The following is a 72,089-nucleotide window of genomic DNA, read 5'->3' as shown; positions in this document are numbered from 1 at the left end:
GGTACGGTGAGGTCCGTTTCTGCTGAAGGTTCCACCGCTTGCATGTTTCTCCAAAAACAGCTGAAACAAACTGGGGACCTTGGTCCGAGAGGATGAAGGTCGGTACACCCCAGCGAGTCAGAATCTCCTTTGTTAATATCTGGGATACTGCCTCTGCTGTTGCTTTACGAAGTGGAAACATCTCAACCCATCTGGTGTAGTAGTCCACAAAGACAATGAGATAGAGGTTACCACTAGAGCTTCTTGGGAAGGGTCCCATGAGATCAACTCCTAACATCTCCCAAGGTCCATGTACCACAGTCTGCTGAAGTTTCCCTGGAGGTTTTCGGGTCTGAGGTTTGTAGAGCTGGCAAACCTGACAACAACGTACATACTCTCTCACATCAATGCTCATTTTAGGCCAATACACGAGGGCTTGTAGTCTTTTATACGTTTTATATCTTCCGAAATGGCCGGACACAGGATCATTATGATAATGGTGGAGTAGTTGTTGGCGTAGTGAAGATGGAATATACACCTGGTATAACGTTTTGTGAGGTAAGTGCACCACTCTGTATACCTTGTCCTCCAAAACAGTAAACTTGGTAGTTGCGTTTTCAACGACTTCTCCTTTTTCCATGATTGCATCGTACAGAGTCTGGATGACAGAATCCTCCTGCTGGGCTTTCCAGATGTCCTCATCAGTAATTTGGAGGTTTCTATAGGTGTCCCTCTTGGAGAGCAGCACAGCAGCACAGGTGGCAGGTTGTGTCTGGGCATCATCCACAGGAGCTCTTGACAGCGCATCTGGAACTGTGTTGTATTTTCCTTTACGGTACTCCACAGTGAAGGAAAATTCCTGGAGACGGAGAGCCCAACGAATAAGTCGAGTGCTAGTTTTTTGCGTTTTGAAAACCCAGACAAGTGAGGAATGATCGGTCACTACTGTAAAGTGTCTGCCTTCCAAGTAGTACCTCCACTTCTCTAGGGCCCATAGGACAGCGAGGCATTCTTGCTCTGTGGTCGAGTAGTTCCGCTCTGCCTGGTTTAAAGTTCGGCTGGCAAAAGCCAGGACCTGCTCTGTACCGAGACCAGTCTGTTGAGCCAAGACTGCCCCCAAACCGACATCACTGGCGTCAGTATAGACGATAAAGGGGAGTTTAAAGTCAGGATGACCCAGGATTGGCGGTGAAACCAGATGTTTTTTTAGAACCTCAAAAGCAGTCTGACATTGAGAAGTCCAGAGGAACTTGGCTCCTTTCCGTTTAAGGGCGTTGAGTGGTTCGGTTAACTGTGAGAATCCAGGCACAAAGCGATGATACCATCCAGCCATCCCAAGAACCCTTTGGAGTTCCTTGATGTTCTGGGGAACAGGGAAATGCTGTACTGCCTTTGTCTTTTCAGGGTCAACTTCAATACCAACGGAGGAAACAACATGGCCCAGAAACTTCAGAGAGGTTCGAAAAAACTGACTCTTTTTCATGTTGACTGTAAGATTAGCCTCACGTAGTTTGTCTAGCACCGCTTGTATATCAGATGTGTGTTTTTCGAAGGTGTCAGAATAGATGATGATGTCATCTAAATATACAAAGCATGTGTTTCCCTGTAGGTCTCGAAGTACTATCTCCATCAGCCGTTGGAAAGTAGCTGGGGCGTTCTTAAGTCCAAATGGCATTACTTTGAACTGATACAGGCCAAAAGGGCATATGAAGGCAGTTTTTTCTCGGCTATCCTTATCCATTTGAACTTGCCAGTAGCCACTGTTGAGGTCCAAGGAAGTGAATACTACAGATCCAGCCAATGACTCTAGTATTTCCTGGATGTTTGGTAAGGGATAGGCGTCAGTGTGGGTAGCTGTATTCATCTTTCTGTAGTCCACACAAAACCTTGGTTTGCTATCCTGTTTTTTAGGCACCAGGACAACGGGAGCAGCATATGGAGAGGAAGATGGCTCAATAATGTCTTTTTCTAACATTTCTTCCACATGGTCTTTTATGACCTGAAGTTTGGATGGGGACACACGATAGGCCTTCTGTTTGATGGGCATATTGTGGGTGAGGAACATTTTATGCGTCAGAATATTTGTGTTTCCAAGTTTTTCTGTACAAACATCAGAGTTTGCTTGTAGTCGACGTAACAGTTGTTTTTTTCCGAAATCGTCTAGGTGAGAAGTGAGGGTTGCAGCCTGTAGGAGGTCAGGGCATGGTTCCAAGCTTCCAGGAGGCACAGCAGAGAAGAAGGCGAGTTGTGGTGAAAAGCCTGTACTCTGACTTTCTTTTAAGAACTGATACTGGCGCTTCTTATTGCACTTAAACCAGTAACTGTTCTCTGATACATCAAACTGCAAGCCGGAAAAGAAAATGAAGTCAAGCCCGACCACTGCAGGGAAAGCAAGACTGGAAGCAGGCAGGACGACACAAGGTAATGTAACTGTTTGTGTCTTTAATGTGAGGTCCATATCGCTCCATCCTAAAGGCTGTCTCGCTTCGCCATCTGCCAAGTACAAGGGTCCCCTTGTCCAGGGTTTGAGCGCATCTTGCTGTCCTTTAATTCCTTTCCATATTTTTTCGTTTACCAGGGTGTAAGATGAACCGGTGTCAAGAATTGCAGTTCCCATCCATGGACCAATGTGCAATGGAACCATCAACTGACAGGGAAGAGTGCCCCCTGGTGGTATTGAAGAAGAGTTTGCAGGAGTAGTTGGTCCTAGGAACCCAAGTGTAGCACGGCCATCATGGGGAGTTTTTGGTTGTTGATATGGGGTTTTCTGAGAAGTAGCCCTGTTAGAGATCCAGTGCGGGCAGGAATCTGGGGCATGACTTCCCTTACAGCGCCAACAGAACACTTGTGGGGGTCGGTTGTGATTAGGTTGGCTTGGTCGGACAGGGTTTTCTCTGTTAGGAGGCATAGTAGCAGATTTAGAGGCAACATGCTGAGGTGTTTTACTTAGCAAATTCTTTCTTTGTTCATATTGCATCTGGTTCTCCCGGTCCTTCTCCAGTTGCTGACCAAGGCGGACAAGTCCATCGACAGAGGTGACTCTGCTACTTCTCAGCTGACTGGCCAGTTGGGGGTTGATGTTTTTCAAAATCAATTTTATGATCTCCTCTTCATCAATATTGGGTTTCCAGCGCTTGCATAATGACTGGTACATGTAGGCAAAGTCTCTGACGCTTTCACCCTCTCCCTGAACTCTATTGCGCACCTTCTCTGCCAGTTCATCCTCATAGTCCTCTGACAGGAAGGCAGCATGGAACTGGTCATGGAATTCTCTCCAAGTGTGAATTTTATGGCGGCCAACATCCCACCAATCTCTTGCAGTCCCGTGAAGCACATTACGCAGGGTGGCAATAAACTCCTCATCCGTGAGCGGATTTAGAGCCAGGAAATCATCACACCTTTCCAGATATTGGAGCAGGTCAGTATGATAGTGATTTAACCGCCAGCTAATGGATGCATCGAGCTGTGTTTGCAGATATTCAAACTGCTTATCCATATGTTTAACAACTTCTTGTTGTGTTTCATGAAATAGGCCTGTCAGGGCTTTGTTTACTTGTTCATTATGAGTTGTGATTTTGTTTGTCATTTGTTCCATGTTATCCTTTAGCTCCTGGCGATGGTGATGTTGGTCCTCAATCATTTTCTGAAGCTGCTGTTGAATCTTAGAGCCAGAATTATTGTCCTCTAAAGGCCCTGACACACCAAGCAGTCACCAGAGGACTAGCCGACGCTGAAGTCGGCTGTTGCCTGGCCGTGTTCTCCTGCGTTTTGGCCATGTGTCGCACGGGAACACACCGCACCGACTTCAGTGCATGAGTGGCAATAACTCTCCTTACCAGCAGACGGCGGTAGTGTGTATTCGTCATTCAAAAGAGGCAACAACCGGAAGACAGAGAAGAAGAAGAGTATCTTTTCTCCGTAATATCATACAGAGCTGGCCTCTCCTGGATCAAGGTGATGAGCAGGTCTTCGTTTGCATCATTCCAGATCGCCATGATGAGATGAAAATGAATAGCAGTCTGTGTGTGCCTTCTTAAATCGTTTGTTTACGTCCCTCACTTCCGCTTCGCTTCTCATGCACTGATTTGCTAGCTGAACAGCCAATCAGAGTGATTATTTGGTCCGACTGCCAGACCCGATGCATGGCCGATTCAACATGTTGAATCGGCCATGCATCGGGTCTGGCAGTCCAAATAAGGCGTGTCACGGTCGACGGTGCGGGACACACCAACCTGACTACGGCGCCGCGAATGCCCGACAGCCTCTGACGGCCTCTGACTCCCAAAATCGGGTTGGTGTGTCAGGGCCTTAAGGCAGAAGTTACAGGTTGAGGTCCTCCATTTCCATTGATGTTGTCTTTTACAGCAGTTTGAGGAGTTAAGGGATTAGCCAACTCTGAGAATCTAGTGAGGTCCATGTCCAACAGTGAATATGTTGTGGGAGGAGACTCGTGAGAAAGTACTATATTTGATGTAGGGGACACCACTAATTCTCCTTCCATTTCCCCCAACAAGGATTCTGAATAAGCAGCCATTTTGTTGTCCTTTGTTCTCTTTTTCCCAAAAAATAAGGTATAGGTCTACTAGTCACAGGGGTGGTTTTCTTTATTTCGTTTTTTTCTTTTATTTTTGTCATTCAACGATATTTCATCTTCGGTCCCATCTGGGGTGCCATTTTTTATGTGACAGTTTACTTATTTAGGTTATTTGGGGTGCCAGTCAAGTCTCTCTCCTGACGTTTCAGATTTGGCTAGTCAGTCAGTTTTTGTAAATCTGCACAAAGGTGTATACATCTCACTGTAAACACCCAACATTGAATGACATTAAAATATAAGAAAGGACACAACTCAAAATCATAATCACAAATAGTAAGTGTATTTTTGTATATCCCCCCCTCAAACAATTCGTTTCCCCACAGTTCAATATTAAATCCAAAACGTTCCACTCCGGGTGTCCTTCAAAATAAATAAAACAGTCAATTACCACAGGAGAATGTCAGTCGGTTTTAGCAATACAGTCCTGGTTTTTAAGGTTTTGTGAGATGAGCGGCTCCTTTCAGCTTTGTAGTACACAATAATCCAACAACGTGAAGCAAGGGTATGATGCCGGATGACGGTGGACGGTGGATCAGACAAACGGTACGGACTTTAAACGACCTAACTGCTGGTTGCTAACAGATGAGCGTGTTGCTCCGCCGATCGCTCTTGCTGCACACACCTGCTCCGCCGATCCCTCTTGCTGCACACACCCCTTTCCCTTCCGGCTCCGTCTAACTAAATAGGGGAAAAGGGAAATGGAGGTGCCAACCAACAGCGAATCACTGGCTGGGTGGGCGTTACTGTGAGTGACTACCGGTCACATAAACACCGGTTGTTACAGTGTGAAGAGGAAAAACTGATACTTTTCAGGCTCTAACTCCAAGCCGGCCCTGAAAACGCATTGGTGTGAAAGGGGCAACTGACATTTTAGTGTGTCAATACCTGAAAAGAAACCAGCAGAGGGCGCCAAACCTCTCTTCTTCCAGCAACATCAACCAGCTCTGACAGAGAGATTCAAGGCAATCCTTACTGCCTTACTAATGGTAGGCCTACTTGATTCAAAGTAGAATTTCTCAGATCCTGTACTTAAATAAAAGTAGAAGTACTCATATCTTGTACTTGAGTAAAAGTAGAAAACGATCTACTCTTTGTTTGTAGATATCTGCTAAAGCCTTCAAATAAAGAGTGTAATTATAATTGAGTGATATATATTATGCACTACTTTCTGCAGGGACCTCAGCAGCTGTTTTCACTGTAAACATCACCTCACGATTTAAGCAGTTAATCAAATTAAAATAGCAGTCTAATATCCAGGGGAGAGACACACTACAGTTAAGAAGTGTTGTTACTAAAGGCACTTGAAAGTGGGGTAAGTTTGAGAAACCGGCTCGAGATACACTGTTTGTTATATTCCATGGAATGCTCTTAACATCCTGATAGCAATTAATATCTTAAGTGCTTTGACAATAAATCCATAAAGCAATGTCATCTGTGGAAGCCGCAGTACTGTAAAAAGCACGACCAATCCTTTTAGACGGCCCGGCTAAAATAACTGGATGGCCTACCTGCCTGTCAGCCTTCCATCTGTGCACAAACTTATCTCGCGCCCTCATTTGTCATGTGTGCATTCGTGTGTGTTGGAGGAGGGGCTCTGTAAGGAAGTGGCAGATTTTTTCTGGCTGTGTATTTTCAATTATAGCGCACTCGAGCTGGTTTCTCCAAAATTACCTGCACCTTTAAGTAAACTTTACTGTCGCACTCAGTTTTTGTAAGTACATTTTGACCTATCATGCAAAATGCACTCTTGTACGTCTTTTATACATGAATATGTGTCCCCGGTGTGTCAGGGAACTCACCAAGTGTCAGAAAATACAACCCTCTCTCTTTTCCTCTATACCCAAATCTCTAAAAACGGGGCTGCAACGGATCTGATACAGACTGATCCAGATTTGAATTATTTTCTACGTCACAAAAGTGGTGCTCCACTTAATGAAAACATCTTTGCTTGCTTTAAAAGTAGCACAATTCATTATGTCAAACCTTGGAAAGTATCTAGATATCCCTGCCTTAATGCCAAAGAAACTGGCAACTGAATATGTGTCGCCGTTTGATGTCTATGTCTGGACCGCTGTGTAAAAAGGAGGGTTTCTGCCCCATTACTTCTCTTCTTACTTCTATAACAATAAAACACGGAGGACTGAGATCTCTTTTTCTCCCCCTCTTCTGACAGCCCAGCTGATCTCAAAGCACGCTCCCCTCTCCTGCAGGGGGGCGTGGTCAGTTGCAGCTCACATAATCAGCCCCCTGCAAAAACAGGGCTGGAAAGAGCAAATAGAGCGAAATGAGGCATGGCTAAAATGCAGGATCTGTTTGGTATTTTGAAAAAAACAACTATATTTATATAGGTATGGCCGTACAATATATTGTTCAAATATATAATGATATGTCCCCTTTACTATTGTATTGTAGATTTTACTTAATATTACATTTGCATCTTATTACAAATCTCCAGTAAAAAATATTTGGCTTTTCTTATCTTTCATTTAATAAATATGTATATAATATTTAAATATAATGATTAAGTATCATCAAATGCAATTCTTATTCGATAAAACAGTTTTACACTAAGGCTACTACAAAACATGAAACAGTAGACACTTTTAAAGGACACTATTCCGCCCCCGCTCCCGTGGCTGCACAGACAACAGGAAGAAAACTCTGCTTCAGAAGTTCCGTTTTAAAGTTTTACTCAGAAAGCACTGTAAAACTGGACTGGAAGAAAATGTGCATTCATTTCAAGCATAGCAATCATTTAACATATCATACATTTCCCGCGTGTGTTAACAACCATATAATAAACCATGCGTTAGCTTCATGCTAACCCCGATGGGAAATTACATTGAAAGGCTAGTGGTTAGCATACATCGTTGTAACTAGGAATTCACAGCAATATTTCCACCATTTAACAATGTATCCCTCACACATACTCTTCATTAACAATGTTGAAACAACAGAGCATAGAAACACTTACAGGCATATGTTTTCTCAGACAACAATGCAGAGTAAAAACGTGCGTCTGAATCTGAATAGAGAGGCGAAGTCCCTCCCTTTCCGTGGGACCTCCACGGGACCTTATTTTGGAAAAATTACGTATTGAAGTCAATGGGGAGAGAAAGATTATCTTTCGATCCCGTTTGAATTGTGCCACGAATTACACATAATAGATGTTTTTTGATTTAAAAGATAATTTTGCAACTCAGGCCTACCTGCCTGTCAGCCTTCCATCGGGGCACAAACTTATCTCGTGCCATCATTGGTCATGTGCGCTTTCGTGTGTGTTGGAGGAGGGGCTCTATAAGGAAGTGGCAGTTTTTCTCCGGTTGTGTATTTTCAAATTCTAGCGATCTCGAGCCGGTTTCTCAAACTTACCTACCCCACCTTTAATATATAAATATATATATAGCTGTGTAGCTGTACACTTTACGAATATAAATTACGAATATAATAGTTTTTTATGGACAACTTTACCATTCAGTCTCGTCCAACTGATCTTGCAGCTGTCACTCCTTGGCTCTTGGTAGTTCAGGCATTTATCAAACCTGGCAACTCCGGGCTTCATGGCAGCTGTCAATCAAAGTCTAGTGGCTCCGCCCAAAAGTGTCAGAAACTTTTCACGTGCGCGTAGACAGACTCCGCGAGCGAGTGAGGCTGATATGGAACGCCCTTTGCGCCACAATTCGCGGATTAACGGGGAGGTCCATTTTATAAACGGGGAGGTCCGTTTAAGTTCAAAGTCTCAGTAACCAATCAGTGAAGAGCAAAACCAGACCAAAGCAATCTGTAGTTGAAAAGTTACTGACATTGTGAGGCTGTAAATTGTACGTTATTCCAGATTCAGGGGACTATGTATTAATTTGGTTTTCAATATAATAAATATATCAATCAATATAACCTGCCTTCATTGTCTTTTAAAATAAAATCGCCTTACCTTATCTTACTGAAGTGAAGGGTATTTATGTCTCCTTAAATCACCTTTTAAATGTACTTCTTATAACATGGCATGGTGTAACATATCAAAATGTTCAGTCTCTGGTCTTGCTAGAAATGCAATGTCACTCACCTTAGAGCACTGTCTTATGAGATACTTAGCTTAGAAATCAGATTTTTGGAAAACTTAAAAACTTTTGTGAAAACACAGATGTACTCATGTCATCCATTTGTTTTGGTGTTTCAGATTGGGTTTACCAACGTTTTTGGTTCACACAAGTAGTGAAATATATCAATTACACTATAGGCCTATATACATGTGTTGTTCATGTCTAAAATGAAAATGTGTAAATTAGAATTTGGAGTAAAATAGTTCTATCACTCTACTTTCACCACAGAAAAGTTACATCAGGACTGATTCATGACTTCATATTCCATACTGAGGTTCATGTGATGTGTACAAATACAAATTGAGCATTACAACTTTTTTTTTCAACCAACTATTTATGTTAACATAAGAAACTGTAAAATCTCAATATTTACAATACAGGGTTCATACACTTTTTCACCAATGATTTTAAATGACTTTTCCATGACCAAAGAAATGACTCTTTGATGTGGATAGCATGCGCTGCCTCGCCCATATTCTAAATATTGAATATGTTACAACACAGTTTGCATTTAGCACGTCTTGGGTCAATGTATTTTGATAACCACAATTGGTACTTATTCTTTAGAAGCCATAGATTGTTGAAACTGCACTTCCCTGGCATCTTTATATCAAATAGTAGCTCATGTAGAGTAGAGGGCGTGATTATAAACATCTCTCACCAGCTAAATACTGCCACAGTTGCCATTTTACGTTTCATTATACGATACAGTATTTATTATCATTATAGTATTACTATTTCGGCGATTAGATAACATATAAATTATATTTGATGCAACTTTAGTTATATTTCCATGACTTTTCCAAAACTTTGGAAAAATATTGCATTCCATGACTTTTCCAGGTTTTTAATGACTGTACGAACCCTGACAATATCAGAACTTTCTCAACCAACTATTCATTATAAATGTAAAGCAGTGCCATGGTCTTTTTCTGTCTTCCAAGACAGTGGGTCTGGCTGCTGTGTAGGTGATGGTGATGGTGCATGGGCTGCTGGTGGCTGTGTCGGAGGGAGGGAGGTGTGCTAGGCGAGACTTCTTTGCTGGCTGGGTTGATCGTAATGGCTGTGGTGGAGGCCTTTGTACCGAGGTGTATCTTAATCTTGTGGCAGGCACAGATGGAGATGGAGGCTGCTGTAGTGATGCTGGTCCTCTGGTCCTTGGTGATGGCTCTGGTGAAGGCCCTTGAGCCACGGTAGATCTTGACCTGGGTGCTAAAATATTGACCCAAATCTGACTCCATATACATCTCCCGTCTCACACCATACACCAAGATGGCCGTCACGTTGGCACATTTCACTTCTTTCTTTCAGAATGAGACGAAAAGTATTAAAAGACGTGAAAATCATTACAAGTCTGGGCATGTTGAGAGCTACATACACAAAAGGGGAGTTAGTCGGTTCCGTAAGAGCCAGCATGCGGGACCGGGATTCTGGGATTTGTAGTCTTTCTAGTTGCGTATTTTTCCTAGTCTTATATTTCAACAGTTGTACGACAAACTGAGACTTTTTTGACTTGGAAATTATTTTTTAAGATTGACAAACATCATTTGTGTAATTCGTGGCACAATTCAAATGGGATTGAAAGATAATCTTTCTCTCCCCATTGACTTCAATACAACATTTTTCCGAAATAAGGTCCCATGGGTCGGAAGGAGATGGGCGGGACTTCACCTCTCTAAACATGTAAGAGACGAGTTCTGCATAACTACGGCAACACTGAAAGTACAATACATAACTCAAAGCACTGTAATTACCATTTTTACCCACTAGGTGTCCTTTTGACTTAAACAACACAAACACATTTATTTTTGGTCTGTTGTCTGATACAAGCCATGATTAATCTACAGTTTACAATGATTTTAACAAATACTGCACAAACATCCGTTAAATTAACATTAAACACATAAACACATTGATATACTGTCACTCAGAGGTCCAAGGAGTATCCGGCCCTTTTCTTAAGTAAAAATATTCATACCACACTGTAACAATACTCTATTAAAAGTGAAAGTCTGGTAATGAAAATGTTACTTAAGTAAAAGTATAATTAGCTAAATGCTGTTTCAGTATTACATGTAAAAAGTACCCTATAGTAATTGTAGTAACCCTTGAGAACGTATTACTTCAAGGATTTCTAACAATATTTAAAAAAAATTGTAAATTAAAAAACAGAACCTTATAGTTTATAAACTCTATATAAGATAATGAAGCACAAAGTACAATATTTCCCTTTGATTTGTAGTGGAGTATAAAGTGCAACGAAAAGAACATCAAGTACCTCAACATTACACCACTGCTTATGGAAAAATGTGGACTTTCAAGAGAAATCTTGAGGAAATTAAGTTTAAGAAAGATTTTTGCAAACGACAGAAGCATATTTCAACTTTGATGTGTTACTTAAGTTCATTGCATGGATGATGTCCGTGAGCAGAAGGCAGGCGTTCACCCTCATCAAGCACCGCCGATCCCTCGATGGAGATGGACACGTTGGGAGGTGTGGCGTCTTCTTTTGCTGAACTTCATGGGGGACATGGATGTTCACGACACTCAACATAGTCCTTTTTCGACGATATCTTTGCCTCCATTCTGTCAAAACATGTAAATCAGTGTTAACATACTGTTAGAGCCATTTTCTGTGTTGACAATGAGTGTATTATTTTCTTATTAATTTAGATCTTAATATATTCTTTCCATTTATGTATTAGTACCGAATTAAATATTCGGAGAAAAACCTTGATCAACTGCGAGCCACACCTGTGATATAAGGAAGGGGTGGGACTGAGCGTGAGGAGGAAATTGTCTCCAGCAATGAACGGGGTATCGGAACAGTCTTTGACCTCACGTTACACTGATCATTTTGTTTATTTTGTTTGTTTAAATATATGGAAGTAAATACATCGGCCAAGGAAGGCAAAGAAATCAGCGCCTACAGAGCTTTATTTTGATGGTGTTTAACGTGTGAGTCAAGAAGCGGATCCCTGTTGACGTGGCACAGTTTTTAGATATCCCACAAGAATGGGCCACGACTTAGTCAAAGACTCCGGACCGCTGGAATAACTGATGTTAAAGACGCATTGCTGACTGGAATCCCGGTTTTGAGATTTGTGAATGGAAGAAGGATACTCCGTGGACAGAGCCTAAGGATTGCGCAACGATCAGCTGTTGAGCCATGCGGAGGGCCGCGAGTAAACAAAGGACGGATCAAGAACAGTGAGTAAAGGTACTAATATTAGGAATGAGATGAACTCTTAAGCCAGAAGAAAGACATTAAAGATGATCGGGATGTGGATATATGCTGGATGCCTGCCAAGATAAAAGGAAACGGAATGGAGCAGAGAGAAATGTTTGTGACGACGTAATGTTTGGATTAAAGTGCGGATTGAACGATCACAAATAATTGATATTGTTATTCTAAGGATAAGGAAATTATGTCATGATGGCTGAAGAACCTGATAAAATAGAGAATGAGTTAAAAACTCTCAGTGCGAAGCGCAGAGGGAAACTGGGCGCGTGCATGCGCAAACTGAATGAAACTGGTATGTTCCCAAAATGGAAACATTTGAGAATTTCCTAAAGGAAGTGGATTCATGGAACACTTTTCCACCAGACCCTCAGATGCTTATTAATCCTCATTATAGAATCTCCAATGTATCCGATGAGTCTAGGACAGGGGCGTCGCCTGGACCTGGAAACATTCGGGGCTTAGCCCACAGTGGCAGCGCTACAGTCAAATGTTCTACTGCAAGACTCCCCACACGCACATACACAATTGCGCCATCTGGTGTCACAAACGTGTGCCTGCATTAGCTTTGTTACGGCAATGGATTGTGGGAGATTCTCAAAGCACGTGAGGATCTCTTGAGGGTAAGGTGCCTGTATTATCTCGGTGGACAAAATGTATGTTTTTATTTTATAAGGACAATAATGTACAGTTGTGTTTGTTTAGTTTAATGGTAATTGTTTAATGCTCACAGTCACAGCAACATGTTTTTTGTGTGATTGGCTATTTGTTTTATATGATTTATCAACGTGATCATCAATAGCTAATCTGAGCACCAGAACCCAGCTCACGTGTCCTTTTATGCTGTCCATTGAAATGCAGGTATGTGAGTTTTGTACACCAGTTTATTTATGTTTAATGTTTCACATTGCTCCACATGATGCCTCGACTACAAAGTCTTCCATGTTTCTATGCTTCTTCCTCTGTGTCACAGTTTCGGGAATATCAAGATCATTGCACAGGGCCTTGGTCTTGTCATAGACCTCATGTGCTTTCTCGTTACTTCGGTAACTTTTCAGTGTGTTCTCAACTGCTGTTTTGTAATCTACTGCCTGCACCAAGTCAATTGTTTCTTTCTGCAGGTATTTGTGCAGGCCCTGAGTGGTTGAGAGCAGTGTCTGGAAGCCCTGAGTGGTTGAGAGCAGTGTATGGAACATGACAGCATGTAGATGGTACTGCATGTTCAAAGCTTGCTTTCCAGTCCCTTTGCTAGAGGGGCTGAAAGGCTTCCTAAAGTCTTGATCAAAGCAGGTTGTTGACATGCCCAGCGAACAAGTTGTTTGTCCCCTACCTCTAGCTGTTTCTGAAATGTTTGTAATCTCTGATGGTGGACAAGAGATGTGGAGAAGAAAGAGTAGAGACACTCCAGGAGATCAACGCAGGTATGCGAGTTTTGTACACCAGTTTGTATAAGTTTAATGTTTCACATTGCTTGTGAAAAATATACTACCACTATACGATCACTGATGTTTTGTTGTTGACTGGACACTTATTTTGTAAAAGAGATAGCATGAAAGATCAAATGCAAAGCTTCCAAATATGCTACATTTTTATAGAAATGTTGTTTTTAAGACTGCCTATATTTTTTATTTGATTTAAATCGAGATAATACACCCGAAAAAAAGCTTTTTATTGATACAAAACTCGACCCAAAGCCGCCTGAATTTCTGACATGACATTCCCAGCAGCCTCCGCGCGCGTGACGTCACTGTTGCCGAACAGTCTCTGGACCAAATATGACTCGGCAGTCTCGGTCACATGTTTTTCGAAAAGAAAACGGAATTAACATGGGTTATTGTTGTGCTTTTTGTTGTACGAACGGTGCGGGATCTGGGAGAGTTTTCCATGCATTTCCAAAAGACCAAATCATCCGCCAAAAATGGATTATTTTAGTGAATCGTGTTGGCTGGCAACCGACAAAATGGAGCAAGTTGTGTTCTGACCACTTCGCGTGTGATGCATACGACGTTGATCCTGCTATCATCAAGTCTGTTGGTGCAGAAGCATTAATAGTACATCGGAGGCTGAAACCCAGAGCCGTCCCCTCCATATTTCAGCACAAGAAACCACTGAAAGAACGAAAGAGCCGGGCGATGGAGAAACGCCAAAGAATTGAGGTAAACAACTTTTGATTAGATTTCAAAGCGCACGGAGCACAGCAGATAACGCAGATAACGGAATTGCAGTTTTATTAAGTTGTATTGCTTATAGAGGTGGGCACTGTTAGATTCTGTGTCTTTACGATCATAAACAATGTGTTTGATGTGGAGCTAGGATAAGTAATAAGGGAACTAGGAGTGATTTCGGTGCAGTAACAGGTTAGCATTTTTCGCTCGGGGCTAATTCACTGTTAGCATTGAAGTTTATCTGCAGCTCATTCATCGCTCCTCCACTCATAACGGAAAAGTGTGAACAATATGCATTATGATAGGGATTAAATCCACTATTATTCCTCCTGGCCCAATTCAAAATGCTCCCCCGCTGGTGGTAGCACATCGTACGTTGTGACTGCTGCTACAACAGAACTGAGAGAGGAGGGAGCTAAGGTCAGTGCTAGTGCTAACTTGACAGCTAACGTTAACTTGGGGGCTGAAGAGCTATGTGCATTGTTGTGTGTGTGTGTGTGTGTGTGTGGCGTCGCGTCTCTCCAGGCAGTGAGAGGGTTGTGTTGTGCTATAGCTGTATTATTAATATTGTTCATGGTTGGTGCCGCTGGCTGCTCTTATCGCGTGTGTTCGGCTCTATGTAGGCTACAGCCATAATAGGCTATAGCCTATGTGAAACAATGTAGCCTGTTTTTGAGTCATTTTAAGTTGATTTCATTAAACAGTCAAATGTTACATTGGTGGTCCGTGGATTATTTATAATCAAGTTGATCGAAGTTTGCGTAGCCCATACATGCTCGGGAAATCTGTTGACATGGACATGAACATGATCCATCGGGACGTTTCATGTAAATGTAGACCTGTGGCACCACCCCGTGTGCAACAGATTTTCTCTTTATAATAGGCCTATGTCTGTGCTGTTGCTATTAATGCACGGATCAACATTTACCCCCCCCCCCCCCCACACAAAAAAATCCCGGCTCCCCCGGAGACCGTGGTATAGTTTGCACACTGCTCCAGATATTGGGTGGCCTCCGACTCAGAATCAGACATGATAGACGAAACTAAGTTGTACTATCGGCGGGAGCTGCTGTGAGCGATAAGCCAGGGTGTGTTTGTTTGGCAACTCTGACGTCACACGACGCCATCTTGCGGAGGAGCGGCAGAGAAAATAAATCGTCGGACTTGGTGTTCGGGGTTGAACAAAATAAATATTGCGCATTGCCAGACGCATATTATCTCCGATTTTAATACTGCAATATCTTAGATAGTGTTGTAGCTATATGATTTCGATTTGACTGGCAATTATAAAAAAACCTTTGCATTTGATCTTTAAGCAATGCAGCTCACGTGTCCTTTGTCTAAGCTGTCCATTGAAATGCAGGAAAGTAATCGCCATCTGTTGCCGAGGGGACACTACACCGGAGTTACATAAGAAGGGATAAAGTGCTATTTTGGGGGGAACTCACCTCCTCTGGGGTCCCCCAGGAAGATTTTTTTTAAATACTGAAGTTAAAAGCATCAATCTTGTGCACTTTGAGAGCAACATCAAGAGATATGGATACATCTCTCAACACCCATATGTCAAAAAGAAATCAAAGAATCAGAATCAGAAACGGGTTTATTATTTAAAAACACTTCATTTTCCAATTAAATCATAAACGATGTCAAATTAGTAGAAGTTGTTAGTAATCAGATTAAACAGAAAAAAAGGATGGAAGGAGGAAATGATAATCCCTCATCTCTTGCTGTTTGCGGTTGAAATGATCTCTTTTCCTGGCCAAACATGCTGGATGGAAAGCAGTGGTGTCTCACTTGCCTTGGCCCTGTATCTGCAGTCCCTAAATCAGTCATGTTACCCATTGACTCTTGTCTGTTCTGGTGTTCCTGTTCATTGTTGTCTCCATTGTCGTTCTTGTCTGTTGTATCTCCTTCTTGTGTGTCCCTTTCTCCTGTTCTCCATCCTCTACTCCGTTTGGCTCAACTGTGATGACTGTGTAGGTAAACACAAACAAGTATGTAAGTCAATCAGTTTCCAGCTCTGTCAAATAAATGAATTTCAAGATACACACATGTGTCTTCATTCAAATGAGTTTCACCACACTGTCACAAAATGTAATACTAACCAATTGAAAATAGTTACATGTACATTGGAAACCTCTTGTAGATATATCACTGTTAAGAGTAGTTATCTGCCAATAGGACAGAATCATTCCTATACAAATGCAGTTTGAGTAATTCACTTAATATATTCACTTAAAACTTTAATATAGTCATTTTCACTTAATACTCTAATATAGTCATCTTTCTGCGTTCAACACTAAGGAAAGCTGTACAATTTGACATGATGAGGAAAAAAGGCCTCCGACAATGCAGATCATTTTTTGATCATATCAATTTTAAGATGGGGGTCAAGGCTTAATATTTGGGAGCATAGTGTCCCTTGCCCCTTTCAGGAGCCCCACTGGATTAGCTTTGATCTGAAATATGTGTATAACAAGCTTGTTAGCTGGCTGTCCATCTCATAATGTTCACATAGAAACTAGCTGTCAATAGGAAATATCAATCAGAAGAATTATATTTTCATGCAAAATCTGTCACAAAAAGAGGTTGCACATTTAAATGCAGGTGTTGTTATGGCAACGTCAGTGGCCAGACAGCCACATTTACTGCTGCAAATACGTTCAAACATGCTGTCGACACGTAAAGCAGTGGCAACTATGCCACCATTTCAGCTGACTTTTTCTCAGAAATACCATCACATAACATCCATATATATTTCAGTGCTAGGTTGATGCTTAGCTAAGCTAACTATGAAACACTTTAACTGGCAGGACTCAGGATCAACTACTACTGTAAGGTAGCTTCTAGCTTCATGTCGAACACAGACAGTAAGTCAACATTTCCCAGAGAGCTTTCTTTGAAATCACCAAGTAACGCTAAAAAACACAACATTTAGATTGTATGACAAAGTGTTTATTTAATATATCTGGCTAGCTACTTGCTAACGGTTTAGCTTACCCCCGTGATTCAAAGTAACGTCAACGTAGCTATAATGTATGCTTTGCTTACATGTTGACATAACTTGTAAGTTTACTGACAGGTACATACCTTGTTCACCTGGCTCAGGTGGTGGCTCTGGGGTTGTTGTGTGAGCCACCACTTGAGAATTGCCGTCTTTTTTATTAAAGAAATGTCTAATGTCCATCTTCAGAATCTCTGCGTCCGGGGACAGTTTAAAGTTTAAACATTGTCACAGAGGAGAGGTACGTACCTGTCAGCCAATAAAACACGTTTATTTCCATGCAACTCTCTGATTGGTCTGGTGGCGTCGTCTTGCCTCTGTGTTGCATTCACTGAACATGGGAATTTACATTTCTGCCGTCCGTCCTATAGGTAAAGTAGGTTAATGTATTATATTAGTGAGGGAGAATTTGTCCGGGGCTAAAGAAAAAACATCCGGGGCTAAAGCCCCGGATGCCTACCCCAGGCGACGCCCCTGGTCTAGGATATCAAAATGTTCAAAACAAACAAGACAATCTGCAACTTCAATAGCCTCAGCTCATCTTAAAGGGATAGTGGAAATCCGCGAATTTTGGGTTTAACTTATGTATTTTTATTAAAAATAAGCATAATAAACCATTTTTTTTTATTTCATGCGCCTAGTTTCATTTTATTTTCAATTTTACTGCTCCCGACCACGCCCTCTCAATGAAACGAAATACTTCGGGAATCTTCGGGTGATGACGAAAACAAAGGAAGACGGGCACAAACATTGGACGAGGCACGAGTATTTTATTATGTTTTCTGGCTGATTTAATGCATCGTTAGCCTGTACCATTGTGTACAACGCCATTTATTGCCTGTCGATTAGGCGACCGGAGGCCTCGTCATCCGATAATCCGGTACACAGTGTCGAATGTGTACACTACAGTCATCATATAGACATGATAGACTAACAGTACTGTGAGTACAGCCTACACTTGACAGGCAGCCTGGCTAGCCTAGGATTAGGACCATACTACGTCAAAAGACCGATTGGCTCTAGCTGTATATCATGCTAGTATACAATTCATTTAAATGTATTCATGTAATTAATGCCCATAAGGCTGTTACATATACAATAATAAATGTGACAAGATAATTTACGTGAACCTGACCCTGGTATGTTATGAAATGTACCCTACATGCAGTCATCCTCGGGCATAGCCATAGGCCTACAGTGCATGCATGCCAACTTTTGCAATATATAATATAGCGCCTAGCGTGAGCTATGCTTAGGGACCTACCAGTCAAGATTATTTGTGCGTAGGGGTGCATCATCTGGCGCCTGGTCCTCGTCATCCTCGCCATTGCCCATGCCGTGAACTAACTCCATCACCTCGGGCTCGAACAAATAAGGACGTAATGGTCCATCGTCTGGCTCAATATTCTCACCATCGTCGCTTACTGAACCGGATTCAGATTCAGTTCCTAAAACTACATTTTCGTAGGAAAGCCGAGAGGATGTTTCTGACTCGCTATCATCACTGCCTCGTACAATCCTTCTTCTTTGTCTGGTATATTTGCCCTTCCACGTTCATTCTGCATAGACGCCATGGTTTGTTATCGTTTCGTCTTCCTGAGTTTTCCTCACTTCCGGTTTGGCTGAATCGATCATTTCGTTTCTAAAAAAGTTCGGGGAAGCTGCAATAAAGTGCTTCTAACATGCGTAAGGCAATTATTATATTTTTTTAATCAGGTGTGATTGTTTTGGTACGTAATTATGCTTGTATATAAGTTAAAACAAAACTATTTGGGGTTCAATTTCCACTATCCCTTTAAAGTAGCCACGGAGAAAGCTGCATTGCAAGCACAGATGTCCACATTAAAACAGAAACAGGCATTGGAAATGAAGAAAAACAGATTAAAAGCTGAATTGGAGAGAATGGAACTGGAGGAGCATATAGCCGAATCTGAAGCCAAATTAAAGGTGTTTGACAGTTTTTATGTGGGCCCTGAAAGACATTCTACAGTACAGGAAATGGATGGAATGAATGAATATTTGACAAGCCACATTGCTAAAACATCACTTCACAGCCAACCCAGAGCTCAAATACCTGCACTTGCATTAGACCCCTCTGAACCAGCTCCATTGTTGGGCCCAAGAACATCAGAGCCACCAAGGAGTGAAAGTTCTGAGGAATCAGATTTTAGTAGTCATAGTAGAGATTTGGTAACTGTGATCCAGAGGCAAAATGATATTGCAGATTTGCTAATGTTACATCAGAAACAATCCTCACTTCCCTCCAGACAAATACCTGTATTTGATGGTGACCCTTTAAGTTTCCAAACATTCATGCGAGCATTTAAACATGGCATTGAGAATAAAACTAGTTGTGATGATGATAGACTTTATTACCTTGAACAATACACTAGTGGCCAACCTAGGGAACTGGTGAGGAGCTGCTTTCACATGGAACCAGAGAGAGGTTATGCTGAGGCACGAAGACTTCTGAAAGTTCACTTTGGAGATGGATTGAAAATTGCAAATGCCTACATGGAGAAAGCTCTCAACTGGAGCATGATTAAGCCTGATGATGGAAAAGCATTACATGCCCTTTACCTGAGAGGATGCTGCAATGCTATGAAGGAACTAAAAAGCATGGAAGAACTGGATCTTGTATCTACTTTAAAGCTCATTGTGTCAAAACTGCCATACAAGCTGAAGGAAAAGTGGAGAAATACAGCATTCGAGCTTCTGGAACGAAACCAAAGAAGGGCCACATTCTCTGATCTTGTTGTGTTTTATAGAAAAGCAAGCCAGCATTCTGCAAGATCCCCTCTTTGGTGATATTCATGATGTTATGCCATCCCAGAGAGCCATCCCAAAAGCTACTACATCCTACTCCAAACAGCAAATCAACCAACGAGTTAAAAGTAGTAGCTTTGCCATGGCAATAGAAATGAGGAACTGCAACACTGCAAGTCCAAAAAGCTATCAACGACCCGAAAGCCTGGTTACAAATAGGTGGGATGGTAATTGTTGCATATGCAAGAAAGGCAAGCACTCGCTGAATGAATGTGAAATGTTAAAGCTGCAACCACGTGATGTAAAGGTGCAACTATTGAAGGAAAAAGGCATATGCTTTGGATGTCTAACCAGGGGACACATGAGCAAAGCTTGTATGAAAAGGAGTACATGCCTACACTGCCAAGGAAGGCACCCTAGCATTCTACACATCGATAAACCAGCAGAGAATGAAAACGACCACATGACTATTGGACTAAACAATCAGTCAGTGGAACTCCTGTCGTTCTGGATAAAGAAGAGGACATCGGGGCTGGAAAAGATTGCAAACTATCAATAGTACCAGTACAAATAAAAGTTTCCAAAGGCAGCAAAACTATACAAACATATGCCTTTCTTGATCCTGGCAGCACATCAACCTTTTGCACAAAAAATCTGATGTGACGGCTGAATACAACAGGACGGAAGACTACAGTTCTCCTGCAAATGATGGGTCAAAAGAAACCAGTGGATAGTTATGAAATAACTGGACTACAAGTGGGTGATTTAGATGGGAATAACTTTATTGATCTGCAGAAGACATACACACAAACAAAGATACCAGTGAAAAAGAGGAACCTTTTCTCTCAAAAGGATCTCAACAGGTGGCATTACTTGAAGGAAATACAAATACAAGAAATTGATGCAGACGTGGAACTCTTAATCGAAGTCAGTGGCGAGCCGTGACTTTTATACCTAGGCCCTCTGACCCCCCCCCCCCCCCCCCCCCCCTTCCCTCGAAAAAAAAGAAGAGATATTACGTCACACCGTATGCTTCAGCGGAATATCAAAACCACGGCCCGGGGTGCAAAACGCATCAATGACAGCGACCCTCTACCACACAAAACAACACCATTTATATAAACACCTATCACGACAGGGCACCCACAGCCAAGTAACAATTACAAATGAATTAAGTCGGCACGGCGGCCCGCATTGAAAATGACTTAGGCCTACCTTTGATGATCAAATCTCTTAAACACAAAGTCCATCCTCCTGTCCTTTTGGATGAAGCACTTGATGGCGGGCCATGCAGCTGATCCTTTGCCACTCCAGTTTATCATTGTAACTCAATCTTGAAAATGACTCGGTTAATAATTTCGCAACGATGACATGTGCCAGCCATCATGAACGAACTTATGCTAATTATAGATCTATCGATCATAAATCTATCGATTAGATTTATGATTCGAAAATAATATAAGTAGGGTAGACATGTGGATATTATCCGGCTGAACACAACGTGCATTTATCTAACAGGTTCGTTTCCCACAGACCTTATTTCGAGCTATTTTCCAAAATCCTATGGAGAAATCCCACTGCTTTCTGTCGAGGGAATCCGAGCGAAGCTTACTTCCGGGTTTTAGGACGCGTCACTGCACCACTTGCATAGACCTCACAGCGGGCGGAACTTGTCATAAAGTCCGCGAAAATAAAGCCCGCCCATTTAGAGGGAAGATATGATTGGTCAATTGTACTGTCATTTGACATTACTCTCTCGTTGAGTTACTATAGCTGGCCCTCTGTGAATGTAGAGAGGGACCAATAAGCTCTCCCGTCTTCACATAACTCGCAGAGACGGCATTTAACCCTTCACATTCCAACAGAAACTGAACAGGCAGATTCGAGGGATTTATTTCTTTGGAAATATTATTTTAAATACAATTAAATGAAGTTATTTTGGTAAAACTAATGAAAAATGTAACAACAAAAAAATATAAAACATAATATTTAAAAAAAAAAATGTTTTTTTTTTTTAATGTTTTCAAATATTATTTTTTAGAATATCTTAGGCCCTCACAGAGGGCCTAGAGGGCCCTGACGGCTCGCCACTGATCGGAGTAGATGTCCCAAAGGCAATGGAGCCCTGGCAAATCATAAATAGCCAAGGTAATGGTCCTTATGCTGTAAGAACTCTCTTAGGATGGGTCGTCAATGGACCGCTTAGTTCAACTCCAGCTGTGGACACATTTGGAAGACCAGTGGCATCAGTAAACCGCATCTCAATTGAACAACTGGAAAAGCTTCTTGTAAATCAGTATCATCATGATTTCCCAGAGAGAGAATATGAGGGAAAACTTCAAATGTCAGCTGAAGAAAGTAAATTCATGCAGCTGGTATCAAGTGCAGCTACACTGAAGGATAATCACTATTATCTACCTTTGCCACTTCGTAATAGTGATGTCATCATGCCCAATAATCACCATATAGCTGAGCAAAGAGCACATTACCTTGCTAGGAAATTCAAGAAGGATACTGCTTATGCTGAAGAGTACAAGGTTTTCATGGAAGATGTAATCACAAAAGGCTATGCGGAGAAGGTGCCATCAAAGTACCTTCATCCAAATGAATGCAAGGTGTGGTACATACCCCACCATGGGAAAAAAGACACTAAGAGTATTTGATCGTACATCTTCATACAAAGGAACATCACTCAACAATGAACTCTTACAAGGACCTGACTTAACCAACTCACTTCTTGGCGTTCTGCTGAGGTTTCGCCAGGAACAGTTTGCCATCATGGCATCGTGTTCATTTGTTTGGTGCCATCTCCTCACCAAGCTGTGCCAATGTTGCCCTGCAAAAGACAGCAGAAGATAATAAGAGCCAGGGTCAGAGGAATGGGCCACGACAGCTACCATCCCACCAACTGAATACCCTGATAAATAAAACAAAGACGTTTATAAAAAAATTAAAAAAGTTGGAACAATTAAAACATTTGCAGGTTAGCAGATGCTTCAAACCTGAGGATTTTGGCCAAGTGGAAACCATGCAGTTGCATCACTTTAGTGATGCCAGTGAGCAAGGATACGGCACTGCAAGTTATCTCAGATGTATCAACAGTTTGGGGGAAGTTCATGTTGCTTTAGTGATGGGGAAGGCTAGAGTAGGAGAGCAAAAGATGGCAGATCTTCCTCAGGACCACGTGATGCCACTTATTTACTGACACGAGGCAGATTTTGGCTTTTTCTCTTTTCTCGTGTTACTAAGACACTTTTAGACACACTTTGATGTATGCAACACTTAACAACTGGTAGAATATGAAGTAATTTGTAAGGAATTTGGTTTCTCTTAATGGCCTAGGCAGATTTTGGCTTATTTTCTCTCTGCTACCAAGATACCTTTTAGATACAGTTTGTTGTCTGAAAACTTTACAACTGGTAGAATGTCAGTCACTGGCTAACACTTTTTTATTTTCTTAAACACTGTGACTCTAAAAGGCAAGTTTGTGATTTTAACACTTATTTACTGACACTAGGCAGATTTAGGCTTTTTCTCTTTTCTTGTGTTACTAAGATACTTTTAGATACACTTTGATGTATGCAACACTTAACAACTGGTAGAATCTGAAGTACTTTGTAAGGAATTCGGTTTATTGTAATGGCCTAGGCAGATTTAGGCTTTTTTCTCTTGCCAAGATACTTTTAGACACACTTTGAGGTATGCAACACATTAAAACTAGAAAATGAAGTACATCGTCTGATTAGATTTTTTCTTAAAGACTGTTTCTCTAAAAGGCAAGTTTGGGATTTTAACACTTTTTACTGACACTCGGTAGATTTGTGTTTAATTCTCTCACAAAGGAACTGTAAGATACACTTTTTATGTATGCAAAACCTTAAACATTTCTGAAAATAAAATACTTTATCTGAATAAATTTTCTTTAAAGGCACTTTTTCAGTGGAACAATTCTGTTTTTGTTAACATCAATGCTTTTTTTCTCTTTTCTTGTGTTACTAAGATACTTTTAGACACACTTTGGTGTATGCAACACTTAACGACTGGTAGAATATGAAGTACTTTGTAAGGCATTCGGTTTATTTTAATGGCCGGGGTTTTTTTTAAACACTTGTTCAGTTAAACAATGTTTTGTTTTTTTCCTGATAACTTTACATATAAGATACACTTTGATGTACGCAACACTTAACAAAGGGTATAATATGAAGTACCAGGAATGGGGTTTTCTTTAATGGGTGCAAAACTTTAGAACTGGGTAAAATATTCATTAATTTGTAATGAATTGAGTTTCTTTCTTTTGATTTTCAACATACTATTTTACACAAAGACTTTTCCATATTTCTGACAAACTATACTTTTGACTTTTTCCATAAAATCTTGACAAACTATTACTTATTCTTAAATGTGACCTATTGCTGCTTGGTTGGAAATGATAGATGAAAAAGCTTAAAGAACTTTAAAAAAAACCTCTCAATTCTACAGATGACTCAATGCAATAAGTCCCACCCTCCACTCAGCAAATCATCTAAAACGAAGGACCCCACTAAGACGACCGTTGAAAACTAGCCATGGATCTGAGAAAAACCAAGTCTCCCCCCTCGAGTTGCAGCCAGGAACAAACTCCTGGACTACCATCATCACCACCATTTTGGACACCCGAATCTTGCAGTACTACTGCTGCTTATTTTGCTCCTTGGGCCAAGACGTCTCTGTTTATGGACACAGTGAAATCAGTGTTGGTTGATATTGTGGAGAAGGTGATACATCGGTACAGAGAAGAAATCTGCAACGGGTGCCGAGTCAGTCACCCCGGCCAGAGGCAACACGATTGTCTGAATGACATGCCTGATTTTTTATTCAGAAACAATTACAACGCGTTAATGAAAAGACTCTGGCTCACCGACTTCATTACTGAGATCGACCAGACTCTTATTGATAAAGACATTTTCACGGATGATTGGAGAAAGATCCATGCTATGCCGAGTTGGATGGAGAAGAAGAAGACTAATAACCAGCGGCTGATTGAAGCCAGGGATTTTTTCGATACATTGACTTTTTCTTTAAAATAAAAATGGGGAACTACTATGCAAAACGCTCTGTATATATTGATCAGAATGTAGTCAATACCCTTTTAATAAGTGTGATGATGAGGACGATTGAAAACAGAATGAGTAGTGACCCCCGTGTAAACAGAATGGCTGAAGTTTGTAAACTGGAAGACATTTTGGATATCGTTCGTTCTGGCAGTACTATTCCGGGTCATTGGGAAACGATTGTAAACGAAACATTTAAAGTTGTCCTGGAATCTTCATTTTCCGAAACATTCTGTAACATTACCGAATAAATGAAACAATCATCAAAGGTGTATCATGTGCTCTCATTGTATGCTCTGTTTGTAGATGTATTGCATCTTTGTGTCAAAAACAGCATACACATGAATATTTTGACTGAAGTGAAAAAACTCCATGATATTTCCCGTAATCAGGGGAATTCCAAGCTGGAGACGGTCCTAGGGATGTTACAATCAGTATAACTATTGATTTTGGGTGTGAAAAAAAATGTAAATAGGAAATAAAAAAAGAAGTGTTTTTTACATTTAAAAACTGTTGTCTTCATTATAGCAAGGGGAGCGTGTCTGATATATGTGTATTATAGTCCTTCACATGCACTGTTGTCTTCCTTATAACAGAGGTGTATAATGAAGATGCTAAACAAATTACTGTGTCTGCAGTTAAAGATTTAAGACATAGTAATTTATACACAGTAATTTATCCTATGCATTTTTACAGTTGAACTCCTACCCCCCTTATAAACCAAAATAACAATAGCCCTTAAAGAACTTTTTGAAAAGAGTCAAACAGTGAGGGACATTATACTGGTGAAATGTTTTAAAAAGAGTCACACAGCGAGGGACATTATACTGATGAAAGAAACTCTCAATTCTACAGATGACTCCCCCCACTCAACGCAATAAGTCCCACCCCACTCAGCAAATCATCCAAGACTAAGGACCCCACTAACATGACCATTGAAAACTAGCCATGGATCTGAGAAAAACCAAGTCTGATGTAGCCTACCCTTATTATCACCAGGATAACGGATATGGGCTTAATGACTGGATGTTACAAAGTAGGGGAGAGGATATTCCCGAAGAAGAGCTCTCCTCTATATCATATCCATGTAAGGTCTTTAGGACAAAAGAGGACTATGATAAAATGACATATGAAGAATATTTTTCTTTAAAAGATGGTATTATAGATAACCTTTATAGAAATAATATATCTCATACCACTCGCCAAGATCGCAAACGGCAATTAGCAGAAAAGTAAAGAAAAACGAAGAAAAAGAAAAATGAAAAGGAGAAGAAAAATGAAAAGCAAACGCAGAATGCGAATGAAAAGAAAAGGGGCAAAAGGACGGAAAACGAAAAAGACAAAAAGAAGGAAGTTGAAAAGAAAAAGGAACAAAGTGAAGAAATGTAAACTAGAGGATGCTGATGGTGTTGTAGAGCCATTACCGGATCATAATAATCTTATAGATCATCTACCGTTCCCTCTTTGCTAGGGGTAAGAAAGGGAAATGACACGACCAGTTTGTAATTGGTATTGGTTACCGGTGGTTTTATTTGTAACGGCAAATTGAGCAAAACGTTGCACACAAACAGCTTGGCCCAACAACGGTTCAAGCTGTCACTAGTTCACAAAAAGGGTCTCCAAAAGAGAGTAGCCCAGTACTATACAAAGGAAAGAAAATACCTCACTTCTAAAGTGGAAACAAACAATAACAAAACGGCAAACACAGCTGGTGCGGGTCTGCAGGTGCTAATCACCTGGATCTACGCAATATACACACACAAACCCTACACTAAACACAGAATACCACGACACACTGCTAACCAATGTGCTCGCACAGAACCCTACATAATACACTGCTAGGCAGTCTACAGAAGCACAGAATACACACTGCTAGTCAGTCTACAAAATCACAGGAGGAAGGCTTTGTCACAATGAGAGGGTTGAGGCGTCTGTCACACAATACAGAGCCTCCAGACCGATGTTCCTGCCCAGCCTTTATCCTCCTCCCCCGGATAATGGGTTCCATTTATAAAGCACTTCATATTTGAATTCAAATCCCGAAGTGCTACAAGTAGTGAGCATGAACAGTATAAATAAACATTACACAACACGGTAGAATTAATAAAAAAAAAGCAATACAAAAATAAAAATAAATAAAAGGGTGATAAAAAGGTCTAGGCAAAGGGTCTTTTGAAGAGATAGGTTTTGAGGCCTTTTTTAAAAGCCTCCATGGTCTGTGGTGCTCTCATTTGGTCGGGGAGAGTATTCCACAGGCTGGGAGCAGCCGAGCAGAAGGCCTGGTCTCCCATAGTATGGAGCTTAGTCCTGGGGGGTTTGAGGAAACCCCCCCCAGGATCACGTGGCAGAAGCGGGCAGGGCTTGAGTGACGTCTGTCCAATCCCCGCGGATGTTGCGAGGTCGAGACAGCCACTGACAGCATAGGAACTGCACAGCTCATTTGCATACACCCACACACAAACAGAGTTAAGGGCACAAGGTAGCAGCAGCTGTAACAGGTCTCTTGGAAGTAAACACATTTTTGAGGAAGTACTGCAGATCCTCACATATACACCTGAACATCAGCAGGAGAGGACTCTTTAAAGTAGAGACACTACATACTGATATACACCTGAACATCAGCAGGAGAGGACTCTTTAAAGTAGAGACACTACATACTGAAATACACCTGAACATCAGCAGGAGAGGACTCTTTAAAGTAGAGACACTACATACTGATATACACCTGAACATCAGCAGGAGAGGACTCTTTAAAGTAGAGACACTACATACTGATATACACCTGAACATCAACAGGAGAGGACTCTTTAAAGTAGAGACACTACATACTGATATACACCTGAACATCAGCAGGAGAGGACTCTTTAAAGTAGAGACACTACATACTGATATACACCTGAACATCAGCAGGAGAGGACTCTTTAAAGTAGAGACACTACATACTGATATACACCTGAACATCAGCAGGAGAGGACTCTTTAAAGTAGAAACCCTACATACTGATATACACCTGAACATCAGCAGGAGAGGACTCTTTAAAGTAGAGACACTACATACTGATATACACCTGAACATCAGCAGGAGAGGACTCTTTAAAGTAGAAACACTACATACTGATATACACCTGAACATCAGCAGGAGAGGACTCTTTAAAGTAGAGACACTACATACTGATATACACCTGAACATCAGCAGGAGAGGACTCTTTAAAGTAGAGACACTACATACTGATATACACCTGAACATCAGCAGGAGAGGACTCTTTAAAGTAGAAACACTACATACTGATATACACCTGAACATCAGCAGGAGAGGACTCTTTAAAGTAGAGACACTACATACTGATATACAGCTGAACATCAGCAGGAGAGGACTCTTTAAAGTAGAGACACTACATACTGATATACAGCTGAACATCAGCAGGAGAGGACTCTTTAAAGTAGAGACACTACTTGTAAGGGAAACTTCTGCAGCAATGGAGAGTCAGGACTCAGAGAGACACGAGGAGAGTTGGAGCTTTGATGTCAAACACTGAATGTTTATTTACAAGTATCGCCCGGAGAAATTCACATCACAAGTTACACAGCCAGAGATTCTGACTGCCCTGGTGGGTTGCCATATCAATTCTGCCGAGCCTCTCTCTCGATAGACCTTTTAACTAGTTCAGAGAGAATAAACAACATATTTGGGGAGATAGACTAAACAGCTGGGCACCCGGAATCACTTGCGTCTGACCCTTAATGGCCTCGAAGCCAGCATTCCCACAGCCGTACACCATTTTGTGACCGAGAGTTGAACTGGTTTATCAAGATAGCTAGAGCCTCCCATTCCTTAAGAGAGATAACAGAGCCAGGGTTGGTCGTAAACGTCAACACACAGAAAAGGTTAAATATCTAGGAGTAAAGACAGAAATATTCCCTCACACTACTTACTGATATACACCTGAACATCAGCGGGAGAGGACTCTTTAAAGTAGAGACACATACATAACATAAACACATATTTCTCGATCATGATACCACATGATGTTGAGGTGGGGTTTCCTGCAGAATTTAAGCTAACGAGTCCTGCAGCCGCTGCCTTTGATCTCGACTCAAGTACAAGATCTGATTACTTCTACTTTTACTGAAGCACAATATCTGAGTACTTCTATGTTTACTGAAGTACAAGATCTGAGTACTTCTACTTTTACTCAAGTACAAGACCTGAATACTTGTACTTTTACCAAAGTACAAGATCTGAGTACTTTTACTTTTACGAAGGGACAATATCTGAGTACTTCTACTTTTACTCAAGTACAAGATCTGAGTAATTCTACGTTTACTGAAGTAAAATATCTGAGTACTTCTACTTTTATAAACATAATCAACACTTAAATCAGACTTTAGTTCCACCTGGAGTAAATTCACAAGCTACTCTGTTGAAGTATACAAAGTCATTAAAACTATCAGCACTTTTACCAGCTGTGAATAATGAAAAAACAAACAAATGTATGATCACAAACAAAAACATTTCCCCCAACGTTTAAAATCATCCATACCAGTCCCATATTTATATATATATATTATTGTTATAATTCATATTTATTTTAATACAGTTTTTCACCACAGGGAGGCAGTGAGTTTATGTGTAAAAGAACAACTAAAATCCCATGATGCATTGCGGTGTCCGTTTCTCGCTTCCGGTCCTCAGAAGCTAGAAGTTGCTAACAGACGTTGATGCAGATTTATTTATTATACCTAATGTAATGTGTTTAAGAGACTTTTAAAACACATACAACGAGGTAGTTTAACCTTGAAGGGTGATTTATCCGTTAAACCGTGTTTTTGTTGCCTCCCGTTCTTTGTTCGTAGCTTTTTATACCACGTTGCTGATCGGTAAACATAAGTAAAGGCATTCAAGGGAGATTAGTGTGTTTAACGGCAGTGTTTTATCAAGGAGAAGAAATACTGAAGAACCAGGACGAAGAGGAGAGAGAGAGAGGTAACATCCTCCAGTGTCTGTGTGTGTCTAGTTTTAATGACTTTGTATACTGCAGGTTAGCTTGTGAATTTACTCCAGGTGTAACTAATGTCTGATTTAAGAGTTGATTATATTTCCCATCATTGATCCAAATCTGTAAAGCACCTGAAGGTATTCAATACATGTAGTGGAGTAAAAGTACAAAGTAGCATTATATGGAAATAGTGTTGACAGACCTGCTGTTCAAGTGGCCGTGACAGACCTCACTTTTACCTCACCTACCTCTATTAAGCTTACCATTGATAACAAATGCTAAATTGGCTATCATTTGGTTTGATGGAAAGGATGTATGTCTCAATAAAGTCTTACCAGACATGTGAAACTAGACAGAACATCCTGAACTCTTGACCTATCCACATTATGCATTTTAGAAGGTGCAAGCAAAGCATAAAAGTTCCAACCACAATTAAGGCGTTGTGGTTTTTGACAACGGTTACAACGATTGAGGACAACAATGCACACAGGATGAGAGCGAACTGTGTACAGACTTGATGATGTTAGGTCCAACATCCAGGAGCAACACATCTTAGAGACAATAGAGACAGTTTTGTTAAGTTTGTTTCTGTTAATAAATTAAATGTGCTGCATATTTTAAATTGAAGTTAAAATAAATCTCAATTCTAAACATGACATTGAGGGCTCTTGGGGGATCACTTGGGAACCTATTGCTTTTGTACTTTGTCCTTGTAAAACTTTTGTTGTTTTTTGGAACTTGTAAATCCTCTATATTTGTTTAAAACCTAATAAAACAGGTTTGTACTTTGTACATTTCGACCCAATTCCTGGTCTCTGAAGGTATCTGCTTGGTCTTAGAGTAAGGTAAGAACACCCTTCCTTGGAAAAGGCTGACAGGAGTTGATAATTTGGACTTGACATTGTTTAAGGGAAATAGAAACGCTACTAAGGTTAAACTGTAGTTTCATATTGGTTACTGTGGTTGATGCTGAAATATGACATGTGCTCTGCTGATGTGGTAATATCACTGCTGTGATATCAGTGTTTGACTCTGGCTATGTTTGATATTACATGTGCATTGTTTTAATTGGCACAGCCGGTTAAAAGAGGGGGTTAGGGATTGTGGGTCCTGAAGCTGCCCTAATTACCAGAGAGTCTCCCAATGACATGGGGTTTCTCCTCCAGGGGCAGTTTAGATACTGCTCTGGGTTCTACCAGCCCACCAACACCTACTGCACTACACACTCTGTTTTGCTATCCTGGCGGTTGCACATCTGATGCTTCAGTGCATGAAATAAGTGATACGACGGGCAGCTGCTGTTAGAGGCCACTCTGTTAGCTGCGCCCCTAAACAGATTACGATAATCTTGCGTTTAGATTCTTTAGTCCTAAAGATAGGACGGCCGTTTCCCGGAGCCTTATCAGCATCGGAGCTCGGAATCGGAGACGACCTAGATATCAACGTTGGTTGTATCGAAGTTAGATTCCTTTTCAATAGTAAAGTACAACACAAGTACCTCTAAATAGTACTTAGGTACAGTACTTGAGTAAATGTACTTAGTTACTTCTCGCCTCTGCTATTAACCTAAGTCGTAGCTGTAGATTTGTTTTGTTGTGTCTGTCGGTTGTATTGACTCATCTGGTTTTGTGATTATTTCAGAGACCCAGTCGGAGAAGGAGCACTGAGAGCAGCATGGAGGAGAACAAAAAGACCCCTGGAGCTCAGGTCAGTGTGCACTTCATCACAATATATTCCTAACACTGTTATCCCCAAATGAAAGATCACAACCTGTTTAGAAAATACAATATTAATGCACAATATGGTTAGATATAGGTTAGAACGTTGCTTTATTTCTTATTTTTTTAAAACATTTATTTATATATTTTTTTTACATTTAACACATTACACAAACACAACCGAACATTCCCCAACATTAGACATATGGCAGATTAAAAAATAATGCAAAACATAAAAGTGTGCATATACCAGAACAGGGGTTGCAACCCTTGGCACGTGTGCCACCATTAGCACGTGGTACCGTAACCAGTGGCACACTAGGAATAAGTGTGCAAAATATTTACATTTTATTTTCGGATCCTGAACGAGACCGCCGGCAGAGCGCATCTCCCCCTGCAGAAGGAAGACATGCACGCAACGCAGCGCAGAAGGATAACTTCTAGGCCCCGCTCTCTTTAACTCCAGTCGACTTTCTGCTGCTTTCCTCCATGGTGAAACGATCAGGGGTGTAGCGCACTTCACACATTGAAGTAGCCATAAGGAGCTGTACATGCCACAGTTTTTGCGTGGCTGTGTCTTTAGTTGAAAGCCCACTGTTATTCATTTAAATGTGTTTAAACTAGGGCTGTCAAGTTAATAACGCGTTAACGCAAAAAATAATTAACGCCACTAATTATTTTAACGCGATTAACGCATGTGTATTTTTTTTAATATTCATGAGGATATTTGTCATTGTTCAAATGATAATAAACATTAGCATAAAGCATATTTGTCCACTCATATGTTGATAACAGTATTAAAAACATAAAAAATATTCCTCTAAGGTACATTTAGAACAGATAAAAAATGTGCGATTAACTATGGACAATAATGCGATTAATCGCGATTAAATATTTTAATCGACTGACAGCCCTAGTTTCAACGGCAACATGTAAGTTGCGCTGACAGGCGACAGAGTTCCACAGCTTCCCCGCAGCGATGCTCCCCCCACCCTCCAGGTGACAGTTCACGAGCCATATTCAATATTTCCTCAGTAGAAGTAGTAGTTTAGCCTTTTCACTTTAACCTTCTATAGCTTCTGCAATGTCCCCACTTTTTATAAATTCCAAAAACAATTCCCAAATGGTGTAACATTCAGAAGCTTTCTTCCTTAGTATATATGTGAGTTTCTCAAGAGCTAGACTCAAAGTTAAATTGTTTAACCTGTGGCCCAGGGAGGGGCAACCAACATTTTTCCAACACAAACTAATTGAGCGCCTGGCTTGTAGAAGGCATATTAACCATTTTTCTTTCCCTAACCGATAGTGAACAGTCTTCTGGATAAATGCTTAAAATACAAAGTTTAGGGCTTAAAGGTGTTGGCGAAGAGGTTATTTGGGAAATTAATCTTGTCACCAAAGTCCAAAAATATTTTAACCTCTACTAGGGATGGGTATCGAGAACCGGTACTAAGTAAATACCGGTACCTGATTGGACGGTATCGGTTATAACCGTTAAGCCGCTGGACAAACGGTGCCGTGTGTAAATGTGACCTGAGCAAAGGCTCGCAGGCATGTTAGCTGCTGCGCACAGGTAATATGTTTTGTTTACCTGAGTGGAGTCTTGCAGGCACATCGCCTTGTCCTTTTTTAGTTTATTAACACTGACAGTGTATTAATGTGAGCCCCTACACCAGGGGTGGGGAACCTTTTTCCTCTAAAGGGCCATTTCAATTTTTACAACATCCTTCGAGGGCCGTACAACAGTGGCGAGCCGTGACTTTTATACCTAGGCCCTCTGACCCTGAAGAGTTATTACGTCTCAGCGTATACTTCAGCGGAATATCAAAACAGCGGCCCGGGGTGCAAAATGCATGCGTGTGTGTGTGTGTGTGTGTGTGTGTGTGTGTGAGTGAGAGAGAGAGAGAGAGAGAGAGAAAGAAGAAAACAAGGGGGGGAGATACAGTACATTGCACCATGTAGAGAAAACTGATCATGATATTTTTAAACCTAAACAAGTAGATTTGCTCCCTCAACCTAATCAAATGGGACCGTGGAGATTTCAATATGAGGACGTGTTGATGTCCTGCCACAGATTGGATACTTATTTTGAAAATCCTCCTATGGGTTGTTTTCTACTCACACACTTAGCTCCCGTATGAATTCCACAAACAAGTTACCCTTAATCTTGTCACATATCATTGGCATCATACCAGACCAACAGCCCACAGTGAATGTGGGGTAAAGAGTAGTGGCCTACACGGAGAGGACTTTCCTCTCGTGAGTGTGTGTGACTGAGTAAAATGTGTAGCAGCATGCAAGCTCAGAAAAACAACCGGGAACATAAAAGTTTAACAAAGCAAGCGCTTACATTTAGGGCAGGGGTGGGGAACCTTTTTCCTCTCAAGGGCCATTTAAATTTTTTCAACATCCTCCGAGGGCCGTACAAATTATTGACCTCTGCTTAAAAAAACTAAAATCACAGCCCATTTATTTCTTCTTTCTTTCATGATGTGCAAAGAAAAAGCAACCTCTTAATCCAGATATTTTACCATGACTCACGTATGCATGCACGTGCACGGTTGTGGCATGACCACCAAAACAGAAAGATGTGCAAATGTATTTAGTTTCCTATCCATGTGGACATGATTTAAGTGGGGGGGGGGTACCTAACCTCCTCCCGGGAAGATTTTTTTTTAAATGTTGAAGTTAAAAGCATCAATCTGATGCACTTTGAGAGCAACATTAAGAGATCTATGGATAATCTCTCAACACCCATATGAAACAGAACTGTAAGCATATTTACTTTTTCTTTATGGATATTTTACAAATCACTCTCCTTTCAAACTGTATTCTTCTTTATTAATAACTGTCATATAGTATTTTATACCTGTTTACTTTATTCTCTTATTTTTTTATAACTATAACGATCATATAAAGATGTGCCTTTACCTCACTGGTTGTAGAAAAAGCTTCTTATATTCGTTAGCATAGCTAGCTAACCAGATGCTAATAACAACAAAGTTATTGACATTATGATCAGTGTGACAGATGAGCAGATCACCACTGGGCTTTCAACTAAAGACACAGCCACGCAAAAACTGCGGCATGTGTACGGCTCCTTATCTGAAGTGCCGAGCCACGTTCTGGTGCTCTCCGTCAGAACTACACTCCTGTCAGACGAGACATATACCACGTGATGACACGTTAGGCTCGTGTTGTGTTCACGGACCCTGACCGTGGCCAGGAAAAACAGGCACTCGCTTGTTTAATTTTTTTGCGGTCTAGATTTCTAGATTTTTTTTCTTTTTTGCTTGTGTTTATAAATTACCTCGAGGGCCGTACCAAATTGTCTCGCGGGCCGTATACGGCCCGGGGGCCGGAGGTTCCCCACCCCTCCCCTACACCTATAATAATTTGGCCTTTCATTGAATGCTTTATAAACCAGTTAAACTTACAGATGTCATTAGGCGCATTCACACTGCGGTGCTTTTCCCACAAAGGTTCATGCGAACTTAGTTCATGCAAACTCTTTAGTTCGCATGAACTAAGTACAGATCGCGTTCACACCGGGAAAAAGTCCCTGGGGGTGGATTAGGCAAATGAAGCCGCTGACGTCACTTCTTCTTCTGCTTTGGGTTTACTGGCAGGCCGCAAACCACTTCACGGCGTATACTGCCGCCCAAAGTGGCCGGAAGTTCCCGGAGTTGAGGACTGGGTAGAAGCTGCTGGGAGTCCCAGCAGCTTCTACTGAAGCCTTCCGAGTAAATCGCCAGAACGCCGACACCTCCTCATCTCCACTGCTCCCATGTTTTATTTTGTGTTGCCATAAGTTAGTCTCTCTGCGTTTCTGCGCTGGGCTAATGCTAATAATGCTAATGCGAGGATAATAAAATGGCGGCTTCACAAAACTTTTTGGGAGTGTTACGGGGCGTGGTTTGCAATCCGCCCAGCCAATCAGAAATATAGCTCTTTTCTCACAAGAGAGCCGCTCGAAAGTCCCTGCTCTCTAGCAGGGCGCCACATGGGCGCCACATTCGAAATGGCTGAGGTGAAGCACTCTAGTGGAGAATACAGCATTTTCAATAACACTTCCTCAAGAGCGAAATCCAACGTCTGGGAGGCTTTTGGTTCCGAGATGGAGAAAATAACCAACATCCCACGCTTTTTGAGACAAATATGCAACTGCATGTGTTAATAATTGCACATTTTCACTACTCATATATAGGCTATGCGGGTTCGGGTCGGGTTGCGGATCTTGTGCCGTCGGGTCGGGTTGCGGAACTAATTGGCAATATGTGCGGGTAGCGGGGCGGGTTCGGTATTGCACGTTGCGGGTGCGGGGCGGGAGCGGGTCTTGAAAATCAGACCCGTGCAGGACTCTGTGTTAAAGGTCAACGTTTCAATGTATGGTTCAGCAATTGTTGGTCGTTTTACTAGGAATTGACATATTTTAAGCTGAAATACTTTGTTCTATGTTCAAATCTTCAGACACATTTTGACGTGTTTCAGTTCAGCACATCATTTATTTTTGAATGATTTAAAAGTACAATCCAGAATACTAAAAGTACTCGCCTTTATCTTTTTGCCATCTTAGCCTTTTTACCAATTTCTTCATATCACAGTTTTGCATGATGTCACTGTCGGACAATGTTTTAAGGATCTCTTGTCGAGCTAGGTTGTGTTATGGAAATCTAGGACCCAACACAGCTGGAGAGTACAAGTCAAAGTGATCAAAACAAATAAATGGTGAATCGAGCAGAGCTGTCTTTTTGGTTATTTATTTGAAGCTTCAAATACATGATACAATAATAAAATAGACACAGGTCGAACAGAGTATAGGATAGTCTGCTAGAGTGTGCGCAGTACAATGTGATAGCAGAGGTTATATAGAAAAAGAGTGGGAATGTTATAAATCTTGTGTTCACACGGTCACATTGTTATTAGACACCTTCTGTCCTTGAGCTGTAGATAGCATAACGGTTCTCAGAGTAGGGAAGTTCTTGTGTGACTGTGTAGCCAGTAGCTACAGTAGCCTCCCAGTAGCCAAAGCAGCTCTGTGGCCTTGAAGCGCCTGGGAATAAACCCAAAGGAGAGTAGAATAGAAGAAGAAAGCACATCTCAGGAAATAAGAAGCATTTGGTTTAAGCATATAAGGATATAATAAAAATGTCCACTACATTCTCCCCTTTTGATCATACTTGATCAATAAAAAAAAACAAATGACAGGATAGACTGATATAACACATCAATGAATACACTCCATCGCTGGTTTAAGTAAACACATCACAAATATATCATAGAAAACTGGCTGTTTTTGTGGAGGACAGACTCCAATATAATGTAAGCATAAGAGAGGAGATACACACATGATTATATTGTAGTGTCGGAATCAGACTCTTCTGATTATAGCTGGTCTATCTCACTGTGGCGCAAAGGATTGTCGTGTAATGGAATAGCAGTATACTGAACGAAAGCTGAGGATACCATGCTGGAAACGCACTTCTTCAGTATTGGGATAATCAAACAGGTACAACTGATTAATAGGCCAAAAATGATCGCCAGGGGTGTAACTATACTAGCCAGCCATGCTTCCCACCCGCCTGATGTAAGCCAGGACCACCAGTCCCAGCCACCTGCGTTGGATATGTCATCCGCTTTCATGTCGGCTAACAGGTTGTTGAGATGCAGAACGGTGTCAGTGATGTTCTTGGTGGCGTCGGGAATGTAAGTGCAACAGGAGTCACCGATCACATGACACAGGCCACCCTTTGAGGCGAACAAAAGGTCAAGAGCAAATTGGTGCTGCATGAGCATGTTCCTAGAGGCTATTATAAATGGGGGCAATGCCTGGAAGCCTTGCGTCGTCTCGTAAGTGAGATTCTCTAGCCGGACGTGTAAGGTATCTATTTTATGGGCATTGTTTACTGTACCCCACCATGGGAACAGGCCACCCATGAATTTAGCTCCAGCGGACGTCAGATCTCTTTTTACCTTGTGGTGGTCGGGGTGTTGAAACTCTGGGTAATGATGTGTCGTGTACATTAAGGACGTGAGTACAGTGACTGCTGGATTCAAATCCACTAGAGTGCATGTACCTATCCAGAGGGGAGCCAGAACTTGATAGAGCTTGTCGCCGCACAACCAAACGTAATCTTGTGGCGCACTAAACCCAGCATCACTGGGCCAGGCCAGTTGGAGGGAAATATGTTTAACATCAGGGAATGCTACGTTAGAAAGGATTCTTTCAGGGGCACCGGATATGTGACAATACGAGATTTTGTAAGCACCGTAACTGCATGTGTTCAGTAGGATACGAGTACAACCAGTAGTAGTGCCTAGGAAAAAATAAGGTGGTGTAAGAGACGTTTTGTGGTACACTCTCTGGATGCAGAGGTTGTGTTTCATCCCTCTCAAATGACTAGGGTGCACATGGCTGACGGGTTGGTACTTTGCGTATGTGGTGTCAAGCGTGGATGCACGCAAAGAGGAGTTAGACCGATTACTGCATGGTGGGGGAAGCTGCCTAGCATAACGCCACTCGGTTACGCTGTCTTCACCCTTGATGGGCCTTGTCAGAGCCATAAACGCACAGAGGTGTTCAACCTGGGTCAGAGAGCGTGGACGAACTGGCACGGACATTGATGAGTCCTGGGGGAAAAGAGTGCATGCATAACATGACCCATTTTGTCCTGCGGCCTGCAAGAATGATCTCAGAGTGTGCCACCAGACGTTACCGGTGATCCCATTACTGGTCAGACCCACATCAATGTTGCTATGGTCGTTATCGCCTATGTATAGATTAAATGTAGATGTACCTATGGATGTCAACAGTGGCGTCAAAGGTTGCTTACGCTTTTCCGGGGTCTGAGTTTTGGGCGCGATGTCTATGTAAAATGTGCCACACGGGTCTGCGCCGGATACATACATACAGACAGACATACAGACAACAAAATAACCCTTGTCTGATATCTGGGCAGCCTGTAGTTGCAACAGGATAACGGGGCTCGATGAATTGACCTTGGAGATAGACAATCTCCCTTTGATGTTTGTTTTGTCGTCCCATAAGGTATAACCCCAATCGGTGTGCGCGGTGGTCCATAAAACAAAAGTCCAGCCCCCCGAGCAGTGAGTGGCGGTGTGACTGTCACTCTCGACATAGCAAATGTAGGCGTCTGCCCCCCCCAGTTTCTTAGGGTCGGGGCAATGCATGTAGTCGCACGGGTCTAACTGCACTGTGCTATCTTCCCCATCCCTTAGAGTAATGTTACCAATCCCTGTCTTGACCAGCCCCTCGACCCATGTGGTTCGCCCTGCTTTCCCATGTACCTCTTAGATACCTCGATTTTGGCTGACATGCTGTATGCTGACGATGGAACACAACTATCATGGCAAGTATGCAGAGGAACCATTCTATGATTGTCCAGGCTCTCCAGTAGTATTCACATTGCTCACGGTTGCGTTGTCGTCTCTCCAGGCGAGCCCTCATCACGAGGGGGAAATGTTCCATGGTGGGTGTGAGTGTATTCTCTCGGTCTATTTCGTGACACGGACAGTCAGACTCCGCACACCGATAACACAAACGAGGAACCAGAGAGCATATGAAACCGCTCAGTTGGCACTCGCTCGTGACACCTTGTGTGTAGTGTGTTTTGGTGTATGTAGTGCAAGTGTGGTGCTGGTGGTGACTAGGACACGTCACTTGTTGTCGTCTCCTTCTACCGTTTCTCCTTTCCTGTGACTACGACCTTGCAGTGGCTGGCGTGGACCCACGTAGCTCTCTCGGACCCACGTAGCTCTCTCGGCGACCTTGACCGCTGTCTGGGTGACGAGAAGCACCTGGTAGGGACCTTGCCAACGATTGGATTTCCAGCTCCTTCTTGCCGGGTTGGCGGTGAAGCGGACCAGTGGCAGGGGTAGGCAAGGCTGCGGCTACCTGATGTCGGATGTCTGCTAAAGTGGATGATAGGTTAACACAATATGACAACATAGCATCCTCACAAAAAGTTGTGGAGGGAAGAGGACATCCTGGAGCCTTGAGTCCAATCTGTGGAGGAGCCCCAAAAAGGATCTCAAATGGGCTGAGTTGACTCCATGTTCGTTTCCGCATCTGCATGGACATCAGCACAATGGGCAGAGCTTGTGTCCATGACAGACCTGTGTCTGCACAGCATTTTGCTAGTTTGTTTTTTTATTGTGCCGTTCTCTCTTTCCACCCCACCCCCACTCTGTGGATGATAAGCACAATGCTTTCTGATGTCCATGCCCATGTATTCTCCTATCTGCGTAATGGCCTCATTAGCTAAATGTGAACCGTTGTCGCTAGAAATGTTGTCTGGTAGTCCCCATCTAGGAATGATTTCCCTCAGTAGTGCCTTTGCCACAGCATTTGCTGTCTGTGCTTTTACTGGGAAAGCTTCAACCCATTTGGACCACATGTCAACCACCACCAGACAGTGCTTCTTACCCTCTGATGGGCTAAGCTCAATGAAATCCAGCATTAGGTGCTCAAATGGCCTGGTGGGAGGTGGATGTGCTCCGGGTCCTGTAACCTTTACTGGTCTACCAGCATTTTGCATAATGCAGATTAGGCATGCTTCACAGTGCTTTTGAGCTGTTACTGTGAACCCCCTTGTGAACCACTCCTGATTAATAGACTCTAACATCCCTCCTTTTGACACATGATCCCACCCATGTGTCAACTTAGCGAAATGAGGGAAAAAATGTCTGGGAAGACATGGATTGGAATTTGGGCCAACCCAGGTGCTGGATTTTGGGTCAAAAACAGCCCCAGCAGCCTTCCATTGAGCCTTCTCAACTGGCGTAGCTAGCTGCTGCATGGAAGTCAGTGATGACATTTTGTCAGTGAAGGAGGAGACAGGGATTTTAACAAATGAGTGTGCGTGAGGTGCGAGAGGTATCAGGGCAGCTGCCTTTGCGGCTGAGTCAGCAGACGCATTTCCTAGGGAAACTGGGTCTGTACTGCTTGCGTGTGCGGCACATTTACAGACTGCAACCTCAGATGGGAGCAGAATGGCGTTTAGTAAGCCTGCAACCAGTACATGGTTAAGTACTGGTTTGCCATCAGATTTCAGAAATTGTCTACACTTCCAAATAGCCCCAAAATCGTGTACTACCCCGAAAGCATAGCGTGAGTCATTGTAAATAGTCACGGTTTTGCCTTCTGCAAACGTGCAGGCTTCAGTTAGTGCGATGAGCTCTGCTGCCTGTGCTGAGAGGTGACATGGAAGCGGTCCAGAACGGAGTACAGCAGAATCTGAAACAACAGAAAAACCCACCCGATTAGTGCCCCCTTGGTCGCGAGAGGCAGACCCATCAACATACAAAATGAGGTCAGCGTTGGTCAGAGGAACGTCTTTTAAGTCCGGTCTAGGTGTGCACACAATGGAAAGTACGTCAACCGTCTTCAGGCAATGTTCTAACTAAATGAAGTCTCTCCTTTTGAAACATCATGTGTTGAAATAAACACCTGCAGTTCAAAAATAAAAAGTGAATTGCCTAATATTTTAGTTGTGGAATCAATTAATTTCTTTCTTTAAAGGCAAAAACATGAAAAAGCTAAGAGAAAAACCCTATGGAATACAATATTATTTGGAGCAACTTAATTTATAAATGGTTGTCAACTTAAAAACATGTGTTCATGTTCATCATGTGGTAATTAAGTACATACAATTTAAGATTACACTTAAATAATACGGTAAAACAAGTGGAGTAATCAACTTGTTTATGTTATGCTACCAATTATTAAGTAAGTGGTAATTGAAAACACCTCTGATTGTAGAGGGAAAAGCCTTCTCCCCTTTCTCAAATAACTTTGTTGCTTTAACAACATTTCAATAGAAGGAGGTTTCTCCCTGAAGTCTCTGCAGCTCTCTGGACACCACGCTGTCTCAATCCGTCCACACTGAATATGAGAGGGGAAACATTAAAATAATAAATGCTTTTTAGACAATAATAAATATAAAGTTGACTGAGTTTTTTAGATTGTCAATACTATTACTGTATAACTAATATCCCAGGTTAAGAGGCACATTCAAATAAAGATTGGTCTTTAAATACATTTTCTCTTTTGAATTGTTTGTCTAAAGTCAAGGATCTAGAACTGGTACTTGTAGTTTTATTGGTACAGTCTGGTTATTATGCTGTTTAGAGGAGGCATCACAGGTAAGAGCACTAACTAGCTACCATCACATGTACCTTAGCTTGACTGAAATGTATTAAACGTATAATTAAGTGATGGCAAAATATAAATAACTAATGTCATGCAAACATATTAATATTTGCTTGATTCCAGTGTTGAATTTAGCACAATTGCATACACACGTCAAGGGATTTTAAGATTCTGAAGTATTATGCTAAAAACTCAATAACTTAGATTATTATTTATAGTTTTGCTGAATAGTTTCATGTTCACTTACCTAAGAAACGTAAAGCATGTTAGCTTAGCTTGGTAGCTTCAGCTAGCTCTGGAACTTCCAGCTCGGTGGTACGAGGTCCCGCCTCTTTGCCCTTATTTGGAGTAGGTGGGAGTTGGACTCCGATGTCACTGTCGAGCCGTTACTGGCCGACTCCGCCTACTAAGGGCTTCTCGGAAACTCTGCAGAATCCTATGGGTGACGTCACGGACCCTACGTCCATTTATATATACAGTCTGGTCAATATCTGAAAATAAACCAGCAGAGGATGCCAAACCTCTCTTTTTCCAGCAACATCAGCCAATTCTTACTGAGAGATTCAAGACAATCCTTACAGCCTCACTAATTGTACTTTAGAAAAGTAGAAGTATACATATCTTGTACTTGAGTAAAAGTAGAAAACGATCTACTCTTTGTTTGTAGATATCTACTAAAGCAGGGGTATTCAACTAAAATTCAACGCGGTCCAGTTAGAGAAAATGTCCCCATGCAAAGGTCCGGAACATCAAAATGTCTAAGTTGCCTTATGAATTAGTGTGATATATATTGAAGTAGCTGTAGCTTTATCAACGTCTGCATGTAATCAACAACTGACTGCCAATCAAATAAAGAAAGTACAATTCATAAACAACAATATTTATCGTCAATTAACATTGAACTATATATACAGTAAATACTGTGGATATGTGGAATGTTCCTCTTGGGCTGCATTTAAAAAATAAAATAGGAGAAAATAAATAAAATGGCTTTTGAAAATGTGTCCATCTTAAAAGTGCTTAATTTTAGATAAATAAAATAAAGTGTAGCAGCAGCTTGAGTTTCCCTTTTTCTTTGTTAACCATTTCACATCATGACTTAACAGTTTCAGACGATTATAGAACAATATCAGTCTTTACACATCATAACAATTGAACAGTTTAAAAGTTTCTCTTTCTTTCCCTCTTATATTGCAGTCCCTCACTCACTTTGTTCTGTTCAGTGCGAGAATTGAGCTGGAGCTTGTCCTGCCAGGAGTTTGTAAATCTGGGCTGAAATGGTGTCGGGGCCATTCTCACACACATGCAGCTGCTCATTGGTTACAGTGATGCAAACACAGGTATGGTGAAAAAAGAGAGAACTATTCGAAGCAGAAAAAAAACAGCGTAATATATCATCTGACAAAGGCCTGTGCTATAATGCTTCAATTAACTGGCTATTCTTTATACTCAGATCAATAGGAGACAGAGATGTTAAGTTATAAATCAAGGGTTTTTATTATTATTTACAGCAGGGGTGGGAACCTTTTTCCTTTCAATTTTTACAACATCCTCCGAGGGCCGTACAAATGATTGAACTCAACCTCTGCTTAAAAAAACTAAAATCACAGCCCATTCATTTGGCCTTTCTTTCATGCTGTGCAAAGAAAAAGCAACCTCTTAAATATTGAAGTTAAAAGCATCAATCTGGTGCACTTTGAGAGCAACATGAAGAGATCTATGGATACATCTCTCAACACCCATATGAAACAGAACTGTAAGCCGATTCATCTCTATTGTTGACTCATCTATTGTTATTTTTAACAACTTTTTTGTGACTGTCATATAGTATTTATACCTGTTTTTCATTTAGTCTCTAATGTCTCATTAATAACTATAATGATCATATCAAGATGTGCCTTAACCTCCTCACTGAGCTGAGGTTATGTGAGCCTCTCAGGAGAGAGCTCTCTTCCACCTGGTTGTAGAAAAGCTCTTTAAATTCGTTAGCATAGCTAGCTAACCAGATGCTAATAACAACAGATCGACACTGTGCTTAAAACTAAAGACACAGCCACGCAAACACTGTGGCATGTGTACGGCTCCTTATGGGTACTGCAATATTTGAAGAGCTGGAGCGGCGTTCCGGTGCTCTGTCAGCACTTTCAGACGAGACCATAGACTGGACGAGACATATACCACGTGAAGACACGGTATGCTCCTATTGTGTTCATGGAACCTGTCCTTGGCCAGGACAAACAGGTACTCGCTTGTTTAATTATTTTTGCGGTCTTCTTCTTTTTTGAAGTGAGAAGTTGTCCGTCCACGAATTACACAAGTCACCCAAATCAGCGTTAAAAAAGCGGGAGGCGCCGAAAAATCCCCTATTAATGTATTGATTATAGCGCCGGGTCCGTATAGGTCGGCACCTGGGTCCGGATCCGGACCGCGGTCCGCCTGTTGCCGACTCCTGTACTAAAGCCTGCAGATAAAGAATGTAATTCAGGCCTGTTATATATATTATTGAATGATACATTATACACACTGTTCTGCAGCTGTTCTCACTGTAAACATTGCGTTATGATTAAAGCAGCCGTACAGCTGTGAAGAGTGTGGGACAACTTTCATGACATCAAGTGCCCTCCAAACAAATCACCCTTTTCACACAGAAGAAAAACCATAGTGGTGTTAAGAGGGAGGGACATTTTTTTTCTCAAAGTATCAGTCTTAAAGTCTATGAGCGAATCCACGCTGCATAGTTTTGAACAACTATGAGAGCCAAGCTAGCTATTTCCTCCTCCTGAGGCCTGTACTACAAAGCAGGATTTTCGCTTCGTTAAGTTGCAGGCTAAGAGATCAACTCAGTGAAAGCACTGCCTGCTGACCAATCAGAGCTCAGTGTGCGGAGTTTAAAGCGATCAAGTCATATTACAGGATAGAGGACATACAGAAAGACTGCCGTTGCAGGAAAGACGGCCGGCAAAAATCACCGACTGTGAACATTAATAGAATATCACCTCCCATCTTCAGAGCAATCTGGCTATTATAACATTAGCGTTAAGAAAGCTTAATTAAATATCTGTCACAACATAAGTAACCGGATCAAAGTAACAGTACAGTCCGCGGCATATCACATCATAATGTATCATATATTTCCTTATCTAAGTCAGCTTCTTGAGCCGTATCTGGCCGTGCAACACTCACAGTGTCACATACTGTATGCAGAAGTATTATTTTAAGCAACTCATTAAGTTGACGAAACACTCGAGACAAATGTAATTAAAGTCGGATCGTGTTTTAGACGGGGCAGTGATATCATAAAACCTGTTAATGTACGCATTCAAACACTTGTTCTGTTCCCAGCTGTATTCACCTTGCCGGTGCAGCTCTGAGGCTTTTATCCTGGATAAAGTGTTTAAGTCATGGATGTTTAACTTCTTCATATGTCTAATATTAAAGTTCACTTTTCATTCAGGAAGTACGACGCGCTGCGCTGTCAGTACGCTTCTCCATGTTTGTGATTGGTCGAATGCTCCAAATACAACCCCTTTCATGTGAACGAGCACCTAACTAGATAGGACACGGCTGGCTTGAGCGATCCACTTGATAACCCGCGTCGTAGTACAGTTTAGCGAGAGCCCGTATGTTTTGGATTAGGCCAACTGGCTAAAACAAACATATTCAGGTTAGGTTGAACCAGCTTCGTAGTACAGGCCTCTGATATCCTGAGAGCTGTATTGTTATATTTTAAGAGTCTTTCTGAATTGAAGTCTGACTAACAGTTTTTTATGTTCTAACCAGCGTTCACACTATGCCAACACAAGGACACAGAGATGCTGTTTCTCCCGATTTAATTCATGTTTGTAACGGTTCCTGATCTATAAAGAATTGTTTCACTATGCTGTTTTTCCACTAACTTTCTAATAGCCTTGTTTTTCCTGTTCATTAATTTGCCGAGTAGTTTTTTGAATAATCTGTTTGGTTAATAAAATGTTGTGACTTTACATTTTGATTGGGATGTTTTGATAGTTGAGTTAGCAGTCTGTTCTGGTCTAAAAGAAGAACCAATGATTCATGTATCTAGATATTTATGATGTTTTCAGTTTGATTGTTCTCTTTTGTTTAAATTATCAGACTGTACCAAAATAAAAAATGCCTTAGGAAAATATGCACATCCCTGCATATTTCTTTGTTTTTCAGCACATTATAAACATGTCATTCCCTTGTTTTAATGAATGAAGACAGGAGGGAACTGTTTAAATAAATTGTCCACGGACATAAAGACAGGTCGGGCTTCAAGGGAACCCAGGAGAAAACAACGTTGTTTTTAATTTATATATACTGTGTATATAGATCTGAGTACTTCTACTTTTACTCAAGTACAAGATCTGAGTGTACTGGAATAAAAGTACAAGTTATACTTCTACTAAAGTACAAGATCTGACTACTACTTTGAATCAAGTACAAGATCTGAGTACTTCTACTTTTACTCAAGTTCAGGATCTGAGTACTTCTACATTTACTAAAGTACAATATCTGAGTGTACTGGATTACAAGTAGAGGTTCTACTTTGAATCAAGTACAAGATCTGAGTACTTTTCCACCTCTGTAAGTATAGTAAGGCACTAAGGAGCGCCTTGAATCTCTGTCAGAGCTGGTTGATTTTTTTCAGGTGCTGACAAACTCAATATCTCATAAAACATAATTATGTAAACTGGCACAGCAAAACCATAGCTCCAAAACTCTCAACACATTTTCAGCTCTGCACCCAAATTTCACTTCAACATGGCCCTTTCTGCAAACACTGCACACGGTTCTGAAAGTAAAACACGGGAATCTGACATAAAAGACTGCCATTACTGTAAAACTGCAGCAACATTAACTGTAGAACCCTAGAAATTTGCAATTTGAGGAAGTCACATTCATATCTAATTATAATTACACTCTGGCATTTTATATCCCAGAATCATTATTGAATTATTTTTAACTTGAAGTTAATTTTATGTTTTTTGCATATTACATCCTATTTAAAACACTGACGTTAGTTTGATCATTAAACACTGAGCTATTTGTATTTTTAAAATATCATACAGTATATCTCAAATTATTTATTTATTAGACTTTGTATTTGTGATCTCTCATTATCCGCTAGCTCCTGTCTGATTTCAGTATCGGAGTTTCTGCTTCCCCTCTGGAGTTTCTTTTAATCCTCTTTGAACAGCTGTTATGTAACCTCCACTCTCTGTGTGTGTGTGTGAGTATGTTTGTGTTTGCATTTGTGCAACTGTTTCCTATCAAACAGAGCTAAATCAGATCTGAACTGAGCAGGGCTGCAGCTCATGATTTAAGAATCATTATTCTTTATACACCTGAACATTAGCAGGAGAGGACTCTTTAAAGTAGAGACACTACATACTGATATACACCTGAACATAGGCAGGAGAGGACTCATTAAAGTAGAAACACCACTTACTGATATACACCTGAACATCAGCAGGAGAGGACTCTTTAAAGTAGAGACACTACATACTGATATACACCTGAACATCAGCAGGAGAGGACTCTTTAAAGTAGAGACACTACATACTGATATGCACCTGAACATCAGCAGGAGAGGACTTTTTAAATTAGAGACACTACATACACCTGAACACATATTTCTCGATCATGATACCATATGATAGGTGTTGAGGTGGGGTTTCCTGCTGCATTTAAGCTAACGAGCATTTAGCTGCTGCTTCTCCTGCAGCCGTTGCCTTTGATGTCGACTCAAGTACAAGATCTGAGTACTTCTACTTTTACTAATTGACAAAACCTGAGTACTTCTACTTTTATAAACATAATAAACACTTAAATCAGACATTAGTTCCACCTGGAGTAAATTCACATGTGTGCTACCCTGTAGTATACAAAGTCATTAAAACTAGCTGCACCTTTACCAGCTTTGATAACACTTTAATGTTCAATCATTATATCAAAACCTATATAATGGAAAACAAATGTATGATCACAAACAAAAACATTTTTCCTAACGTTTAAAATCCGCCATACCAGTCCCATATATATTATTATTATTGTTCTAATTCATAGTTATTTTAATACCGTTTATCACCACAGGGGGGCAGTGAGTTTATGTGTAAAAGAAAAACTAAAGTCCCATGATGCATTGCGGTGGTCAGTTTCTAGCTTCCGGTCCTCAGGAGCTAAGCGTTGCTAACAGACCGTCACTACCCGATCTGCAGCCCTGCCCTATCTGCAGTGCACATGGACGAGATGGTCCGCCATATTGGACAACTCCATACAACGTCTCAAATATCTATACAAAAATCTTTTGTTATTTTATTTTATTTGAAATAAAATTAAGGACATTCACAGTTAATGTAATTAGATATAAATTATGAATGAGATACATATTGCATACATTCACAGTCAATATTTCTTCAGTTTGTATGATAGCTATCTAACAGAAGTTAAATCCATTTCTCACTTATTCTGACAATGTACTTAAAGAGCAACTTGCAGGTTAGAGACACCAGTGAATAAATGTGTAGGAAAATGATGTATACTAGGGGTGTAACGGTATCCGTATTCGTGCCGTACCGTCACGGTTCGGACGTCACGGTTCGGCACATGCAGTCACACGACGAATACGCCTTTTTTTTTTACGAGTGGGAAAAAGTCATTCAAGCAGTATCCACTTCACTATTTATAATCCAGGGGGCGATATTGCGCCTAAAAGCTGTTTGCCAGCCGCCCTTAAACAACAAATGAAGAACAAGAAGAAACACATCAACAAAACGAACAAAATACAAGAAGAAGAAAAGTTAGTATGGCGATTTCAGATAACACACAGGAGCTAGAACCCACCTGCTTCTTTTAAATCATCTGTGTGGGAACATTTCAGGTTCCCTGTGGACTACAATAATGATGGAGTGCGAGTGGTGGATCGGACGAGGACGGTGTGTCGGTGTTGTTAGACAGCGGTGCGGTATGCTAATGGTCAAGTGTCCTATTTAGAGTTGCCGTATGTAGTTGTCAAATATGGCGGACCATCTCGCACATGCGCACTGCAGATAGGGCAGGGCTGCAGATCGGGTAGTGACACAGACGTTGACACAGATTTTATACCTAATGTAATATGTTTAAGAGACTTCTAAACCACATAAAGCGTTAGCGGGTGATTTATCCGTTAAACCGTGTTTTTGTTGCCTCCCGTTCTTTATTCGTAGCTTTTTATACCACGTTGCTAATCGGTAAACATAAGTAAAGGCATTAAAGGGAGATTAGTGTGTTTAACGGCAGTGTTTTATCAAGGAGAAGAAAGACTGAAGAAGAGAAGAAGAGGAGAGAGAGAGAGGTAACATCCTCCAGAGTGTCTGTGTGTCTAGTTTGAATGACTTTTGTTTTGCAGGTTAGTTTGTGAATTTACTCCAGGTGGGACTAAAGTCTGATTTAAGAGTTGATTATATTTCACATCATTGATCCAAATCTGTGAAGTAACTGAAGGTATTCAATACATGTAGTGGAGTAAAAGTACACCATTTACCTCTGAATTGTAGTGGAGTAAAAGTACAAAGTAGCATTATATGGAAATAGTGTTGACAGACCTGCTGGTCAAGTGGCCGTGACAGACCTCACTTTTACCTCACCTACCTCTATTAAAGGTGGGGTAGGTAAGTTTGAGAAACCGGCTCGAGATACACTTTTTGTTATATCCCATGGAATGCTCTTAACATCAAATCCATACAAAATTGTTATCTGTGGAAACGGTAGTACTGTAAAAAGCACGACCAATCATTTTAGCCAGCCCGGCTAAAATAACTGGATGGCGTACCTGCCTGTCAGCCTTCCATCTGTGCACAAACTTATCTCGCGCCATCAGTGGTCTTCTGCGCGTTCGTGTGTTGAAGGAGGGGCTCTGTAAGGAAGTGGCAGATTTTTTCCGGTTGTGTATTTTCAAATTCTAGCGCACTCGAGCTGGTTTCTCCAAAATTACCTACCGCACCTTTTAAGCTTACCATTGATAAAAAAGAATGCTAAATTGGCTATAATTTGCTTTGATGGAAATGATGTATGTATGTCTCAATAATGTCTTACCAGACAAGTGAAACTAGACGGAACATACTGAACTTTTGACCTATACACATTATGCATTTTAGAAGGTGCAAGCAAAGCATAAAAGTTCTAACCACAACTCTAGGAAGGCGTTGTGGTTTTTGACACCTTGACAACGGTTACAAAGATTGAGGACAACAATGCACACAGGATGAGAGTGAACTGTGTACAGACTTGATGATTTTCGGTCCAACATCCAGGAGCAACACATCTTAGAGACAATAGAGACAGTTTTGTTAAGTTTGTTTCTGTTAATAAATTAAATGTGCATGTTTTAAATTGAAGTTCAAATAAATCTCAATTCTAAACATTCTAAACAAGCTTTCATAAACATGTTCATACTTCCTTTTGTTAAAATTGCATATCATTACTAGAGTCATTTGTTTAATTTTAACTTTACATTTTTAATTGATTCATTAATTAAGAATTGAACCTATGTGACCTCCTTCTCACTCAAAGATAGAAAAGGGGAAACCACCTGATGCAGAGAGGGAGGAGGGAAGAGACTATAAAATATGATTAGTGAAGAGAAACGGGGGAGTTTGGGGGGACTTTTTTGAGGCTTGAATTTGGGCTTGGGCTCTTTTAGGGCTCTAGGGGGTTCACTTGGGAACTTATTGCTTTTGTACTGTGACCTTGTGTCCTTGTAAAACTTTTGTTATTTTTTGGATCTTGTAAATCCTCTATATTGGTTAAAAACCTAATAAAACCGGTTTGTACTTTGTACATTAGGACCCAATTCCTGGTCTCTCTGGTGGTCTCTGAAGGTATCTGCTTGGTCTTAGAGTAAGGTAATAACACCCTTCCTTGAAAAAGTCTGACAGTAGTTCATCATTTGGACTTGAAATTGTTTTAAGGGGAATAGCAACCCTGCTAAGGTTAAACTATAGTTTCATATTGGTTACTGTGGTTGATGAGGTTTTGATTAATGCTGAAATATGACGTGTGCTCTGCTGATGTGGTAATATCACTGCTGTGATATCAGTGTTTGACTATGGCTATGTTTGATATTACATTTATATTGTTTTAATTGGCATACCTGGTTAACAGAGGGGGTTGGGGATTATGGGTCCCGAAGCTGCCCTAATTACCAGGGAGTCTCCCAATGACAATGGGTTTCTCCTCCAGGGGCATTTTAGATACTGCTCTGTGGTCTTACCAACACCTACTGCACTACACACTCCAGTTGGCTATCCTGGTGGTCGGACATTCAACGCTTTAGTGCCAGAAATAAGTGATACGACGGGTAGCTGGTGTTAGAAGCCACGCTGTAAGTGCCCCCCTAAGAAGATTACGGTGATCTTGCGTTAACATTCTGGGGCGTTAGGACGGACGTTTTCCGGAGCCTTATCAGCATCGGAGCTCGGTATTGGAGACGACTTAAATATTAACGTTGGTTGTATCGAAGTTAGATACCTTTACAAAAGTAAAGTACAAGTACCTCTAAAATAGTACTTAAGTACAGTACTTGAGTAAATGTACTTCGTTACTTCTCGCCACTCCTCTCCTCTGTCATCATCCTGTTGGACCTGTCTGCTGCATTCGACACGGTGAACCATCAGATCCTCCTTCGCACTCTCCAAGAACTTGGAGTTTCAGGCTCTGCACTTTCCCTCATCACCTCATACCTCAAAGACCGTACCTACAGGGTTACTTGGAGAGGGTCCGAGTCCGACCCTTGTCAATTAACTACAGGGGTCCCTCAGGGCTCTGTTCTTGGTCCCCTCCTCTTCTCCCTGTACACAAACTCGCTCGGATCTGTCATTAGCCCGCATGGTTTTTCATACCACTGCTACGCTGATGACACCCAATTAATTCTGTCCTTTCCCCGCTCAGAGACCCAGGTCGTCGCACGCATCTCTGCTTGTTTAGCTGACATCTCTCAGTGGATGTCCGCTCATCATCTCAAGCTCAACCTTGACAAAACTGAACTGCTTTTCCTTCCGGGAAAAGATTGTCCCACTCTTGACCTGACTATTAACATCGGCACCTCTGTTGTTTCCCCGACTCAGACTGCAAGGAATCTGGGTGTGATCCTAGATAACAACCTGTCCTTCACTGCAAACATCGCTGCTACAACCCGCTGCTGCAGATACACGCTTTACAACATCAGGAAGATACGTCCCCAGCTGACCCAGAAAGCGACGCAGGTTCTGGTCCAGGCTCTCGTCACCTCACGCCTAGACTACTGCAACTCCCTCCTGGCTGGTCTACCTGCATGTGCCATCCGACCTCTGCAGCTCATTCAGAATGCAGCGGCTCGTCTGGTCTTCAACCTTCCTAAATTTTCCCACACCACGCCGCTCCTCCGCTCCCTCCACTGGCTTCCGGTAACTGCTAGAATCCACTTCAAGACACTGGTACTTGCGTACCATGCTGCGAATGGATCTGGCCCTTCCTACATCCAGGACATGGTTAAACTGTACACCCCAGTGCGTGCTCTACGCTCTGCATCAGGCAAACGACTCGCTGCACCCTCGCTGCGAGGGGGACCCAAGTTCCCATCAGCAAAAACACGTGGGTTTGCTATCCTGGCTCCAAAATGGTGGAATGAGCTCCCCATTGACATCAGGACGGCAGAAAGCTTACACACCTTCCGGCGCAGACTGAAAACTCATCTCTTTCGACTCCACCTCGAGCGATAGAATTACTATCAAAGAACTGCTAACAGAGCACTTATATACTAATAAAGGACTGGCTTATCTATAGCCAGTTGAGTAGCATTTGAAATAATTGGCTCTATGAAACCTGATGTACTTTTATGATTATGTTTTCTTCAAGGTTGTGTCTTCCTGGTCGAATGTACTTATTGTAAGTCGCTTTGGATAAAAGCGTCAGCTAAATGTAATGTAATGCTATTAACCTAAGACGTAGCTGTAGATTTGTTATGTTGTGTCCGTCGGTTGTATTGAGTTGTCTTGTTTTGTGTCAGCTGTAGTTGTGTTGATTATTTCAGAGACACAGCCGGAGAAGGAGCACTGACAGTAGCATGGAGGAGAACAAAAAGACCCCTGGAGCTCAGGTCAGTGTGCACTTCATCATATTTTTTGTATTTTTAATCGTTTATTTGGCAGGGACAATGCACAGTAATGATTATAATTAAAACTATTGAGAGTGGGACAATCCTGTATCTCAGTTGGGAGGCTATTCCACAATGAGCTACCTTTAATGGAGAGGATATTTTGTCCAAAAGTGGCCCGTCTACGGTGGAACTCAGTCTCCTCTGGTTTCTGACCTAGTGCAGCATCCAGTGTGTTTTTTGTGGATGAATTCCCCTAAGGGAGGGGGGCCAGTCCATATAAACATTTATTAAGAAAACACATACTTTTAAAGGTGGGGTAGGTACGTTTGAGAAACCGGCACTTTTTGTTATATTCCATGGAATGCTCTTAACCTCTTCTACACCGCACCCCCGATACCGTGGGGAAAAACGCGCCATCTGAGGAAACAGTTTCTGAGGGCATCTTAATATTTAATAAACTACACTGAACAAAAATATAAATGCAACACTTTTGTTTTTGCTCGCATTTTTCATGAGATGAACTCATCTTGAACTCAAGATCTAAAACATTTTCTATATACACAAAATAACCATATCTCTCAAATATTATTCACAAATCTGAAAAAATCTGTGATAGTGAGCACTTCTCCTTTGCCGAGATAATCCATCCCACCTCACAGGTGTGGCATATCAAGATGCTGATTAGACGGCATGATTATTGCACAGGTGTGCCTTAGGCAGGCCACAATAAAAGGCCACTCTGAAACGTGCAGTTTTGCTTTATTGGCCGGGTCTGGGGGGGGTCCAAAAACCAGTTAGTATCTGGTGTGACCACCATTTGCCTCACGCAGTGCAACACATCTCCTTCGCATAGGTTGTTGATTGTGGCCTGTGGAATGTTGGTCCACTCCTCTTCAATGGCTGTGCGAAGTTGCTGGATATTGGCAGGAACTGGAACACGCTGTCGTATACGCCGATCCAGAGCATCCCAAACATGCTCAATGGGTGACATGTCCGGTGAGTATGCTGGCCATGCAAGAACTGGGATGTTTTCAGCCTCCAGGAATTGTGTACAGATCCTTGCAACATGGGGCCGTGCATTATCATGCTGCAACATGAGGTGATGGTCGTGGATGAATGGCACAACAATGGGCCTCAGGATCTCGTCACGGTATCTCTGTGCATTAACAATGCCATCAATAAAATGCACCTGTGTTCGTCGTCCATAACATACGCCTGCCCATACCATAACCCCACCACCACCATGGGTCACTCGATTCACAACATTGACATCAGAAAACCGCTCACCCACACGACACCACACACGCTGTCTGCCATCTGCCATCTGCCCTGAACAGTGAAAACCGGGATTCATCCGTGAAGAGAACACCTCTCCAACGTGCCAGACGCCATCGAATGTGAGCATTTGCCCACTCAAGTCGGTTACGACGACGAACCGGAGTCAGGTCGAGACCCCGATAAGGACGACGAGCATGCAGATGAGCTTCCCTGAGACGGTTTCTGACAGTTTGTGCAGAAATTCTTTGGTTATGCAAACCGATTGTTGCAGCAGCTGTCAGAGTGGCTGGTCTCAGACGATCTTGGAGGTGAACATGCTGGATGTGGAGGTCCTGGGCTGGTGTGGTTACACGTGGTCTGCGGTTGTGAGGCCGGTTGGATGTACTGCCAAATTCTCTGAAACGCCTTTGGAGACGGCTTATGGTAGAGAAATGAACATTCAATTCACGGGCAACAGCTCAAGTGGACATTCCTGCTGTCAGCATGCCAATTGCACGCTCCCTCAAAACTTGCGACATCTGTGGCATTGTGCTGTGTGATAAAACTGAACATTTTAGAGTGGCCTTTTATTGTGGCCAGCCTAAGGCACACCTGTGCAATAATCATGCTGTCTAATCAGCATCTTGATATGCCACACCTGTGAGGTGGGATGGATTATCTCGGCAAAGAAGTGCTCACTATCACAGATATTTTCAGATTTGTGAACAATATTTGAAAGAAATGGTTATTTTGTGTATATAGAAAAAGTTCATCTCATGTAAAATGGGAGCAAAAACAAAAGTGTTGCATTTATATTTTTGTTCAGTGTATGAATGTTTTATATCCATGTAATGGGAAGAAACTCATCCAACACATTTTTTTTTAATTTTTTTTTTAAAAACACAATGCTGACGCTGAGCCTCTGAATTAGCAAGAGCGAAAAATGCTAACAGATTACTGCACAGAAACTCACTCATAAAACCCTTATTTATATGTTCTGCACATCCAACCCATCGATTTGCATTGTGAGAAGACACAGAATCGTTTGGTACATACACATATCACTCTATGATAAGAACTCGCGACTTTATAAACAAAAACAGACATCAAAACATGTGGCGCTAGGTAGCTAAAAACGCTAACATGGCTTACCTGTGTCGTTGTCAGGTCAAAACTGGTCTTCAATGGCATTACAACAATAAAAACGCTGCTGAAGTTAATCCATAGGTCAATCCAATGTGTCTGTGTCCCTTTGAAATTATTTCTGATAATCCATAGGCAATAAACCCTTCTTTTCCGTTTCCTGATGTCAGAGTGAGAGATAGCTTCACTCTCATGCAAAACTACATGCGCAAAGCCCCCACTTTTTTGTGTTAACGTTGGTGTCGATGTGAAAACTCCCCTTCAATTCTATTGGCTCTAACGGTCAAAGAGATGTCAATCACCAAAATCGACCAATGGGTTCCAGAGAAACGGAAAAAACGCCCATTTCCACCCAGATCACCCAAGAGGTGGAGTTTATTTTGCTAAACCTCTCTAAAAAGGTCAAATGTTACTTGTTTTGCATCAATCTTGATACAGGGTACTTATTATATGTTGTACTTTGGATTCCTAAAGCTTTTAGTCTACCATCATCCAAGAGTAGTTTTCACTATAAGTACAAAATAATGTTCAATCTGAATTTTCTTTAAAATAAAAAACATCTATATTGATTCTGACTTCTCTACATCCAACTCACAGGTTTATCATTACTTTGAGAAAAGAGATTATTAATTTAGCCCTTTTTAGAAGTGTAGTTATGGTCATTTGTTCTGGAAATGTCTTTTTCGAGCCTGAGACCTGAAAAACAGGCTCAGGGCTTAACAGGTTAACATCCCGATTGCAATGAATATCTTAAGTGCTTTGACAAAAAATCCATTAAAAAAATGTTCGTCTGTGGGAGCCGTAGTACTGTAAAAAGCACGACCAATCAAAAATAACTGGTTGGCCTACCTGCCTGTCAGCCTTCCATCTGTGCAACAACTTATCTTGTGCCCTGATTGGTCATGTGTGCGTTTGTGTGTGTTGGAGGAGGGGCTTTGTAAGGAAGCGGCAGATTTTTTCCAGCTGACGGGGGACACATATTCATGTATAAAAGACGTACAAAAGTGCATTTTGCATGATAGGTCACCTTTTAAAGAACTGATTATACCCTACTGTCCAACTAGGGCATTGCGTTCCAAGAATGCAGGGTTGTTGGTTGTTCCTCGAGTCTCTAAAAGTACAATGGGAGCCCCAGAGCCTTTTCTTATCAATCTCCACATTTGTGAAATCAGCTTCCAGTTTGTGTTCGGGCGGCAGACACCCTATCCGTTTTTAAGAGTGCGCTTAAGACCTTCCTTTTTGATAAAGCTTATAGTTAGGGCTGATTATATTCAGCCCCTAGTTTTGCTGCTATAGGCTTAGTTTGTCGGGGGACAGGTTACGTCTTCCTTCTCTCTGTCTGTACCTGTGTACTCATGTTCCAAATAACCCAGCTTCCCCACATTTTATTTTTGGTGTCTATCTACGGCGGGATCCTGAGTCGTGGCTGTGCCTGTTGCTGTGGTCCTGGATCATAAGTCCTGGATGGATATCCTTGTGGATTCATCTTCTTATTATAGACACATGCATTTCCAAACATTTGGACTACCTATGTTGTGTATGTATGTAAATGTATTATCTTTTCAATGTACACATGGCATCTATTGCACGTCTGTCCGTCCTGGGAGAGGGATCCCTCCTCTGTTGCTCTCCCTGAGGTTTCTCCCATTTTCCCCTTTAAACTGTGGGTTTTCTCCGGATGTTTTTCCCTGTACGATGTGAGGGTCTAAGGACAGAGGGTGTCGTATTGTCATACTGATATTCTGTACAAACTGTGAAGTCCACTGAGACAAATGTAACATTTGTGATATTGGGCTATATAAATAAACATTGATTGATTGATGGATCAAGGCAGACTAGTTCACAGACTCCTGTTTTGCCAATCCGGTCTAAAAATATGCGACTCGAGTCAAGTCATGTGACTCGAGTCCCCCACCTCTGATATATACTGTGATTAGAATGTTGCCGTATTACTGTATCAAATATAATAAACAGTCAGTACAAGTATTTTGTTTACTGTATATTAATTAAGTATTAATTGAGTTTTTATTTTGTTAACTCTGTATTCATGCTTTTGAGATTTACATTCTCTCTTTCTCTGTCTATCTGTTTTAGAAACCGAAAGGAAGAAAGAGACGTCACAGCTGTCAGCAATGTGACAAATCCTTTACAACATCTGGAGATTTAAAGCGCCACCTGCTTATTCACACTGGAGAAAAACCGTACAGTTGTGAAGAGTGTGGGAAAACTTTCACTAGATTAGGTGATCTCAAAAGACATCACCGCATTCACTTGGGAGAAAAACCGTACAGCTGTGAAGAGTGTGGGAAAGCGTTCACTAGATCAGGTGCTCTCAAATCACATCTACGTATTCACACGGGAGAAAAACCGTACAGCTGTGAAGAGTGTGGGAAAACATTCACTCGATCACCTCATCTCAAAAGACATCAACGTATTCACACTGGAGAGAAACCGTTCAGCTGTAAAGAGTGTGGGGAAATATTCACTGGATCACATCTCAAAACACACCTCAAAACACATCAACGTAATCTCACTGGAGAAAAACCGTACAGCTGTGAAGAGTGTGGGAGACCTTTCACTAGATCAGGTGATCTCAAAATACATCAACGTATTCACACGGGATATAAACCGTACAGCTGTGCAGAGTGTGGGCAAAGGTTTACTAGATCAGGTGAACTCACAATCCATCTCCATATTCACACTGGAGAAAAACCATACAGATGTGAAGAGTGTGGTCAAGCGTTCACAAGATCAGGTGCTCTGAAAAGACATCAACGTATTCACACAGGAGAGAAACCATACAGCTGTGAAGAGTGTGGGCAAACGTTCACTCAATCAAGTAATCTCAAAACGCATCATCGTATTCACACAGGAGAGAAACCGTACAGCTGTAAAGAGTGTGGACTAAAGTTCACGAGATCAGGTGCCTACAAAACACATCAACGTGTTCACACTGGAGAGAAACCGTACTGGTGTGAAGAGATGCTGTTATCTCCCTAACCCATCGTGTATTTTCCTAAATCTAACTAAAACATGTTTCTGTTCTAACCAGCGTTCACACTATGCCAAAACAAGGCCACAGAGATGCTGTTTCTCCCGATGTAATTCAAATCATTGTTCAACCATGGTTTTCTAATAGTCTTGTTATTCCTTTTATAAAATAGTATATGTTCAGGATTAAACTGCTAGCCTCGTTAAGCTGCATTGAAGGAATTTCATTTCATTGTTCATTAAAGGTGGGGTAGGTAAGTTTGAGAAAACCGGCTCGAGATACACTTTTTGTTATATTCCATGGAATGCTCTTAACATCCCGATAGCAATGAATATCTGAAGTGCTTTCACAAAAAATCCATATAGAAATGTCATCTGTGGAAGCAGTAGTACTGTAAAAAGCACGACCAATAATTTTAGCCGGCCCGGCTAAAATAACTGGATGGCCTACCTGCCTGTCAGCCTTCCATCTGTGCACACACTTATCTCGTGCCCTCATTGGTCATGTGCGCGTCCGTGTGTGTTGGAGGAAGTAGCAGATTTCTTCTGGCTAAGGTATTTTCAAAATCGAGCGCACTCGAGCTGGTTTCTCCAAAATTACCTACCCCATCTGCAGAGTAGGTTCTTGAATAATCTGTTTGGTTAATAAAATGTTGTGACTTTAAACTTTGATTGGGATGTTTTGATAATTCCTGTTGCGTTAGCAGTCTGTTCTGGTCTAAAAGAAGAACCAATGATGATTGTATCTAGAAAATAATCACAATGGTTTCAGTTTGATTCTGTTCTTTTATTTTAAATGATCAGAATGTACCAAAAATAAAAAAAGACCTTAGAAACAGACTCACATCACATTGTGTTTTTCGGCACATTATAAACATAGTCCTTTTTTTTAGGGCCGTTGACTGCTGGATGAAATGTGTCACTCGAACTTTTTTTCATTTTAATGAAAAATATACTTTTTAACTCAGTGTGTTTGTCCTGGTTTGTTCCCAGTGAAGGACTACAGCACACAATAAGGTATTAACCTGTTAAGCCCCAAGCCTGTTTTCAGGTCTCAGGCTCAAAATGACATTCCCAGAACAAATTACTATAAGTTCACTTCTAAAAGGGGTAAATTGATAATCTTTTTTCTCAAAGCAATAATAACCCCTGTGAGTTGGATGTAGAAGTGTCAGAATTAATATAGGTTTTTTTATTTTAATGTTAATTCAGATTGAACATAGTAAAACAATGTAAATTATAGTGTCCTTCCAAAAAAAATTACTTATCGTGAAAACCACCCTTGAATGATGGAATAGTAGACTAAAAGCTTTAGGAATTTATATAACATATAATAAGTACCCCTGTATCAAGATTGATGCAAAACAAGTTTAAATGTGACCTTTTTAGCGAGATTTAGAAAAAAACACCCACTTCTGGGTTCATTTGGGTGCATTTGACTATCTCTGGTCCCCCTTGGTCGATTTTGATGATTGACATCTCTTTTTAACCGCTAGAGCCAATAGAATCGAGGGGAGTTCCTAAAATCCATCTAAACATTACCCATTGGTGAATGAGTGACCAGAAATCCCCCGGAACCGGAAGCTGCGATACACTCTGGTGGCTATCATTAGCAGCTAATATGAAATCTCCCGTTTTGACATGATGGATTATCAGTATCATTTCATAGTGACACAGACCCATCGGATTAACCCTTAGCAGCGTCTTTATCGCTTTAATGCCATTGAACACGACTTTTGATCAGAATAACAGCTAAGGTGAGACAATCTCCCGTGAATGCTCCGTAATGCTACGTGTTGTGATGTCTGTGTTTGCTTCCACTGTCACGAGTTCTGATCGCTCTTGTGATGATACTAATACCTATACAATCTGTGGAATCTTGAATCTGATATCTTGTATGTGCAGTTACGATAAGTAATGAGGGTATTTTACCTTGAGTTCTGTGCTAAGTGCGTTAGCATTTTTCTCGCTCGGGGCTCATTTAGACGCTTCTTGTGAGACTTGTGTTTTGTTTCGGTGAAAATGGTTCGTAATGGTTGGTTAGCTGAGTTTCTTCCCGTTAAATGGGTATGAGACATGAATAGGTTTTTAAATATTAAGAAGACCCGAAGACACAGTTTCGTGAAGAAACACCCCACAGGCCCCGGATTAGGGGCCTCTCAGGCTTTACAGGTGCTGGGAAAGACAAAGTGATGTATTGCAATATTAATTGATGAAGCTAGTAATACGATTTACAGTATAGAATAGAACAATTAAGTGTTAAAAATAGCAAGTAATACCTTTCTTCTGCAGTTTGCTCCATTTTGTCTTCTGGCTCAGACTGGCTATCACTAATGATGGTGCATACACATGTGTTTAGTTGCTGCAGTGAGAAGACAGTTGAAGAATTACTTTTAAATACATAATGTATGCATGACAGTCATATTTACAAAAGGATGTCGACCCTCTTCCGTTTTTTAATACATTGGGTTCTAAACTGACAACAGCACTTTTGTCATACTCCTGCACAACCCTTGTAAACATTGAAATGGATGCAAGAAACTATCTGATCCTTTGAAAGATATTTGTGGGTTTTTTTATGTATCATCTTGTGGTGTGTCATTTGGAAATGTATAAAGTATAATTGTTCTGCTTCCTGGCAATGTCCCCACTATAGGCTATACAAACACACAAATGTAAAAATAAAGATACACACCAAAACAACTGACACCAGAGTTGGCTTCTCAGCGGGTGTCTCGCTGAGTGGGGAATATCTGTTAGATACGTGAACGGGTTGGTGGGGACCTGCGGGTTTCGTGTTATGCCCCTTCTGAACAGTCACCCAACCTATTTTTTAAACCAACTATTGATATAAATATAAGAAACTGGAAAATCTAACTATTTACAATATTGAACATCAGAATTTTCAACCAACTATTCATTATAAATGTCAAGACAGTGTCAAGGTCTTTGTCTGTCTTCCAAGACAGTGGGTCTGACTGCTGTGAAGATGGGGGTGATGGTGCATGGGCTGCATGGGCTGCTGTGTAGGTGGGGGGTACAAGTGCTATACGAGACCTCCACGAGACCTCCTTGCTGGCTGGGTTGAAGGTGATGGCTGTGGTGAGGTGTAACTTAACCTGGTGGCAGCCGCAGATGGAGGTGGAGGCAGCTGTAGTGATGCTGGTCTGCTGGTCCTTGGTGTTGATGGCTCTGGTGAAGGCCCTTGAGCCACAGTAGATCTTGACCTGGGGGCCGGCACAGATGTTCTGGCTGCTGGATAAATGCTGCCACCTGTGGGCAACTAGGCCCAGACAGCTGTGAAACATCTCTGCAAAACCAATTAAAATGTAGGACAATAATTATAACTAATTTCATTGAAATAAAGTTCAAGTAAAAATGTTGCTCAAGCACAAATAACAATGCACACATAAAAAGAAAGTTTGGGAGGTTGGAGAAGGAGTTTCGCTCTCTCTCACACACACACACACACACACACAAACACACAGGTATTTCCAGTTACTTTCCATTTAGTATAAAATCACAGACACACATATACATAGGCTACATCTGATTACAAAGTCTCATCTGTACAGGACGGTAAAATAATAACAGGCACACATATAAATAAATCTATGACAAAGTCTCATCTGTACAGAACAGTATGATAAAATAATCTATGGCAAAAACATGTCACTGTAAATGTCTCCGTTGTGGGACGAATAAATGATTAATTTAATCATCTACACATGTAATCTCACTTTTAAACACCAACATAACGTTAACACAGAGTAAACGTTTGCTAATGGAGAGTATATTTGTCCCAATAAAAGTTCATGACTATCGATAACAATATATATCAATAAACCTATTGTTCATTTTCGCGGTATTCCCCACACATTGCCAGTACACTATTACTGTAATATGTACACTTACCCATGTCCAAATGGATCCTTGTTGTTGTCTTTGTATTCTTCTTCTTCAGAAGAGTTGAATACTTCAGGTTCTGTGGCTCTATCTTCACTGCTGCTAGCGAAAAAAATCTCAACTGTAAAGTTTTTTTTAGCCATTTTCTCTCTCTCTCTCTCTCTCCTCACAGCCATAAACTGATGAGAGACACGTGGTTTATGTTTTTTTTTACTTGGTGGGTGGGTAGGTCCTTAGTGATTTCTCGATTTCCATTGGTCATTTCAGACCATGATGGCTTCCGGCCGAGATTTCCTTGACGGACACACCAATCCACCAATCCCACACAGTGTAAAGTCAAGCTGCTTTGAGCGGCCATATTGGCTGCTGTGCCCTGGTTACAGTCTCACAGGAGATACCGCTGGAAAGCTACTCTTCCAGCGATTTTGCCGAAATCTGAATCATATTTCTACTCCTTATATTAGAAAATATGATTAATTACGTAAAATGATGCGCACCTGGACACGCCGGCACGTCCACCGACTCCAGAGGGTTAAGTACTGCTCCTCTCCCATTCAGGCAAGTGTACTTTATACTGCGCTACATTTATTTGATAACTTTAGTAAGTTTGAAGATTCAGAATATTACAAAATATAATCAAGAAATAGTTTATCATGTATTATTATAGGTTAAAGTGGACCCATCATGCTATATTTGGAAAATATATTGTAGGGCCATACCTATATAAAACATGTCTGTGAAGTTTTTTTTTCAAAATACCAAACAGATCATGCATTTTAGCCATGCCTCATTGCGCTCTATTTGCTCTATTCCAGCCCTGTTTTTGCAAGGGCTGATTCTGTGATGTATTTGTATTGCAAATTAGCTGCAGCTGACCACGCCCCCCTGCAGAAGAGGGGGGTGTGGCGAGCGTCATGTTACCATGCTTGCTGTGAATACTAGAGGCCGATAACGGTCGTATCTGCTACAGTTCTCTATCAGATAGACGGTTCGGCCACACGAGGGCCGACACGGAAACGCAGATAACGATAATGGGTCCCTAGGTGGGTAGATCTGCAAACGAAACGCTCTGGGGGGGCAAACGGCACCGTGTTTACGACTATACGATCATGTCCTGATAACGATGATGCAATAGCCCCGCCTCTCCCCACCTCTCCTGCTCAGAGATCAGCTGCTGGGCTCTCAGAAGAGGGGGAGGACAAGAGAGGCACCGTTTTTTATTCTTATATTATTATATAGAGTCGTTATAAATTTGTTTTAAAGCTCAATAAATAACAAAGAAGACCTCTGACCGGCAATTTTCTAATTTTGTCCGGAAGATTTAAAATTTAAACGGACATGTTACCGGCGGAAAAAAAATCTAACTGAAACTCTGCCGCACGTCCCCTCATCCCTTGGAAGAGGCGGAGAGGTGGGTGTTTTTCATCTGCTGGTGGACTACCGGAGAGCAGCAGCAGCAGCAAACGCTTGCCTCGGGGAGGGAGAAAAAGAGCCAGAGCGTCCACAGCGGAAAATAAACAGAAGGGCAACCATGGCAACCATGCGCGGGAAGTCTTCTTGGCTGCTTTTGTGGCAGACTACAGCACCACTTACAGGCCTCGCATATGTACTACAGTGTCTCCAGCGCTTTCGAGCGGTCTCGTGTGAACGGACACATTTCTGGTGCCTGTTGCGTGTGGGACGGAAGATTTTTTTTGATAACGGTTGCGGTCTGTTTGCAGGTGGAGCGTTGCCCATGTAGGCGCAGCGTCACCGCCTACTATTCCGGACTGACGTCAGTTCGGATGTAAATCTGGATCAGCTCCGTTGTAGCCCAGTTTTTTTGGAGATTTTGGTATGGAGGAAAAGAGAGAGGGTTGTATTTTCTGACACTTGGTGAGTTCTCTGACACACCTGGGACACATATGCATGTATAAAAGAGGTACAAAAGTGCATTTTGCATGATAGGTCCCTTTAAGATAACATGTTATTGATCCCATGGTGAATTTCACAAGCTACCCAGCAGTATATAATGTAATTTAAATCAGCTCCTCCACTTCAGCTCTCTAAAGCAGAAATAAACTATTTAAGCATTGTGGCTGGCAACCTTAAAGTACTGCTGCTACCACAGCAATCTGAACAGCCAATCATAGTGATTTATTTTGCCCACCGCCTCCGCTGGCCGATTCAACACGGCAACGGAAGGAGTTGCATGGTCAAAAAGACACGACGGTGTGGGACACACCAATCTGAGTAAAGCGACAGGACGCTCATTGATGGCCAGACATCTATCGATGGCCGAAATCGGCTTGGTGTGTCAGGGCCTTAACAGTCAATGAAACGGTTGTCTCCTGTGTGCTCCACTTCCTACTTGGTGCACCGGTAACTTTCTTGTGCGAACGAGAGACTTTCTTTCTCTCCAGGGCTCAACATTAACGACTGCCCGATGGCCCGGGGCCATCTGATATTTAGCTCGGGCAATGAAGCCTCACCTGCTGGTTGCCCGATCGGGCAATCTATTATGCCAGTATCATGCAGCTCGCGGATCCAGTAATGAGTGACCCGACAGTAAAACTAAACATATCTATAACTAGTGTAGGTAGTTTGAGAGGTAATTAAAATAGCCACGTGTGATATTCTAACCTGAAGTGTGTGTTTTGTTCCGCTCACCGCTGCATGTGATCATGCAGAGCTGCGTGTCGACTCGTCAGCAGCAGCTGATCTCTCTCTCCCGTCAGATTAGACTTCACTCGCGTTTATGTCCATATCGATCAGATCCAGCTAGTTCTAGCTAATGATATGACAACCTGCTTATTAAAAGACACCTAAACAATAAGTGTCGCTGTGCAACCGGGTGAGGCCACAAAGTATAGCGCGGCATTATGCATTTGTTTACATGCCCACCGGAACCCAGAGGCATTGCCAACAGATCAACGCACAATCAACCCATACAGGACATATCTTTCTCCACATTGTGTCGTCCTACGTGCACGTATCTCTTGTGCACTTTGACTGCCAGCTCAACACCTTCCACCATCAAGGACTAGAGACCGTAGATGTCGTTTAATCGCTTTTAATCATGAAAAAATGTGGCTGTCCTGTTCACATGCAGCTTCCTTATGCACTAGGTCACATGGTACATATTTTACACATTACGACTACCGCCAGCAGGGGGAGACACATCCAACAATGTCCTGATGAGGACAGAACACTCCCTGCCTGGTATCTATTGATAACACCCATTAACTTGGCTTCTAAATATCAATGTTTGAATGTCACTACTTGCTCTTTTAGTCTTCCTCGGAGAGAAGAAGGACTAAGTCTGTAATAGGTCTGAGGAAAGGCGTAGCACCATCTTCTCTGGTGATCTTGACCTCTACGATGTGGACCTTTTCATCTTTGCTCGGGGATGCCTTGGTGACCAATGCCAATGGCATTGCCTCTTTGCTTGAGAGTCTTTCACAAGAAAAATAGTTCCAACATCAATGTTTGCCTTGCTTCTGTGCCACTTACTCCTTGTCTTTGACGTTGAGAGGTACTGCTTCCTCCATTTGCTGCAAAAGGCATCTGCAAGGAATTGAACCTGACGCTTGTACAGGTCTTTGGGGGTGAAATCCCCCGGAGGAGTTGAGAAGGTACCTTTCTTCTGTGTGAGTATAGTAGCAGGGGTCAGCACCAATGGATCTGGAGGATCGGTGGATATTGGACCCAAGGGTCTTGTGTTCATGATGGCCGCTACTTCTGCCAAAAGAGTTGTGAGAGCCTCATGTCTCTCCACACGGACGCTGTCAATGTTTGAAGGAACCTGGAGCTCCTTGCAGGCTCGTGGAAATTGGTGCCTCTATCCGAGCGGATATGCTTTACTGGACCACGTATGGAAATGAACCATCTGAGGGGAGAGAGACGTTTAAGTTATGTGATCGGTTGTCTGGACGGTGTCGCCTCTGCCTCTTGAAGGGGGAAGGGGCAACCCAGTTGTTGCATCATCCTTTCGGAACCCTTGTTCCATGGTCTTTATGAAGACCTTGTCTTCAATCGAGGGAGCTATTTTGTTATCTTTCTTAGATCTTTGGAACACTGTACACCCAAGATGGTATTCACCTTTACAGGCGGTGTCATCACTGAAGTAGCTCTTTGTGGGGTAAGTTGACGTAAAGTCTCTGTATCTTTCTTTAATGAGTAGGCGATTCGGACAAGGTTGAAAGAAGGATGACGACCGTTCTCTAGCGTGCTTGTGAAGAGAGTGTTCACTATGGATGGCTTATGAACATTTCCCAAAACAGACGTCTCCCACGATGACCCATCCCAGGTCGAGCCTCTGAGCATATGGTGCATCGTGAGGATCATTGATCTGTTCCCGCACTTTGTGTAGTCTTATTATGTCTCTTCCAAGGAGAAACAGTATTGGGGCTTGGTTGTCCATTTTAGGAATCTGAAGAGCTACAGATTTCAGGTGTGCGTGGTGGAGAGCAGCTTCTTGGAGTGGGAATACACGTTGGTATTATGGATTGAAATAGTTGTTCTATTATTGCTTTGCTTGAAGGCAGGCATTTCTGAGTAAGACTGGGTATTGTTGAACATGGTAAGATCAAAACTGGGGTCATTTCTTGTCATTGCTTGTTCACAGACAAAGTCCACAAAGAAGGAAAATGGTGGAAATGGTACACCGTTTTGACATTTGTATCTGGTGCCCTCACTTATCCATCTCTCTTGTAGGTTGTATGGTAACTTTTGTGCAATGGGGTTGACGCCACGTGAGGTATCTAGAAAGGCGAGGCCCGGTAGATCTCCCTCAGCCTTGGCAGAAAGAAACCTCCATCAACAGATCACCCAGCTATCTCAACTTCTGAAATTCCTTGTTCGTCAACTTGGGGAACCCATCAAGTCTCTTGAAGAGTGAGCTCTCAATAGCTTCTGGTGATCCGTAACAGTGTTCCAGTCTTCCCCACACCATGGCTAGCCCTCTTTCAGGTTGGTTCACATTCACTGCTCTGATACGCCTTGCATGACCAGCAGACTCATTTCCTAGCCATTTGACTAGCAGGTCCATCTCTTCGCTAGCCGATAAGTCTAGGCCTCTGAATGTGTTAAAAAAACTAAACTCGCCAGGCTCTAAAGTTTTCTGGACGATCGTCAAACTGTAACAATCCTGTGCTGACAAGTTTGCGGCGAGCAAAGAATCTCATAAAGTCTGTCATGCTCTGACTCTCCTCTGCATTGCCAGCTAATGGAGTGCTGTTGTGTTGAAGCTGGTGAACGCTTACGATCATTGAGTCCTCCAGGCCTCATCCATCCATGATTCTGTCCAACCTTCAACTGGATATCTTCTTTCTGATCTATGTTCCAACTTGACCGGCTGTTGAGCGGGAGCATTAATCAGTAGAGGAGAGTTATTGTCGTTACCCTTGGTTACAGAGTGCAGGGAAAATCCTATCCTGCTGTGGCATAACCCTTCCATATCCATTAATGGGTTCCATTTCTGGCATTGACTGAAGGCTATTGTGTGATTTGGGATGTTGAAGTACGTATTTGGATGTACGGTCTTCGGGTTTGAGTGGGAACTCTAATTTGAAGCTATGTTTATCCCCATCACTGTCTGCTGCTGCCTCAAGGACTTCTGCCTCAGCAATAGCAGCGGCTGCTTCTCTTTCCATGTTCAGGACGCCCAGAGATGCATCTATATGTGCTCTTTCTATTTTCATTTGCATTTCTTGTTTAGCAAAAGAAACTTGTGCTCTTGCTGCTTCTGCTTTTGCGTGTGCAATAACTGCTGCTTTGTTTGTGGAAGCACTGCTTTTCACGGAGCTTGATGCGACAGACCTGACTTTGAACGAGTTTGCTTGTTGTTCTTCCATTGTGAAGCCGAGGATGAGGTTTATTCGTTAGCGCTGTTGTTGTAGTCTTCTCTCTTAGCTGTAATGTAGCAGCAGTAACTTGTATCTGCTCAAACCTGTTGTCCGGCCCGCTAGAAAGCTATTGTTTCACTCAATTAGCGTAGGGAGGGATACACGAACCTGTCCATCAAGAGATTCGATTTGGAAATCAGTCGCTCTTCTTCCAGCTGTCTCTACCACTCCTGCGCATGTCTTCAGTGAGTAAGGTGACTTGGGGCCTTGTATCTTGAAAAGATAATAACAACTCTGGTCGAGCAAGTTACTTTGATCGTCGAGGATGGCATAAAGCTTTAGTGCTTTGTCTGGATAACTTGAGTGGAAGACTTTAACGAGACAGATCTTGGAACATGACTTGCCGCTCAGGTCCCCACCGCAGACACTGGTACACAGGGCTGCAATGTTGGCAGGTGTACTTTCATCCTCCCTGCCATACTCTATGGCAGGGTCTGTGGCCTTCCAGGTTGGGGGTCCTGGATGTAGGGCTGATTGTGGTCACCAAAAAACATGTGGCTGTCCTGTTCACATTCAGCTTCCTTATGCACTAGATCACATGGTACATATTTTACACATTACGACTACCGCCAGCAGGGGGAGACAAATCCAACAAATGAACAACAATGTCCTGATGAGGACAGAACACACATTAAGTTTTAGACATCAGAATTGACTATTCTTGTCTGTCACATAAGTGGCGCAACTGAAGCGGTATTGCGCTAAAGGGAAATTATTTTGACCGAAGAGATTTAGATTTGCCGGCTAACGGGAACTCTGACGTTGCCATTTTGTGTGCTTCACGGATGCGCTCGGCTCCTCTCGACTGCTGCTCGGGTCTGCTCGGTCAGCTTCCAGATGAGGAGGCATTCGTTCGACCAATTTACAGTAGATAACATTACAAACATTTTTAACAGGGACCATAATAGTGTAAATAATGTTTGTTTGGGAGTTACAACTGAATGTAATGTTTTTCTACTTTTTTACATCTGGGAAGGCATTTGCCTTCATCAGATGGAAAATGTCTTGACCAACAACTTAAGTATTTCTTATAGCTATGCAGGGCATGCAAGCGAGCACACAAACAAGAACAAACAAACAAGTGAAATGAAGAATACAATTGAAATGGTACAATATAATATTGTGGTGGTTCATCTTATAATTCAGTCTAGAGAATGCACCAGACAGCATCTAAGACCTGCAAAAATCTAAATGTTCTAGGGGGAGGCCCCCCAAACCCTTCGTGCCATTTCGTCCGCGCGCATTTTTCAGGGTAATCTCTATTGGGCTCAGGGCCATCTGTAAATTAGCTTAGATGGCCCACAGGGCCTTCTCCCAAAATCCTTAATGTCATGCACTGCTCTCTCTTTTTCTTTTTTTCATTGCTTCGTGCTTCGTTCAATACAAAAACAATAATTTATTTTAAAAAGTAAAGTCCTTTCGAGTCATCTGTCTCAAGCCTAAGTCAAGTCTCAAGTCATGAATACCAAGTAAAAGTTGAGTCTTTTATCAATGTTAGTCAAGCAAGTCTCAAGTCATGTGACTCAAGTCCCCCACCTCTGGAATATACTGTGGTTAGAATGTTTCTGTATTACTGTATAAACTATAATACAAATATAATAAACACAAACTGTTAGTAAAAGTAGTATTTTTTTGACTGAAAGTTTGTATTAAGTGAGTTCTTATTGTGTTAACTGTATATGTATTTTTGCTTTTTAGATTTACTTTCTCTCTTTCACTGTCCGTCTGTTTTAGAAACCGAAAGGAAGAGAGAGACGTCACAGCTGTCAGCAATGTGATGAATCCTTTACAAGATCTGGAAATTTAATGCGCCACCTGCGTATTCATACTGGAGAAAAACCGTACAGCTGTGAAGAATGTGGGAAAACTTTCACTAGATCTGGTGATCTCAAAATACATCAATGTATTCACACAGGAGATAAACCGTACAGCTGTGAACAGTGTAGGAAAACATTCACTACATCAGGTGAACTAAAAACACATCACCGTATTCACACTGGAGAAAAACCATACTGGTGTGAGGAATGTGGGAAAACATTCACTGGATCAGGTCATCTCAAAACACATCAACGTATTCACACGGGAGAGAAACCATACAGCTGTGAAACGTGTGGGAAAATCTTCACTACATCAGGTAATCTCCAAACACATCAACGTATTCACACTGGAGAAAAACCGTACAGCTGTGAAGAGTGTGGGAAAACATTCACTAGATCTGCTGATCTCAAAACACATCAACGTATTCACACAGGAGAGAAACCATACAGCTGTGAATGGTGTGGGAAAATGTTCACTACATCAGGTGCTCTCAAAACACATCAACGTATTCACACTGGAGAGAAACCGTACAGCTGTGAAGAGTGTGGGCTAACGTTCAAGGCATCAGGTACCCTCAAAACACATCAACGTGTTCACACTGGAGAGAAACCGTACTGGTGTGAAGAGATGCTGTTTTCTCCCCTAACCCATCATGTATTTTCCTAAATCTGACTAACTGATTTTTTGAGATCATTTACATATTGACAGAATGCCAATGAGGATATTCGCTAGTGTGGTCGTAGTGTGATGTGAACACCTTGATGTTGTCAATCAATCAGTTGATATAGGTCTATTTTCACCAAATGTATTAATAAGAGAGCACCTTGCATTTAATTGATAGCATTACTGTTTTTCTGTCATTATTAATTGTGTTATTATTAAAGTATATCATTGTTGTGATTTATTCCCATTAATGTTTATTCCCATTACTGTAGTTTTCAATCAGATGTGAGAATTCGTTCTTCTCCCTAATGACATTTATTATCACTTCTATCTTTCTAAAGGCACCGACTTATTTTGTGTTATATGCACACATAATTCATGATATTTATTCATTAATGTACTTATTGTTTCCATTGAAATAAAGCTTATTTAATTCAAATGTGTCTTTTCTTCAGTGAGATATTTTATTTCTGAGTCTGACTCAAGCAACTTAAGTATTTGCTTTTGGGCAAAGTCATCTGAACATTGTGTACTGTGCAAGTAATGTGGCACTCTACCTTTGTCCCTATATTTAGATGAACAAATGAATCCCCATTATTGCATTTAATAATTCATATTTCACGACTCACTGTTACTGTAGCACTGACCACTTTATTGTATAAAGTGCATTCAATTTAAAACACCATAGTGTTACAGTTACATGATGTACAATTATAAACACAATTATTTATTTACGTATAATACATTTCTCTGATATCAGATAAATTAGAATGTAACAATTACACTGATGGCCCTGTGTGTTTTTTGTCACCAATATTATATTCTAGTTTGCACTGCGTCCACGGCTATGGTCATGGCATGATAAGAACTGCTCTGTATTCCTAAAGTTTGACCTTTCTGGCAACATATTTAATTGATTCAGTATAAATGATGGCAACAGCATACACTAAGGTAAACCAAGGTAAAAAAGCTCAAGTGGATACAAATCAGAAGCATGAAACACATTGACTTTTGTAGATCCCAGGATTTATTTGTCATCAGCAGGCATGAATCAAATGTTAGGGTATCAATGACTTCTTGTAAACTAACATGTGTTGTTATGCAAGTCAACAACGAGATGTCACTCCACAGGAATGATCCAGCTATTGAACCCAGTTGGATTCTTTGGGACTTTTTCTGAGCAACCATTCACCTTCATTGATTCACCACGATCATTTATGTTTATGTTCGCCGAATTGACATGAAATCACTGACAATATGAATATACTGTATTCAACTTCATTAAAACGTTATTAACGTGCCTAAACTCAGTAATTCACAACAAATATTTATATTTTAATGGAGCCTCGTCGGCAGATCAGGATCCCGACGCGTAGCGGAGGGATCTTGATCAGCATGAAGGGTGTTATTTTCCCCCTAAGGAACAAGTCGCAGCAAATTATCCCGCTTATTATTATCTGCAGGTCTCCCTTGAAAAAGAGATCTA

At 41.6% G+C, this 72,089-nt stretch overlaps 1 protein-coding gene across 1 annotated transcript; it reads left to right on the top strand.

The window, feature by feature from the left end:
• Nucleotides 1-29,622: 29,622 nt before the first annotated feature.
• Nucleotides 29,623-70,989, top strand: LOC117441809 (zinc finger protein 420-like). The gene is made up of 5 exons (XM_034077823.2): nucleotides 29,623-29,922; nucleotides 31,577-31,642; nucleotides 52,875-52,940; nucleotides 57,435-58,312; nucleotides 69,886-70,989. The coding sequence occupies exons 2-5, from the start codon at nucleotides 31,610-31,612 to the stop codon at nucleotides 70,604-70,606; spliced, it is 1,698 nt and encodes a 565-aa protein (XP_033933714.2). The 5' UTR covers nucleotides 29,623-29,922; nucleotides 31,577-31,609; the 3' UTR covers nucleotides 70,607-70,989.
• Nucleotides 70,990-72,089: the final 1,100 nt, after the last annotated feature.

This window comes from Pseudochaenichthys georgianus, unplaced genomic scaffold (assembly GCF_902827115.2).
Source record: "Pseudochaenichthys georgianus unplaced genomic scaffold, fPseGeo1.2 scaffold_200_arrow_ctg1, whole genome shotgun sequence".
NCBI classification, from domain to species: Eukaryota; Metazoa; Chordata; class Actinopteri; order Perciformes; family Channichthyidae; genus Pseudochaenichthys; species Pseudochaenichthys georgianus.
Note: the sequence above shows the minus strand (reverse complement) of the source record. Positions and strands in the feature narration are given on the sequence as shown.

Excerpts from the sequence above, each read along its gene's own strand:
- LOC117441809 (XM_034077823.2), top strand. The coding sequence starts at position 31,610 with ATGGAGGAGAACAAAAAGACCCCTGGAGCTCAG. Across the intron at positions 52,941-57,434 it reads AAAAGACCCCTGGAGCTCAG|AAACCGAAAGGAAGAAAGAG; the intron begins GTCAGTGTGCAC and ends TATCTGTTTTAG. Across the intron at positions 58,313-69,885 it reads ACTGGAGAGAAACCGTACTG|CTGTCAGCAATGTGATGAAT; the intron begins GTGTGAAGAGAT and ends GAGACGTCACAG.